General features: G+C 41.9%; 1 protein-coding gene and 2 pseudogenes across 4 annotated transcripts; 2 read left to right on the forward strand and 1 right to left on the reverse strand.

Moving 5' to 3' along the window:
• The first annotated feature begins 4194 nt into the window (after positions 1-4194).
• On the forward strand, positions 4195-45383 carry ST3GAL5 (ST3 beta-galactoside alpha-2,3-sialyltransferase 5). 4 transcript variants are annotated; one of them, XM_030563142.1, is made up of 7 exons: positions 4195-4292; positions 16761-16875; positions 26138-26252; positions 27994-28337; positions 32906-33092; positions 37355-37513; positions 41616-45383. In XM_030563142.1, the coding sequence occupies exons 1-7, from the start codon at positions 4250-4252 to the stop codon at positions 41877-41879; spliced, it is 1227 nt and encodes a 408-aa protein (XP_030419002.1). In that variant the 5' UTR covers positions 4195-4249; the 3' UTR covers positions 41880-45383. The 4 variants fall into 4 exon arrangements, with proteins under 4 accessions (XP_030419002.1, XP_030419003.1, XP_030419005.1 ...); XM_030563143.1 differs by lacking the exon at positions 4195-4292 and adding an exon at positions 5369-5448 and having other exon boundaries at positions 16761-16885; XM_030563145.1 differs by lacking the exon at positions 4195-4292 and adding an exon at positions 18914-24221 and having other exon boundaries at positions 16787-16875.
• A 10320-nt stretch (positions 45384-55703) lies between these two features.
• LOC115651993 lies at positions 55704-56819 on the reverse strand (annotated as a pseudogene).
• A 14933-nt stretch (positions 56820-71752) lies between these two features.
• LOC115651994 overlaps positions 71753-72089 on the forward strand; it is a 3947-nt pseudogene continuing 3610 nt past the window's right edge.

The raw sequence follows: 72089 nt of genomic DNA on the forward strand, positions 1-72089 counted from the left end.
GTTTTAGTTAAATAAAACAATTTAAATGTCTGTCTGGTGATTTTCTCCTCTTAATACAGCATGGCAAGAAAATCCTCCAAATATTAATGAGTAACCTGTCACCTCCCAATGACTTCATAAATATCTGCTTCAATTACCTTTGATAAATGAAATAACTAAACAATCATTCATTTTCTGATATAGCTGTAAAACTAATCTGAAAAGTTTTCAAAATAAATCACTGTTTAAATGTATAGCATGTACCTTCTAAAAATGAAACCTACATCTATCTCTGAGTTGTGAAGAATATGTATTAAGGTTATAACAACCAACAAGAATGCACTTTTATGTAGAAATCCATGATTAAATCAAGTCTTCCTGACTAGTGATTTAAACCATGATTTAAATCAAATCCACTCTGGTATATTCAAGGGTTTTCACACCATCCTCTGAAGTATCTATTATTGGTCCCTCAGAGACAGGATACCAGACCAAAGAGGGGGTATGTGTGTGTGATCTCATACTCTATCGCTTTTCCTGCATACTTGCCAACCATGTCAATGGTGTTAAACCACCATTTCCTGAGACAGTAAAAACATGGTTCTGCCTTGTAGATATACCTAACAATGTTTGAACCATGCTACTAGCCCTCTTCTGTCCACGCAACTTTCAGAAAATAGTTTGAAAATAGTTAGGTCCCATCTACATTAAAAGAAAGAAGCATGTTTTAAATATATCTGGGAGGAGGAAGTTTATTGTAACCAGATTCCTTGTCATGGTTATTATAGTGCATGCAGTTCCTAGTGCTGGTTACAAGTTCTATACTTGGTTACGAGCTGCCTATGTCTGGACTTATTTTTACTGTTTGCATTAAACAGTTATGACAGAATATGATTTCTGTTTATAAATCAGTGCTTAGCTACCATAGTGACAGGCACTATATATAAAAAAACTTAGCAAGATCTGTAGCAATCTGATTGGTTTTGTTGTTTAATCTGCTCTCTCCCATAGCTGATATGTGTGCTCTCTGCTGCCGTGTGTTGGGCATGACCTGCTCATGGTTCAAGTTGCTGGTCATTCATGCTCTAGCTCTGTCTCCCAGTGCAATTTACTGATTTGTCTATGGGCCTAATTTTCACTTCCTTGCAACTTGCAGTCATTTGCACCTGTGCAAACTGCTACCAAATCAGAAGGGTGACATTCTACACCTACTGTGCCAATGCTGCCAACTCTTGCACATTCTTTTTACAAGTCTAATATTTGCAGTTATTCCATAAGCCACAGCTGCTGAATTCAGAAAACTGCTTGAGAATCAAGTATCAGAGGGGTAGTCGTGTTAGTCTGGATCTGTAAAAAGCAACAAGGAGTCCTGTGGCACCTTATAGACAGACATATTGGAGCATAAGCTTTCGTGGGTGAATACCTATGTCAGACTGCTTGAGAATTGCTGCTTTCATTAAATTATTACATTTCTCACTGTTGCAGAGAAAAGCTTAGACTCATAGATTTTAAGGTCAGAAGGGACCATCATGATCATCCAGTCCAGGGGTTCTCAAACTGTGGGTCAGGACCCCAAAGTGGGTTGTGACCCTGTTTTAATGGGGTCACCAGGGCTGGTGTTAGACTTGTGGGGGGGCCTGGGGCCGAAGCCCAAGTCCTACCATCTGGGGCTGAAGCCAAGCCAACGGTTTCAGCCCTGGGCTGCAGGGCTCAGGCTTCAGCTTCAGCCCTGGGTGGTGGGGTTTAGGCTACAGTCCCCTGCCTGGGGCTGAGGCCCTGGGATTCGGCTTTGTCCTTGCCAGCCTCTGCATGGGGTGGTGAGGCTTGAGCTTTGCCACCTCCCGCCCCTAAGGTGGCAGTGCTCAGGTGGGCTGAGACTTTGGTCTCGCCTCCTGGGGTCAGGTAGTAATTTTTGTTGTCAGAAGGAGGTCGCGGTGCAATGACGTTTGAGAACCTCTGATCTAATCTGACTTCCTGCACATTGCAGATCACAGAACCTCACCCACCCACTCCTGTAATAGACCCTGAACCTCTGGCTGAGTCACTGAAGTTCTCAGATCATGATTTAAAGACTTCAAATTACAGAGAATCCACCATTTACACTGGTTTAAACCTGCAAGTGACCCAGGTCCCATGCTGCAGAGCAAGACGAAACCCCCTAAAGGTCTCTACTAATCTGACCTGGGAGAAAATTCCTTACCAATCTCAAATATTATCAGGTGGTCTGGATTTGGACCATGGGCCTCCTATTGACTACCCCTGAGTTAGATCCATAGCATGTGGCAAGACCCACCCAGCCAGACACCTAGGAAATAATTCTCTGTAGTAGCTCAGAGCCCTACCTATCTAGCATCTCATCCCTGGCCAATGGAGATATTGGCTGTCAGTAGTCCTAGATCAGCTACATGCCACTGTAGGCAGTCTCATCACACCATCCCCTCCATAAACTTATTAAGGTCAGTCTTGAAGCCAGTTAGGTTTTTTTGCCTCCACTGCTCCCCTTGGAAGGCTGTTCCAGAACTTCACTCCTCTGATGGTTAGAAACCTTTGTCTAATTTCAAGTCTAACTTGTTGATGGCCAGTTTATATCAATTTGTTCTTGCGTCCACTTTGGCACTCAACTTAAATAACTCCTCTCCCTTGCTGGTATTTATCCCTTGATGTATTTAGAGAGAGCAATCATACCTCCCTTCAGCCTTCTTTTGGTTAGGCTAAACAAGCCGAGCTCTTTGAGAATCCTCTCATAAAACAGGTTTTCCATTTCTCAGGTCATTCTAGTAGCCTTTCTCTGCATCTGTTCCAGTTCGAATTCATCTTTCTTAAACATGGGAGACCAGAATTGCACACACTATTCCAGAGGAGGTCTCATCAGTGCCTTGTATAATGGTACTAATATTTCCCAGTCTCTTGGAAACATGAACCAAATATAAACTATTAGAGGGGTAGCCGTGTTAGTCTGGATCTGTAAAAGCAGCAAAGAGTCCTGTGGCACCTTATAGACTAACAAACGTATTGGAGCATGAGCTTTCATGGGTGAATACCCACATGCATCCAACAAAGTGGGTATTCATCCACGAAAGCTCATGCTCCAATACTTTTGTTATTCTATAAGGTGCCACAGAACTCTTTGCCAATATAAACTGAAGACTTAAAAACTGGAAAAGAACCAAATAGCTTATGATTTTTAAGCCAATCTCATGTTTTTTTCCCCCAACCTGTCATGATTTTTCAACACTTGAGGCTGACAATACTGTGTGCACAGACATAAATAAATACTCCAGGTTCAAAGGCTATGGAGAATCAAGCTCTGCCTGTTCATCACAGTCCTCTGCTGGGAGAAGATAAGTACTGTGTTACCACTAATGAATGCTGAAGATGGGTCTACTTTACACTTAAAAACTGATAGGGGCATAGTTTTGTCAGCCAGGAGTGTTGAAAAAACTGCACCCACCATTGCCTACAGAAGGGTACTTCTGCCTGCACTGCTAGCATCACTGGGGGAGGTTGTGTCTACACCAGCAGAATGCCTGCAGGTGACTGCTGCTCTCCAAGAATCCTGGAATACCAGGGCTGCAAGGAACCTCAGATTCATCTAGTCCAACCTACTGCTCAAAGCAAGACTAATCCCCAGATCCCTAAACGGCCCCCTCAAGGATTGAGCTCTCAACCCTGGGTTTAGCAGGCCAATGCTCAAACCACTGAGCTATCCTCCCCCCAATCCCTAAAGGGGATCTGTCTGGTAGCCCTATCCCCAGGGAGCTTGTCCTTCAGTGCAAAGGCTGGAGGGCTGCACTTTGAGCGCAGAAGATCCCGCGGGCGCCCCAGGGGCCAGGGATCCGCTCTGCTGGGGACGCGGGAAGGGGGGCGGGGAGGGGCTTCGAATCCTTTGCCGGGAGCGGCCACGCGCCTGCCCCTGCCCCCCCGAGAGGTGCCGTGTGTGGCGGCGATGCCCCAGGAGGGCAGGTCTCTGGGGACGAGCCCCTCAGCCGCCTCCGGGGCCTGCTGCCCTGTCCTGTGTCCCTCCCCCTCCCCCAGTCCCTTCCCCTCACGGCCTGGCCCCCTCCCCTGCTCTCCCTCGTCCTCCCCCGGCCCGCTCCCCCCCCCTTCGCCGCCGCACAGCCGGCGCCGTGATTGGCTGGGCCTCTCCACGTGTCGCGTGCCCGCAGCCGAGCGGCTGCCCGAGCCGGTTAGCGCGGAGCCCAGCGCAGCCGCGGGTGGCGGGCGGAGCTGCTGGCCGGGCTGGGGCTGCCGGGCGCTTCGCTTCCCCCCCATGCAGAGGAAACGCGACGAGGCCGGCGCGGAGCCCAGCGCAGGTAGGGGCCGGGAAGGGGGCCACGGGGGCGGGGCTGTGTTATGAGGTCGTTGGGGGTGTACCGGTTGCCAGTGGGGAGTTATGGGGAGAGGTTTTGTAGGCAATGCAATGGGGGATGTGCGGGGCTGGGCTGGTGTTTTTAGGGGATGTCGGGGGGCCTGTGGGTGGTTATGTGGGGCTTGGGTTCTGGTTGCCTTAGGGTTATGGGGTGGCTTTGTAGGGGAAATGTTGGGGTCTGAAGGGCGTCGTGGGGGTATTTTGGGGGTTCTGCAAGCGGTTACAGGAGTGTTGGCTGGGAGTATTAGTTGCCTGTAGGAGGCTGTGGGCGTGTTGGTTTTGGGGTGATGGTGGGTCTGTAGGGGATGTCATGGGGTCTGTAGGCAGGTATTGGGCAGGTTTGGGGGTGAGGACGGTGTTCAGGAACTTTGTAAGGGAATGTTATGGACAGAATTCAGTTAGGGATGGATTTCTCAGTACTCTGGCAGTGCTGAACGCACCTTGTTTTGGGTTGAACTGACAACAATTTAATATTTTTTTTGGCATATTAAAAAAAAATCAGGAAACATTTCTAGTTGGGTCGCGTGAAATGCTTTCTTCAAGCCAACTCGTATTTTGTTTTGTTTTTGATTTCAGTCATATTTTTGAAAGGATGACTGTAGTCACAAAACTGGGGAGGGAGAGGCTGGTGGTGCTCCCCTTATTCCTCGGGATGTGGGGGACCCAAGTTCTATTCTGCCCTCTCTGAATTTGGGTTGGCTACATTGCAGAGAGTGCCCTAACCACTGGGCCGGATGTTCTGGTGTGGGTCTCTCTCCTGTTGAAACTGTTTCATTCTGTTTAAACAAACAGTCCTTAAATCAGGGATTGAACTTGGACCTCACGTATCCTGTGAGTGCCCTACATCCCTGGGCTATAGAGGCATTCTCATTCTCTTTCCCTGGTCCAATTGTTCATTGTCATTCATACTATCAGTTATTCATAATGACAGTGCACCAGGGAAAGGGAACGAGTCTGTGGCTCCACAGGGGTTAGGGAATTCACCCAGGATGTGGGAAACCCAACTTCAATCACTGCTCCCATGATTGATTAATTTTCTAGATTGAGACCCCCCACCAGAATATCCAGCCCAGTGGTAGGGCACTCTTCTACAGTTCCAGGTGAGTACACTAACCATTGGACTAAACTTTATAAAGGGGGCACCCCACCCTTTCCTTCAGCTGTTTTGTTACTCCAACCTGAAAAAAATGACATTCTGCTAATGTCAAGGCAGTTCTGACCAAACTAAACCAAAATGGTGAATTTGACATGAATTCACTAATAGTTTTGGGTCAACTGAAATCTCCCCCCCACCCCCAACTGCTCCAGTTACATGGTTTGTTGGGAAGATTTTGGTGCTGTGAGGTGGTGGGAGAGTTTGTATGGGATCTTACTGGGTTTGTATGGGGTTATGGAAGTGTTATGTGGGGTCTGTTGGGTTAGAGAAGAACTGTAGAGGGTTATTGAAGAAGTTTTGATGTTGGTGGCTAATAATGAAAGTTTGGAGATTTTGGAAATGGGGTAGTGTTGGGGTACTTGGTAAGAGGCGGAGAAGAGGAGCATTCTTAGAAGGGATGGGTTGCAGGGGATTTGGTTATAGAGAGGGCAGTTTGTGAGAAGTGGTTTATTTGATCCAGAGGAAGAGAAAATCCTGTTTATTGGGTAAATTTACCTCTTTTTAAATGGATTAAGTTCTCAGCTGTATCATCCCTGCTACCTGCTATATTCAATCACACAAGCCGGAACTAGCTGTGGGGTCTTCTAAACCCCATTTTTACTATTGTAAGTAACTAAGCTGCATAGCTGGAACACGCCCAGCTGCATGGATGATGGCGCAGTAGGGGGCTGCCATAGGTGCTGGCCACAAAACCCCAAAGTACCAGTACTGGGGGCATATCCTACTGAATAGGAGCTTCTCATTTAAATTGTGGAAGCTACAGCAAGCTTGATTTGGGGTTCTGTTGCCAACCAGGAGTGAGTGTGTGGAACACGTAGACTATATAATTGTCTGTGCTGCATGCTTTGCCATTAAAATAAAAAAATGTAGCATCATTTCTCTCTTTGTGTGGTCTGATGCTCTAAATTGGGCTGAGGATCTACTAGATTCACAGCTGTCAAACTGAAAGAGATTAAATGGGCTTCAAAACGAGAGAGAAATTTACAGAATCTTTTGCTGTAAAAGATTGCAAAACTTTAAAAACTGCCTTTAATCTAGAGCGAGGAAGGCTTCCTCCAAATGATAGACGTGTGCCAAGAATGTGGATGTGAGTCCGTAACAGATGGTGGAAACCAGTTGTCTTTCTCAGCACTATTTTGAGAAAAGAATTTTTTTTTGGCTTACGTTGTTTTGGGTTTCCCCTGGAACATATACATTTACATTTGAGTGTGTGGTTTGTGTGTATTTTTTGCTGCTGTAAGTTGAAGCGGTAAAGAGGCAAAGCAGAAAGAAATAGCTTTTTCTACTATTAAAACACATTTTCCTGACCCTGGCCCTGGCCCTCTTTAATAGTCAGGGCCAGCTTTACAAAGCCTTGTGAGGTGAGCAACCACTCAGGGTGCTGTAGTCAGGGGAGTGCTGTCTGAGTGCTGCAAGCTGGTGGGCCTGGGCTGCTGGAGCAGGGTGAGTGTGGGTGAATCCGGGGCTGGAGCACCTGGGCAGGAGGTGGGCCATGATGTCCTGAGCTGCTAGCTTGGTGGGGAGACACAGGCAGCAGGGCTCGTTCCTGGGTCCTCCCTTCCTGTGGGTATGGGTGGTGTCTGTGCACCCACTCTCCTCCTGCTAAGTGTTCAGAGGGTGCATGGCCAGGGGAGCCCCGGATTCCTCCCTGTTCAGCCTGTCCAGGCTCCGGGGCCAGGAGCTGGCCCTGAGCCCCCCGGTGCTGTATTCAAACTCAAAGAAAGAGCTCCAAAAGACAAGTTTTCCCGGGGCTCCATTTTCTTCCCTAAGGCTGGCCTTGTTAATAGTACTCAGGAAGATGGTAATTCTGCTTATTCTTCTGCATTTTGCCATTCTAACTTATAATTGTAAAATGCTACTTTAGACCTTTACAGTTGTGAGGGTATGGGGAGAAATATTTTAAGAATTTATTTTGGGAAAACAACCTTTTCCTTCCTGGATGATTTCTGTTTTTTCAACTCAGAAGTTGTAAGGGTGATCAAAATGTGTATGTGCTTCTTTATTCTGCCTTATTTAAAGAGATATCGTAAAGGTTAGAAGTGTATGTGTGTGTTGCAAATGGAAATTTAGGGTTAATAAAAATGAAAGGTAAAACATCTAATTTGATTAACTATTCATTTGGGTTTTTTATGTATATTTTTTCTCTGGACAGTAAACATGGACTAACGGCTTCAATTTCAGGCTCTTACATGGCTGAGACTTAGTGTTTGGGTTGCAGATACTACAAGGAAATATTTTTGTTTAAAATGCTCTCTGTTGGACTTAAAAAAGACAGATAATGGAAATGTTTCTCGTGATCTTAGCTTTTGTAAAAACTTATTTTATGTACCTAAATTTTGAGCTAAATTCTGATAATGACACTCTAAACTTAGACTAGCCTTGAACTTAGGTCTCCAATTATATGTGCTTTCTTTGGCATAGTATCAGAGGGGTAGCCGTGTTAATCTGGATCTGTAAAAGCAGCAGGATGCAAAAGGTGTCACAGGATTCTTTGCTTCTTTGGCATAGTTGAATAAATTTGGTTTACAAATAACATTGTGGGTGTTGTTGTGAATAGTTTAACTTAAGCACAGCATTCACGCCAACCTAATATGTTGTAAGACTCTTTAAGTAAAATCTGTTGGTATTTATCTGAGACCTAAGGAAGGTTGCCTCCCCCATGGGATTTAGAAGAATTGAGTGTGGGCTTTGGTGGTGTTTGTAAGTTGGAAGTGAAAGCAAGTTTGTCTTGGCTTTTACACTAGAAATAACAGATGCTACAGGCAACAGGTGTCAGGAGAATGGTTGTTTAGCTGAAAGTGTAGTTGAAGACACATGTTCAGTACTGTTTCAGCAATCAGAAATGGTACTGAACCTCTTCTATAATTTTGTGAAGCTCTTATTTTGTGTAATGTGGTAGAGACGGATAAAGAAAACCGTTCCCTTTCTTAGGTGTCATTGATGCATATTTTATTAAACAAATAAGGTGAGTGTCCCAACAGGTGGTTCATGTGCACAGGTGTCTGTAATCAGGTGTCCTAGGGTCTTGACTACACAGAAATAGTTTTTTGGTATAACCTAAGGTGTGGTGATAATAATTAATACACTCATAACTTTACAAAATAGAACATATTATTTTTCTTCTTTTTTAACTTTATACGAAAAGCCCTGCAGATTAATACCTCCTGTTGCTTAAACTTCTACACCAGAATTTCATTATCTCTAATCACAACCAGAGGTGGCATTTCCATTTTCTAAAAAATTTTGATATCTTTTCTGCAACTTATTTTTAGTTTTTATCGATTTGATTTTTCAAATACAACAAATATACTAACATACTATTTTCTTTTATAAAATGATTCTTTCTTGCTCTGAAAAAGGAAGTCAACCAGTGTATTTGAAAAAAGGAAGGCTTTACACTGAGTGTTCTCTTCACTGTATTATTGACTTAGGCTCTGTGTTGTTATATTCATATGTTTCTTTTAATAAAGTCTGATAGTGGCATATAGAAGACTTACTGGGAGATGGAGATGCTCACACACCAAAAAGAAAGGGTAGTAGGTGAGAAACGGAGGAGGAAAAAGAACTGTGCCTTCACCTCTCTGAGTAACTTCCAGGGTTCAACCAAGCTGCTGCCCTTGAACTGCATTGCTTCCTCTCCAACTTTCACCCTGACTTCTGACTACTTGGTCTCTTTGAACTTTGCAAGACTTATAGTCACGTATAATGAAAACAGTCTTGGCACAGTTTGATTTTTTTTTTGTAATTTTGATGGATAATATAGCAATGTTTTTATTTTTAAGCATTTTTTATTTTCATCCATTTAAATGTTCACAGTTGTGCAAAATTATGGGTTTTAAGCATTTTCTTCCATTTTTATGAAATTAAATTTTCACAGTTGTGGAGAATTATGAGGGGTGTCAGACAATAGTTATTTAATGACTAGATGTTGAGATTTAGAAAGTTAAAACTTTATAACTTGTCAACATCACATGTCAAAATATACAAAGTAACTATCTTTAAATCAAACTCTAGTTTTTCAGCAGCATTTTTCTTTCTTTGTCTATATGTAAATCTGGATGATCATCTATGGAAATATTTTTAATTGGTTTGTGTGCGTACAGTGAAAGCAACATTTACTAACTATTGGAAATAATTTCTCTAATAAGTTTATTAAGGTTTTCCATGACTCAGTTTCCACACAAGCATTCATTTATTTGTCCAAAGGCCAGTTGGTGTTGGTTACATCCAAAATACAAATGCAAGCACATATGCACTCGTATATCACATTCTAGCAACAATACAGTTATAAACATTGGCCAGCTACTCACAACAGGAACAGGTCCAGGAGATACCTTTCCATCATGGCATGACTCCAAAGGGTTAAGAAAAAGCTTTGTCAAAGAAACCCCTAGAAAACCTTGCTGCTTATACACTATAATAAACAAGTGATGTTACTGGTCATTACTGGACCTTTGCCAAAGCCAGATGAGGAGTTTTAAGACTGAACACTGTACCTGATATCCAGTTAACCATGTTTTCTTTGTTTCCATTACCTCAGCTTAACCTTAAATAAGATAATGCTGGTATTTCAAGGATCACTACAAGTTTAACACAAATAACTCTTCTTTCTCATGATTTCATCATATGTGGTCACATGGTTTGGGTTTATCGCCTATGCTAATATTCTAACTCAATTTAAAACCATAGTTCACCCAGTTCTAAAAGTTTCCAATAAAAATCTAATCCTTCCAAGCCTAATGTTAAAGAACAAAGAGATACCTAGAACATACACTTAAACAAAAATAGATCTGCAAATAGATTTCAAAAGGACAAACTTCAAAAAATTAAGGGAATTAGTTAGGGAAGTAGACTGGACCGCAACTATCTTATGCCTGCATCCCAAGCAAGGGAAAAAAAAATCACAGGGAAGCATTGCAGATCAAATTGGATGAGCAAGCATCTCAAAAGAGGTTATTAAGAGAGAGCCTATAAGGAATGGAAGATGGGAAAGATCAGCAAGGAAAGCTACTTTTTGGAAATCAGAAAGAGTAGAGAGTAGTGAGTACTGCCAAAAGCCAAGCAGAGTTGGACCTTGCAAAGAAAATTAAACAAATAGTTACAGGTTCTATAAACTTTTTTATAAAAAGAAAACAAGGAAAGAAGTGGGACCACTAAGCACTGAGGCTAGGATGGAGATTAAGGATAATCTAGGCATGACCCAATACCTAAATGAATACCTTGCCTCAATTTTTAATAAAGCTAGTGTAGCACTTAGGAGTAGTGGCAGGATGGCTATTGGAATGAAGATTGGAAGTAGAAATTACCGCATCTGAGGTGGAAGTCAAACTCAAACAGTTTATTGGGACTAAATTGGGGGCCCCAGGTAATTTCCATCCAAGAATAGTAGAGCAACTGGCACATGAAATCGCAAGCCCAATAGCAAGGATTTTTAAAGAATCTGTAAACTTGGCGGACATACCCTATGACGAGAAAATTGCTAATATAGTTCCTATTTTTAAGAAAGGGGAAAAAGGTGATCCAGGAAACCACGGGCCTGCAAGTAATTTGTTCCAAGACCTCAATTGTGTGCAAGGTCTTGGAGCAAATTTTGAAAGAGGAAGTAGTTAAGGACATAGGGGAATTTGGATAAAATACAACATCGTTTTTCAGTAGGTAGATTGTGCCAGATGAACCTGATCTGCTTCGTTGAGAAGATAACTGATTTTTTAGACAAAGGAAATGCAGTAGATATAATATACCTGGATTTCAGTAAGGCATTTGACACAGTTCCACATGGGAAATTATTAGTTAAATTGGAGAAGATGGGATATTGTAGTTTTGAGAATGCTTGGTGCAGATTTTGTAGGTTTTGTAACAGATGTTACAACCACATCTGCTCTAACCCCTCAGACAGAGACCAACGCCTACAAAATCTCCACTAAGCATTCTCAAAACTACAATACCCGCACGAGGAAATAAGGAAACAGATCAACAGAGCCAGATGTGTACCCAGAAGCCTCCTACTGCAAGACAAACCCAAGAAAGAAACCAACAGAACTCCACTGGCCATCACATACAGTCCCCAGCTAAAACCCCTGCAACGCATCATCAGGGATCTACAACCCATCCTGGACAATGATCTCACACTTTCACAGGCCTTGGGTGGCAGGCCAGTCCTCGCCCACAGACAGCCTGCCAACCTGAAACGTATTCTCACCAGTAACTGCACACCACACCATAGTAACTCTAGCTCAGGAACCAATCCATGCAACAAACCTCGATGCCAACTCTGCCCACATATCTACACCAGTGACACCATCACAGGACCTAACCAGATCTGCCACACCATCACCAGTTCATTCACCTGCACGTCCACCAATGTAATATACGCCATCATATGCCAGCAATGCCCCTCTGCTATGTACATTGGCCAAACTGGACAGTCTCCACGGAAAAGGATAAATGGACACAAATCAGATATTAGGAATGGCAATATACAGAAACCTGTAGGAGAACACTTCAACCTCCCTGGCCACACAATAGCAGACCTTAAGGTGGCCATCCTGCAGCAAAAAAATTTCAGGACCAGACTTCAAAGAGAAACTGCTGAGCTTCAGTTCATCTGCAAATTTGACACCATCAGCTCAGGATTAAACAAAGACTGTGAATGGCTTGCCAACTACAAAACCAGTTTCTCCTCCCTTGGTTTTCACACCTCAACTGCTAGAAGAGGGCCTCATCCTCTCTGATTGAACTAACCTCGTTATCTCTAGCTTGCTTGCACATGCAGCTGAGGAAGTGGGTATTCACCCATGAAAGCTCATGCTCCAAAACGTCTGTTAGTCTATAAGGTGCCACAGGATTCTTTGCTGCTTGCTTGCATATGTATACCTGCCCCTGGAAATTTCCACTACATGCATCTGACGAAGTGGGTATTCACCTACAAAAGCTCATGCTCCAAAATGTCTATTAGTCTGCCACAGGACTCTTTGCTGCTTTTAAAAATGAGAAAAAGTTTAGAAAATCTGACCTATGAGGAAAGGTTAAAAACATTGGCCATGATCAGTCATGAGAAGAGAAAATTGAGGGGAGGACCTGATAACATTATTCAGATACATCAAGTGATAGTATAAAGAAGTCTGTGATCAATTCTTTTCCATATCCATTGAAAGTAGGACAAGAAGTAATGGACTGAGCAAGGGAAATTTAAGTTAGATATTAGGAAAAGCTTGTAAACTGCAAGGCTAATTAAGCTCTGGAATAGGCTTCCAAGAGAAGTTGTGAAATCCTGATCATTGAAGATTTAGTAGGTTGGGCAAACACTTGTTGTCAGGGATGGTCTAGATATAGTTGATCTGGCCCCTCAGCAAAGGGAGTTGGACTTGATGATTTTTCAGGGTCTCTTCCAGCCCTTCATTTCTGTGATTTCCTAGCTTCGAGAAAGGCCCACCTCCTTCAACTCCATCTGCAGTGTGTGTCCCTGTGTTAGCCTGGCTCCCTAACAGCTTCTGACAATTGGCCTCTCTTCTCCTAAGGAGCTTTTATTAACTATTTAGTGTTCTCTTGATCCCCAGGCTGATATACATACAAGGCTTGTAACTTGCTGGAGACACAATGTTCCCAATTGTCTTTTTGTTTGTGCCTGGATGGTCTTATGTGGGAAGCCATTGTGTTGCCTTCCCTGTTCTTCCCACAGCCTCTAGATCAGGGCATTCATACAGGAAAGTCTTAACCCAGTATATGATAACCTCCCTTCACTGACCAGGTCACATACAGTGTGTAATAATTGTTACTTCTCGGCGTTCTTAGATTGTTTCATGGCATTTCCACGTCTGTCACAAATATGAATTTGAGGTTAAATCCCATCCTCCTCTCCTGAAGTTGAGTCTAGAATTGTTTACTCCACTCTATTACAAATTTCTGTTAGGCCCTGCTTGGTTTAGAAAATTCTGTCATTGCAGCCACCAGCTGTTTAAACTTAAGTGTAACTTTTGCCTCTATGTCATGGAGGGTTAGATAATAGGATTGTAAAAATGCTGCTGAACGGTTAACATTGTTCCATAATTATCGGTTCACCTGTTGTTCAATGCTATTCTGCTGCATAATTCAGGTGTAATGTAGAAAACTTCTTGGCTGGGGTCAAAAAAAGGAACTCATGAAATTCAGGCCTGGCTCTAACATTATGGTACAAAACAAATGCATTATTGAGAAAGAGAACTATATTTAATACAATTTAGATCTTAACTAATATAATTGACTTGCCAGTTCTCAACTAGAATCGTGAAATTTGGTACTTCCCTAGTTTATCATATGCTAAATAGGAGGAGAAATCCCAAATCCAAATATTTACCTTTCCATCAGAAAAACACTGATGCATTTTGTTTTAATTACTGAAGTGCCTTTTTGAGATAGTCTTGAAATCTGATGCAATTTTTCCATATGGGTCATTGTTAGTAAACTTTGCAGTGATGATCTAAGGACAGTTTACAGGAACACCTTATAAAAGGTCTAGAGAACATGACTGGTGAAGCAAGATTTGAAAAAAAAAATGGGTTTGTTTAGTCTGGAAAAGAAAAGACAGAGAGGGGACATAACAGTGTTCAATACATAAAAGGTTGTTAAAAGGAGGAGGAAGAAAAATTATTCTTCTTAACCTCTGAGGATAGGACAAGAAGCAATGGGCTTAAATTGCAGCCAAGGAGGTTTAGGTTGGACATTAGGAACAACTTTCTAACAGTCAGGGTGATTAAACACTGGAATAAATTGCCTAGTGTGGTTGTGGAATCTCCATCATTAGAGATTTTTAAGAGCAGGTTAGACAAACATCTGTCAGGAATGATCTAGATAATACTTGGTCCTGCCATGAGTGCAGGGGACTGGACTAGATGACCTCTTGAGGTCCCTTCCAGTTCTATGAAAATTGTCACACAACTGAAAGAAAGATTGGAATAATTTCTTTGCTTCTGATGGTGTTACCCACTCAGCTAAATTATTCCTGTCACAGATTATTTAACTTGATGGTCTTTGGTTTATTGAAAATACATCTGAAAAGCAAATGGCATAAAGAAGAGTGCTCAAAATGACTGGTATTCTTACGAAGCACATGAGGAAAGAGCTCTGAACCTGTTTACCTCCTCTCACAGCCATTTCAAACTGCACAAATAAAACACTGTTGTGCAGTCAGTATAGTCAGGCAAAGTACAAACATTTCTAGCTGAGGGTACTTCAGTTTGCTGAGTACTCTTATGTTCCCACTGAGTTGCGAGAATCTTTTTTCTTTAAATGAGAAATAGATCAAAGAGCCATGTGTGAAGATATTTTGTTAGGAAAGATGGTCCAGTGGTTAGGACAGTAGTCTATAACCATTTACCTTCTCCGTGTCTCAGTTCTCCATCTGTAAAATGGGGATAATAGTACTCCCCCCCTCCAGCTTACTGGGGTAGTGTGATGATTAATATATTAAATAATGTGAAGTGCTCTGAGTCTGTTGATGAAAAATTATATGTAAGAGCTGGGCATAATTATTAGCATTTATTATCATGGGCAGCAGGTATAATAGACCAGGGAAGGCTCTGCCTTTCTTGGCTGCAGCCGCTGCTGTGGGATGCCGGGCTCGGGGCATCTGGGGTGGCCCTAGACCCACTAGGGTGACTCCGGCGCTTCTGGTGAGGCCTTGGGCCCGCTGGGGCTGCTCGGGTTGGATGGCCAACTTGGGCCGCCCAGGGCTTCTGTGGCAGTGGGGGTGGGATAGCGGTAGGTGACTCGGGGTTCTGGCAGCCTGGGGCTTCTCTCTTCTTTTTAAGAACCTGATGATAGTAAATACATTTCTTAATATAAAACATCAATGGCAGAATCAGAGACTGCACAGGATTCTGTAACAGAATTTTCATCCATGGAAAATCAGTTTGTAAAACCCCACAAATTAAGAAAGATTATCTTGAAGACAGTTTTTAAATATTTTCAGTCTCTTAATGCTCAAATTGGCTAAACAAGGGAGACTGAGCAGTTCACCGGCATACAAATTTGTTGCAAAATGATACCTGCAGTATCATTGGGGAAAAACAGCGTTTTTTACATCCAAGCGAAATTGCAGCAGAATCTTTAAGAAATAACGTAGAATGGGGAAAATTACACTTGTATAGGAGGCACAATTTATCTTTAAGAAACAGAACACCCTAATCCACTCCAGAGGTTGAGGTCAATTTTTATTAATAATTTTTGAGATCAGAAAGCACCATTATACTGTCTAGGCTGATTTTCTGCATCAATCCTGTAATTTCTGGTTGAACTACAGTGTTCCTTTAGAAGGGCATCCATTCTTGATTTTAAAGACTTCAAGTGACAGAATTGCTCCGATGATCTATTATCTTTATTATTAAAAATTTGCACCTTGTTTCTAGTCTGAATTTGTCTGGCCTCAGCCTCCAGTTTTTGGATCTTATCGTGCCCCTTTCTGCTAGATTTCCTTACCTGTCAAAAATATTCTCCACATATAGGTTCCTATAAACAGTGATTAAGTTACCTGTTAACCTGCTCTTGGATAAACTAAAATATTTATCTCTATTTTAGATAACCCTGCTTTCTTCTAAATCCATTGAAACCTACTATTCGGTTTCCTCTCTGTTTAGACATTCTTTTTGGAACTTGGTCATTTAATACATCACACCTGCCCTCTCTCTAGAGAGGCTCCCTCCTTGAAATATTTTATTACTTTCTTGTATGTTGTCATAGATGTATGTGATGCTGAATAGAATTCAGAGATACAATCATTGCCGTGGGTAGTTTACAGTCTGAGACATAATGTAATGCTGGAATAGATGACATAAGGCTTGTATGTAGATTATATATGTATATATGTTTGTGTGTGTTTGTACATGTTGCCTATAGTCAGTTATTGTGTTCTGTGATAGCTTTATATAACTTCTGTATAATATAATTCATATAGTTCAAAATCTTACATCTTCTATGATTTAAACTCTCATGGAATCTATGCTTTGTAAATAGTAACACTTGTATATTTTTAGAATTGCTTCCTAGCAGTACAGTTGAGAGTTGATTGGGATGAATTCATTCATTGCAACTCATTGGGATGAAGTAATTATTAACAATACAGAAATTAAAATGGCAATTCACCATTGATAACAGGGTAAACAAAACCAGGATCTATTCCAGGAAACTTTCCACTTTAATTGCTCATAGTAATTGGATGTCTTCAGAAGCTTTTTGAATGCATAGCAACAAGATTCTTATTTAAAATGTGTTTTTTCTTTGCAGCAATGCTGAGTGATGAAGATAATTGTATGAAGTTGAAAAGTGATCACTTGCCCTCTCTGCAATGGTATAAGCTAGTCACACATGAAGATGAAAAGACCAAGCTGTTTTTTAAAAGGTACTCTCAAGTAAGTGTGTCTCTGTCATGATAAATTAGGTTTAAATTACTGTTTAATCAAACATGCTGCAGGGTGTAGACACTGAAGATATTTCAGTGATGTGTGATATAAAAGCCTAGGGAATGAGATTGTCACATCTGCCAAAGGGAGTTAGGCACCCAATCACATTGGAAGTTGGGTGCCTGTGTCATTTTTTTTCAGGATGCCAGCTCCTGTCTCTCTTTGTGTATATATAATATACACAACCCATTTCCCCTCTCCCTGTCCCTCAACCCCCAATAAGAATTTAGCAGCAATTCTGGAATGTCAGTTTTATTTTGCGTCCAATAAACCATCATGCCAAGACACTTCCATAGTGTCATACTTGATGAAAATAGAGTACAGTGGAAACACATTGTAGATTACTGAATGTTAATTTACTTGCTAAACACAATTGTGCTTTTAAAAATATTGCACAAAATATGTTTGTCCCTTGTGATTAGTTCTAATATGATAATATTTCACAGCTAGTAATATATTAGTATAAAAGCTAAATTATATAAAAATAAAGATATATTTATATTAAGACACATCATTACAATGTGGGCCATTAAATCTTTGTCAAGTATGGAGAACCTCCCAGTGTTTTTATGGTTTACTAGAGTGTGGATTAGCAAACTTCGCTAATAATATAAACTTTAGTCACTCATTTATGAAAATCTTGGCTTTATTGAATGTTAACTTCTGACATGCAGAAACCAAATATACAATCATTAGTTTATTAAAAATTATCTATGCTAGTCTAAGTGAATGACAATATTTATTTGTGTATAAAAATCCATACATTGTTATGGTTGGCTTTGTCCATGGGAATAAATGAATAACTAAACCTCAAAAATCCATACCCAGATTTCCTAATAACAAGAAATTTATTAAAATTAACTAACAAGTAGAATAAGAATGATATCCATCTGTAATGGTCAATTTAAAAATATTTTTATTCTTTAGCATATGAGTGTTTTTAAGATATCAATGACCAAATAGCATTTTGCTAACTGTTCTTGTTTTTGTTTTTTAACATGACAAATCAGGGTATTGACATTGCAGAATTATTGTTATACAATAGTCTTTGTCAGAAAGTATTTAATTAACATTATTTATTCTGTTCTGGGTAAAAAAAAAAATAAAAATTCATCAATTCTTAGGAAAATGGCCTTTTTATAGTGGAGTATTGGCAAGGACTCCAGTCTAAAACACCTTGGCTGTGCCTTCTCAGAAGCAATAGCAAGTGAATTGAAACTTTTTTGCAGCAGTGATGATATAACATGTCTCTGCAGAATTTGTGTAAAATGCTGTGCAATTTTTGATTGACCTACATATGTCTAAGAAAAAACCTAACGCAACACACTGGGTGTGCGTATAAGCAAAACTGACTAAATGTGTGATCTTGTTACTGTAGTCTTTGTGTATTTTTTTTTTTTAAATTGTAAACCATCTAGCACACTCCTGGATTCTGTAACTTTAAAATAAAAGGCAAATACAAGACATACACTTATGGTACATTTGAATAAGCTGAGTGTCCAAAAAAAGGATGCTGTTAAGTAGCATAAAAGTGCTGGATGGTGCATCCACCTTTGAGGCTTAGTGCTCCATTAGCTCCATTTCATGTGAACTAATGCTTAAGTCAAGGTTGTTCTTTGTGTGATGGTCCCTATCTAGATTCCAAACGCTGGTGCTCATGGGTGCCGTGTGCTGGAGCCGGAAATGTTCGCAGTAGTGTCTGTTGACCCACACGTGCATTGTGCATCAAATGCATGGTACATCTGAGGCTGTGCGGGTCGACGCTACTCCAGTTCCCTCTTTCCGCTGCATGGCCAGAGTCGGAACTCTTCTTTCTCGTTAGGAGAACTGCTCTTCATTTCTGCTGTATATAGTTGTTGTCCATGAGTTTTTGGTAGTTAGTTTTCCTTGGACTTCTCCCCTTCAGGGGTTTCTTTCTCCCTGGCCCCAACAAGCCGGCTTCAAGAACTGTAACTTGCGCTCTCTTTTCTTTTTCAGTGAGACACGAGCACATTCGTTCCCTTTTCTGCCTTGTACTGTTTCTTGTTGCCTGGACTCAAGCAGCTTGTGAACTTTAGCTCCGCAAATATCTGATGGAGGAGTCAATGCACCCACGTGCATAACTGGACACGGCTCCACCGGATCTGCTGGAACAGTGCCTGACACTGGTGGTGAGCGCTTCACTGGGCCCCTCCCATGCAGCACTGCCACACCTGCCGAAACCCCACTGCGTGCACAAGAAGCACGAGCATAAGAGTGGCTCCCCGACTGGGACAGCTTCTAATTGCAGTGTTACCTCCCCACGCCATGTTAGGTTGGACGAAAAGTTGCGTGCAGTTGTGGAGGCTCCTGCTCCTAAGAAGGCTTATATAGAGCACTGCTCCAAATGCTGTTGTCTGCCACTGGCTCTGTCTTCTGTTCCTGCACCTGGGCCGCCTCCTTTGCCCTCAGCACTATCAATACCACCAGGACCTTCTGGCCTGTCCCACCCAGTCCTGCGTACTCTGGCATGCTTATCACCCCGATGCTGTCAGATGAACTCATGCTGCCTTTCGTTAGCTCTCCCCTGCGCTCTGGACCCCTGCCTGTTCCGAGACGCCCCCTCTCCAGTAGACGAGCCCCTCCTACTCCATCCTTCTCCTCTGGCTCTTGTGACGGATGCACCCCTTCTAGTTGTTGACCATCCTCTCGGACCTCGTTTTGCATTGACAATTCTGCCTTCACTGACAGCTCCTTCTCTACCGGACCCCTCTTTGGAATCAGAGTGGTCCTCTGTCCCAGACACAGCCTTCTCTTCTGCCCAGTCCTACAGCCTCGACTCTCGGCACTAGTCACACCCACAGACTTGTGGTCCCTCAGCTGATCCATGGTTCCGCTACCCATGGACACCGCTTGAGACCCCTACCACGATCATGGGATGTACCGCCTGTATCACTGCTTATCTGTTGCCCATACCGCTACCTTCCACAAGGAATCTCTGGATGCTTCTGCTTCATCAGCTCCAGCTGCACCGTTGGCACCTTCAGTCCCCACAGGTGCCTCTTCGTCCCTGGACGATGCCCACATTCCACTCACCTTCTTGGTGCCTAACGACCATACCCAGTATCAGAGCTTGCTCCGCGGGGCAGAGCTGCTGCATTTAATTTCACAGTGAAGGATGTTCATCATTCCCAGGAACACTTCCTTGACATTCTCAAGTCTCTGGGGCCTTCCCATACCACCTTGCCCATCCATGACACCATCTTGCAGCCAGCTCAGGCTGTTGGGCACATGCCAGCCTCCTACGTCAAAGCAGGCAGAACGCTGCTCCTTTGTGCCCTCTAATGGTATGGACTTTCTCTTTACCCACCCCACTCCCTGGTAGTGCACATGGTCATGGAGCGCGCTCATCAGCAGCACTTTAAATCCACGTGTCCTGACTGCTTTACCAAAAAGCTGGACTTGCTGGGCCGCAAAGTATATTCGTCCATGGGTCTACAATTCCGCATTGCCAGCTACCAGACTGTCCTTGCAAAGTATGATTTCCTGTCCTATTCCAAGCTGGCGGACATTCAGGACTTCCTTCCTCCAGAAAAGCGGCAGAAATATCAGCATCTGTTGGATGAGGAAAAACTGTTGACCAACGAAGCTCTCCAAACTACTGTTGATGCCACCGCCGACACTATGTCACACTCCTTGGCATCCAGAGTGGTGCTCCGTCGCTATTCTTGGCTCCAGTCTAGCAGTTTCTCTGTGGAGGTCAGACAACTCTTGAGGACCTTCCCTTTGACAATCATAAGCTATTTAGTGACGAGACAGACAAGTCCCTTTGCTCCCTCCAGAATTCTCGTGCCACCCTCCAGTCGCTGGGCATTTCTACTCCGGCTCTGACCCGCCAGCAGCAACGCTTGTCCTTCTGCCCTCTCCCTTTTCCACTTACCAGCCGTGCCCTCAATGGCCACCTGACCTGCATCACCCTTGCTCCCAGCGACCTCGATGTTCTTCCTCTGTTGCTTCCATCGCCATCCATCTAAGCAACCTTTTTGACTCTTTCCTCAAGAACTGTGAACCTTCCTCCATCCCTCTGGCCACACCACAGATAGTCTTCGGGAGTTGTCTTGCCCACTTTGCTCACAATTGGGATAGGATCACCCCTGACCTTTGGGTGCTGGATTTCGTCCACCAAGGCTGCCTTATTGAATTCCTCTCCTTCCCTCCTAATCATCTGCCCAGTGGCCACTCTTTGGACCCTTCCCAGGACCATCTTTATGAGGAAGTAACCGCCCTCCTCCAAAAGGACACTATAGAACCCGTGCTGCGGCCCTACTGTGGTCGTGGTTTTTATTCCCTCTGTTTCCTCATCCTGAAGAAAAGGGAGTGGTCTTCATCCCATTTTGGATCTCCGTTCCCTGAACAAGTTTATTCACAAGTTTCACTTCAGGATGGTCACTCTCCCCCTTATTATCCCTTCCTTCTCCCGTGGAGCTTGGTTCGCTGCTCTTGATATGAAAGATGCATACTTCCACATGGGCATCCACCCTGCTCATCGCAAATTCCTCTGCTTCTCGGTGAGGAGTTTGTATTATGAATTCCACGTCCTCCCCTTCAGAATCATCACTGCCTTCTGCATCTTCACGAAGGTCTTTGTGGTTGTGGTGGCCTGTTTGCGGCACCAGGGCCATTCCCTCTTTCTCCTAGCTGGATGACTGGCTCCTTGTGGCACCTCTTGCCTCTGACCAGACCCTCCACGCCATCCTCAGCAGCATGGGGATCTACATCAACGAGGAAAAGTCAATCCTCATCCCTACCTGCATGATCACTTTCTTGGGGGTACACCTGGACTCTGCACCCTATACCTTTCTTCCCATGGATGGCTTTGCTTTCCTCACTTCTCCTATCGCAATGCTCCACCGCCGTCCGCAAATGTGCCTCCATCAGTACCTATCCCTCCTGGGCCATATCGTGGCCTGCACTGCAGTCATGCCATATGCCAACCTCCATATGTGTTGTCTTCAACTCTGGCTCTGCTGCATCTATGATCCCCAGTCGGACTACCTGCCCAAGGTGGTCATCATCCCTCCTACTGTTTTGGCTTCCCTCACCTGGTGATGCAAACTGTCCGTGATTCTAGCAGGCATTCTGTTCATGTCCCCCATGCCTAGCACCACTCTCCAACACAGATGCCTCAGTCCTTGGCTGGGGCACCTTCCTTGACGGCTGCACCACTCAGGGTCTTTGGTCACCAAAGGTTGTGCGGATACACATCAACGTCATAGAACTACGGGCAGTCCACCTGGCCTGTGAGACCTTCCTGCCCTTCCTCTGTTTCTGCCATGTTCAGCTCCTGTCTGACAATCTGATGAAGGTTGTATATATCAATGAACCAGTAGGACCATGTCTCCTTTCCTCTTCATGGAGGCCTCCATCTTTGGAATTGGTACCTCCAGCATGGAATCATCTTGTATGCTGTGCACCTCCAAGGCACCAGCAACTCCCCGGCGGACAGGCTCAACTGGTCCTTCCACGCCGACAAGGAGTCAGACTCCTCAACCCCACTCTCTGATCCATCTTTTGTTGGTGGAGCACACTGCACTGGGACCTCTGTGAAGTTTGAGAACTGGAATATTTCCCCTCTTCTGCTCCCGTTGAGCTCTGGGCCCAGGTTCATAGGCGACGCCCTTCTCGTTCCTTGGACCTTGGATCTCCACTCCGCCTTCCCACCGATTCCCCTCCTTCCCCAGGTCCGGCGCAAAGTGCGGAAGGACTGAGTGACGGTTATCCTTGTAGCTCTCTCCTGACCTTGCCAGTATTGGTACACCAATCTGTGCTTGCCCTCCAATTCCTCTTCTGACCCTCCCGGGTCTCCTAATGCAGGTGCACAGCTGGTTACAGTACTCCAATCCGAGCCCTCTGCATCTCACCACCTGCTATTTGGATGGGGCTCGCGTGTAGACTGGGCTTGTGCCGACCCCGTCCAAGACATCCTCTCTCATAGCCGATACCAGTCCACTCAAATCTACTGTCAAGCTAAGTGACACCGCTTTACCTCGTGGGTGCAGCGCCATAACATCTCTCCAGACTCTATCTCCATTCCTGTCCTTCTGGACTACCTCCGTCATCTCTACCAGTCAGGCCTTGCTCACTCCTCCATCTGCATCCACCTGGAAGCACTCAGTGCCTTTCTTTCTCCTGTGGATGGCTTCTCCATCTTCATCCATCCGACAACCTCCTGCTTCCTCTGCAGTCTTCTCAGTACTTTTCCCCCCAGTACAAAGGCTTGTCCCTTCTTGGGTTCAGAATCTGGTTTTCTGTGTGCTCACCAAGCCACCCTTCGAACCCCTCACCACTTGCTCCCTCTCCCATCTTTCCATGAAGGTGATCTTCTTGGTGGCTATCACCTCCGCATGACGTGTCAGCAAACTGGCCACCATGATGGCAGATATGCCATTTACCATCTTCCACAAAGACAGGATCTCCTTACATCTTACCCTGAGTTCCTGCCCACGGTGACTTCCTCCTTCCACCTCAACCAGAGTACACACCTTCCTGTCTTCTGCCCTAAGCCACACGCCTCTCCCATGGAGTGAATATTCTATTCCTTTGATGTCTGCCGAGCATTAGCCTTTTATCTCCATCACACACGTGAGTTCCGAGTGGCCCCCTGGCTCTTTATCGCCATCACAGAGTGCTGTCGGAGTTGTACCCTTTCTTCCCAGTGCCTCTCCAAATGGATCTCCTGTTGCAGCATGACCGCTCCACGTGGGCATATGCAACCCTGTTGGCTTTCCTTGCAGATGTTCCATGGCAATAGATATGTTGGGCAGCTACTTGGTCCTCTGTCCACACCTTTTCCTCTCACTATGCCATTGCCCCCTCGATGGTGATGGATGCAGCAGCTGGTCACGCTGTCGTACTGACTTGGTCTTCTCAAGAACCCTCGTAACCGCTTCCATACTGACCGCTGTTTGCTGCTCTCCCGCGTTTGGAATCCTGACACAGGGTCCATCACTTGAAGAAGAAGAAGAAGAAGAAGAGAAGGTTATTTACTGTAACTAGAAGTTCTTCGACATGTGTGGTCCCTATCTGGATTCCAATTCAGCCGTTTTTCTCCTGTGCTCTGGGCTCCATTTGCTTCCTGGTACGAGGGAACTGGGAGGGGTGTCGACTGGCACAGCCTCTTAAAGCCTCGAATGTGCCACGCAGTTGATGCATGTGCAGGTCAACAGATACTACTATGAACAGTTCCGGCTCCAGCGAATGGTGTGCATGTGCATCCGTGTTTGGAATCCAGGAAAGGACCACCCATCTCAAAGAACCTCCAGTTATAGTAAGTAACTTTCTCTCATACTTAATCCGATCCTTTGTGAGGTTAAAGGCCAGACAATTACATGCCTTCATATGTTGGCAGCACAAAAGACATCTGTTCTTTATAGTTTATATTAATCCCTTTCGGAACAAGGGAATAAACGTTAATAAACATTGTCTGTTAGCATTCTTAGGGAGTAGTTCCCATTATAGGAACTAGCACTGGGGACAGGGAAGCATAAAGTAGTAACTGTTTATTAGTAACAATTTTTAATTACTCTCTCCTACGTCCCAAATTAGCTGGTGTCTGTGGGAAAGGGATGGTAGTGAAACAAGAGGACAGAAACTATTGTTTAAAATACTTTCAAATGAATAACTAGGGCTCTACCAAATTCATGGCCATGAAAAATGTGTCACAGATGATGAAATCTGATTTCCCCCCGTGAGATCTGGTCTTTAGTATGCTTTTACCCTATACTGTACAGATGTCCACAGTGAAGACCAGCGTTTCTCAAACCAAGGGGCCTGACCCAAAAGAGAGTTGCAAGGGAGGGTCACAGTATTGCCATCCTTACTTCTCTGCTGCCTTCAGATCTGGGCAGCTGGAGAGCGGTGGCTGTTAGGCAGGCATCCAGCTCTGAAGGTGGCACTCTGCCAGCAGCAGCACAGAAGTAAGAGGGACAATACCATACCAGGCCACCCTTACTGCTGTGCTGCTGCCTTCAGAGCTGGGTGGCTGGAGAAGGCCAGCTGCTGCCTGAGGGCCCAGCTCTGCAGGCAGTAACGCAGAAGTAAAGGTGGCAGTACCATGCCATGCCATCCTTACTTCTATGCTGCTGCTGTCAGTGAAAAGGCTTCCAGCCAGCAGCTGCCGCTCTCCAGCTGCTCAACTCTGAAGTAGTGCCTCTGCCAACAGCAGTGCAGAAGTAAGGATAGCAGTACTGCAACCTCCCCGCAATAACCTTGCAATCCCCATAACTCCTTTATTCGTCAGGAGCCCTGAAATTACAACATTGTAAAATTTCAGATTTTAATACATGAAATTTATGATTTTTTAAAAATCTTATGACTGAATTTGGTAGGGCCCTAACTATAACACTCCATCTAAGGTAACAGTGCTCAGCTGACTGGTAGCTCTTATTATTTATGTTATTCAGATAGTAGTTCCCAGTAATAATACTCAGCATTCACATAGCCCTTTAACATGCTCAGACCACTGAGGAAAACCTGGATTAAAATAATTCTAGAAATGCTGGCTTTTTAATATAAGGCGGAAAGTTGGGTTTCTGGGTGTCTTTTTAAATTTGGGATTATAAATCCTGCATTCTGGCCTTCCAAGTAACTCAAAATAGACTTGGTGGCACCTAAGTGGTGGTTTGGGATTTTAGGCTCTAAAATTTTCAAATTGGGTTTTCAGCACCAAAAACATTTTAAGTATTTTTGATCATGAAAACCCAATTTGCAACTGCACTCTTTATATGCGTAATGTTTGTTTTGGCAATTTTTAAGAGTGAAGTAAAACTATTCTTTTTAAAGAAATCGAAAAGCACTTTAGTGTAGTCCCAAAATGTACAGAGAGAAGCCTGTTGATGTAGTCAGTTTTGATGCAGGACACATCTAGGTCATTTAGTTTAAAGTAACCGATACTAGTGCAGAACCACACTGCAAAGCAAAAGCATCCTTGAGTACCAGTCTCCATATTACAGTATTGATCCACTGTAGTGCAAAAAGCTTTGATGAGGTGAGGAAGAATGTGGCTTACAGTATTAGGACTATGCAGTGTCTCACTATGAGTTGCACTTAAACATGCTTCTTTACTTTTTTTTTTTGAACTTGCTCACATTTTATCAGCTTCACAAAGGAGTAGCTCAGAAATAACTCCACTATTGGCAATGGCCTACTGCCCTAAAAGTAATCAATGGCTCTTGTTCTTTTTAGACGTGTTACACTGTTTGCAGTCGTGGTGTGCTTCCTTTATATCCTCAAATTAAGTTTTGGCCCTGAAGAATGTGACATGAAGAAAATGCACTATGTGGACCCTGAACGTGTAAAGGTTTGCTATTCTTTATCTGTATCTAGCAGATGTTACTGATGTATTGTGTTGAGCTGGAAAGTTCACTGCAGGACCTGAAGTGATGGAGTTGGAGGTTGAAGTCCTACAATGAAGGCAGATGAATTTACCTCTCTGTATGCTCCATTGCCTGCACTGAGAGGCAGAGGTTTTCAATTCTTATGCTTGTGTAGGCAGTGAGACTTACACAGAGAAAATTATAGAGTTTTAGGAATAAAATTAGAGGAAGAAAACAATGGTTTATGAAAGATTAACATTTACCTTCACAGACATGATACATAGTTTGAAAAGATATGACTGCATTAACACAGTGGAAGGTTGCAAGAAGGAAAAAAGGACTTAGATATGTACATAGAATTCTGTGGCCTGATCATTTTGCCAGTTGCATGCATGGAATGCCTTTGACCTCACTGGAAGTTGCAGAATGGAGGGATGATTAGTCAGACTTAAAAACCAGCTTCTGTAATGCCACACTGGAGAGTGAGAAGGCTTGAGAGTTGTTCTAAAAACTGAAACATTGTGCTTGCTATTACACTGTAACACAAAGGTGCTAACTCTCACCCTGCATTGGGAAAGAAGGAAGAATTTGATATTTAGAATATCTGCTTAGACTTCTAAAACACCTGGGCCCGTTTAAACATTTTTGGTACCGGTAGGGTCTGTTCTGCACATCTATGGAGTTTTTTTTATTGCAATTAAAAAAAAACCTGTCCTCTTTTCCCATTTTCCTTTGTTCCCCTTTTTCTGTAATCTTAACATCAGGTTTGCATTTTTGACTCTCCCATATATATCACACAAACATCTCTTTGTTTTCTAAATGCCTCTGTTCCTCCCATCTTTCCATTTTGTTCTTGTTTTTATGATAAATCCTATAATTTGTTGAGGGGTGGTAAAATGACATCTTTGCCTTTGAACTATACTAAAGCTTCCTCCTTGTGCCAGACCACAATTTGTAGGTTCTACTCTCTAAAAATGTGCAGGAGGATCTTGTTTCAAAGAGACTGATTATCATTTATTTGGCAAGGGAAGAATCAGCTGAAAGCTAGTACTGTAGGTTTTTATATTGGTACTTCATCTTCATTTTAAGGAGAACTTGTGACCCTCCGCTTCTGGGTTAACATTTTAAGCATGGTTATAGTGTGATTTTTTTGAATGACCATAAACATCTAAATTAAAATCAGTTCACAAGTCAATATGCTGCAAATCCTGTCTTAGATGTGACAGAGTTTTTCTTTCCAGTTCACATGTCTCTGGTGGTTCAGTTTATGCAATCAAAATTTAGTTGACAAATTTGTTACTGGTGGATGACAGTCTTCCTTTTCCGTAGCTGTATTGGCCATGAACAAAAATAACCAGCTGTTGCTTGAAAATGTGCAGGAAGCAGACAAGCTTTGTAAAATGGTACCTTTTTACAAAGTAATTTTTCTGACTGCACCTGCACTCTAACTTACTCCTAAAGAAATCTTCCACCTGAAGGATGTAAAAGTTATACTCTGAAATCATATCATCACCACAAACAGGTAGGTTCTTGTTTTAACTGACTAGTTTTAAATTTCCCACAGTTGGTGGTTCAGCTTTGTTTATCTTTCTAAAACCTACACCTGCTAATTTATGGATGTCTGTTGGCCTCCTGGAAGGTTGCTTCAGACAGGATATGCTATATTTATAATACTGAAATGTACTAGTTTGTGTGACTTAAATTTTATATACCATCTTGTTTCAGAGAGCACAAAAATATGCCGAACTCATACAGCAAGGAGAATGTCGACCTTCTTTTGTGAAGAAGGAGATGAACAGATTATTTGCTGAAAAGTACAGAGCGAACATATTTCCCTTTGTAAGAGAAGATATATATGGATATGAAGATGTGTTTAAATACAAACCTCCGTTTGGATTTCACAAGAACTCTCATAAACTTCAGAACCTCTTAAAACTCTTACCTGAGCATGACTTGCCAGAGAACTTGAAATCAAAACACTGTAAGCGTTGTGTTGTTGTAGGAAGTGGTGGAATACTTCATGGATTGGAGCTAGGCCATGTGCTGAATGATTTTGATATTGTTATAAGGTGCATATATTTCTTCTAACATTACAAAGTAATTTAACGTTTGTGTTGTTTGCAAACAGCTTCTCTTTTTGGGAGGGGAAAGGGAAGTCTCAAACTCCATTTATTACTTAGTTTATGAAACTGAAAGTACTTTATTAATATTTCTTGTCTTTACAATATTTAAAATATGATTAATCAGATAAAGTTACTCAAATTCAGACTGCAGGGACCAGGAATATATCATTATTTCAGTGTGCTCTAGACCAGTGGTTCTCAACCTTTTTTGAACCAGGATCCATTTGTAAACATTGATGGCCCGTCCCAATCCAATAAGTAGAAAACACACGTATTTTGGCTCCAAAATACTTATTACCTACTATATGTAGCAGCAACAATAACAATAATAATAGTAATAATAAGTTAAAGCAGCTCAGTATCCAGAAAGTTTAAAGGCAGAAATCAACATTAACAGGAACACATTAACAGTATAATAAATCCTAGTTTCCACTTAATGAGAAACCTGAGCTTGTTTCTCTTTGACAAGTTTATCAAAGTTTGGTGTAATTTTAGTCAGCGCAATCTGAAAGTTGTGTTCAGCATCCAGTCTATTCCTACTTTTATTCTTCAGTTGAGTCAAGGCAGAGAATCCAGGTTTGCGCAACTATGTTGTACTGAAAGGCAAAATGACACTAATTGCATGGCAAACAAGAGCAGGACATTTTCCAGCAGCAGCACTGCAGCAAAACTGGGGAATGCTCATTTCAGGATATTTTCTCTATAGACTGTGAAAGCAAGATAACTTGACCAACTGAGATTCTTGCTCCTTAGGTAGATTCATGTTTTCCAACACAACTCCAAGTGGATCCTGTATCCATTCTTTGCCCTCAAGTTGTTCGTCTGGAAAGTAATTTCAGAATCTTGTATGCAATTTAGCTAAATGACTACTGATCATTTTCTTCAGTGCTTCCTGGCTAGTGGAATCTTTCAAAAATAATTTTGTTTCTGGATATGCGTTACGAAACATGTCCATCCTATCATTTGAAACATGTTTGTTCCACAGAGAGAGGTTGTTTTTTTTTAAATTTAGCAATTTTGTCAGTTAGCTCAAAGCAATTGTGTCCTCCGCCCTGTAAAGACGGATTCAAATCATTCAGGTGATCGAATATATCTTCCATATATGCAGCACAAACAAGCCATTTGTTGTTACTGAAGTGGTCTACCAGGTGAGATTTTTTTTCTTCAAGAAAAGCTGCCAACTCATTTTTAAGTTTATATACATGAGACAACACTTTGCCATGGGGCAGCCGGTAAAGCAGATGTACATGTGTACTGCCCATTTTCTGACAGAAGGCGTGAAAGCATCATGAATTCTTGACATTTTGTTTGATGTAATTCACTATTTTTACAGCATTTTGAAGAGTTTTGTGAAGCTCAGGTGCCTTGTCTTTAGCTGCTAATGCCTCCCTGTACAGGAAACACTAGTTCCATGTTGCATTGGGTGCTTTCAAAAGGATTTTTAGAGCAACTACTGAATGTTTCCGTCATCAGTTGTAACACTAACACACTTCGACCATCTTAATCCCGCTGACTCCCAGTAATTATCCAGTGTAACAAATATATCAGCAGTAGTAATAGAAATAGGCAAATCTGCACTTAACAAGTACTGTTCTTGCAAATCACTTTTTCATGCATACCTTACATAAACCAGCACGATAGCATGGTTTGATACTTCTGTAGATTCATCTAATTGTAAAGCAAAACAGTCGCTTACTGAAAGACGATCAGTTGTTTGCGGTTTGGTGTATTCTGAGCTATATCATGGATTCTTCTCCATATTGTATTGTTGGAGAGAGAGAGAGATTGCTTTTAATTTTTTTTGCCACCGACTCACCTGACAATTTAGTGCATATGTTGATAGCAGAAGGTAAAACTAACTCCTCAGTGACAGCGTGAGCTTTTTTGCAATGCGGTGTGCAACATGATAAGAGGCATGCAGTGCTTGCTGACGGACAGTAAATGCATGTTCATATTATTTTTTGACATTTCCATTTGGCTTTTTCATTTAAAAAAAATCAAGACTTCTCTTTATAGCTAGAGTGCTTTGTCTCCAAATGTCTACATTAATTTGATGGTTTTAGGCTTTCATTTGTTAACAGTTCACTGCAGATGGCACACTCTGGCCTGTGTTCATCATTTCGGTCTGCGGTAAATGAAATCCCAAACTTTAAGCAAGCAGTGTCGTATCTACAATTACTTTTCTTCTCAGGTTGTGATGAATTCCTACTATCATTGGTACTTGCAGTTGCAACAGGACAGTTTAAAAATGTATCCATTTCACTAATTAGAGACTCACTTTAGAGACACACACTCTTCACTTGAAACTCTCCACCGCACTCTTTTCCCATAACTCTTTCCACCTTCCATTCGATTGGCTAATCGGTAAGGCTGGGTCACAGAGGTCATTGGTTCTGTGAGTTTTGTGTGACTTTCATGACTTCAGCCCTTGGTGGCGGGGCTGAGGGCTTGGGCGGCTGTGAAACTTTTGTACATTTGTTTGACCCACTTTTAGGTAGCGACCTGTGGGTTGAGAAACACTGCTCTAAACACCAGATACCACACAATGTGGATAATGATAATAGTGAGTTGGAAATTACTGCAGTCACAGACAAAGCACAACGTACACATGAAGTTGGTACTACATAAATTCCTAAAGTAAATAGATGTCTGATCATTCTAATGTAGGCTCTTGAAATTACCAGTGCCATCTTCTGGTTATCATGGGGAGTTGATCAGTTATCTTGCTTTTCGAGTATTCATTGTTCCAGGTGAAAGGGTAAGTGGATCTGTTAGTGTTAGAAAGTATTCTGTTTCGGAGTTGTGATACATAGCTGTATTTTCAATGCACCTGTCTCGTTGACACACTCTGGAAGACACATAGTATAACAAAAGCATAATAAACAGTCAATAAAAATGAAATAAACCACTGTTGTCTTCAAATGAAAAACAATTCTGAGGTTCCAATTAAAAAAAAAAAGAAAAGAGAGATTTGGGAGTGATGAGATGGGCAAAGAATAATATGGACTCGCTAGAGGTCATATTAAATACTCATTGGAATTAAAAGATGACAAGTGCAATGTAAAATATATAGACTGCTTGCTCATTTTAGTGACAAAAGTAAGTCTTGACTGCTTTTTAGCCCTGCAGAGATACTATTTTTCTTATCACCAATAGATTTGCAAGACACTAAAAGTTATGAACTGAATAGAGACACTGGATTTATGGCTTATTACAGCCATCTATAAGCCACTAATAGCCTCTCTTCCCAGCTGCTTTCCCTGCCTTTTCCTCCTCCTGACAGGAAAGGTGTTAAAGGGCCACTTTGCCTTGAATAGTCCCTTGAAATATGTGTTAACTTCGTATGCTAAATTATCTGTTCCATTTTGCAGTGATACTCTGATGTTAAGGCTTTGTCTACACTGCACTTTCATTGGTAAAGCTGATCGTTAAGGGGTGTGAAAAAAACAAACACCTGAGAATTACAAAAGAGTTACAGACGAAAAGTGCCGGTGTGGACAGTGCTACTGCCTCTAGTTGGGAGTGGATTTATTTTGTTGGCGGGAGAGCTCTCTCCCGCCGACAAAGAGCAGCTACACTGTGCACCTTTTAGTGGCATGGCTGTAGTGGCACAGCTGTGTCACTAAAAGACACGTAGTCAGAGCCTTAGGCCTTGGCTACACTCACACTTTACAGCGCTGCAACTGGGGTGTGAAAAAACACCCCCCTGAGCGCTGCAAGATACAGCGCTGTAAAGCGTTAGTGTAATCAGGGCAGCAGCGCTGGGAGCGCGGCTCCCAGCGCTGCACGCTGCACCCGTAAGGGATGTGTTTACATGCCGCTCTGACTACATTCACACTTCAAAGCGCTGCCGGGGCAGTGCTTTGAAATTCCAAACATAGCCATACCCTTAGTCTACATTACAGAGTTAGGTCAACACACGGCAGCTTAAGTCAACGTAACTATAGAAATGTCTACACTACCGATGTAAGTTAGGTCAATTAAATTTTGTAGCATACACATGGCCTGAGTTAATTTCCCAGACCTGAAGAAGAGCTCTGTTTAAGCTTGAAAAATGTCTCTCTCACCAACAAAAGCTGGTCCAATAAATGATAATACCTCATCCACCTTGTCTCCTAAATTCCAGTCAGTTAGGATTGTGCAAACCCACCGAGGACATTGAGATTCCTGAGATGTCATTGAAGGGGTAATTTTTACTTGAAGAGCCTTTTATTACTGGTGGTGATATGCAGGAAGCTTTCTGTTTGCCCCTTAGAGCCCTAGTTGAGTTATAGGGCAACAAGCGACATGAACACTCCAATAGTATTTGTGCAGTTCCTTTTCAGAGCGAGGCCATCCATTGAGGTTTGTTCTTGTTACCAGAGGAGTAATTTATTCATGTATTACGTTCAAATAAAATTTGATGAGCCAACTAAAACTTGTTATTTAGGTATTTAAAGTCTCTTGTGTGATATTTGAATGACATCAGGTACCATGTTTACTTATTGTGTTTTGTTTCACTTTTTTTTTTTTAGGTTAAATAATGCACCAGTTCAGGGCTACACAGATCATGTTGGTAACAAAACTACCATAAGGATGACCTATCCAGAGGGAGCCCCACTTTCTGAAAATGAATATAACCCTCAGAGCTTGTTTGTTGTTGTCTTATTTAAAAGTGTCGATTTCAATTGGCTTCAAGCAGTGGTAAAAAATGAAGCATTGGTAGGTATAAACAGTCGACATCGCATGCGTATTTTGGTTTTCTGATGCACAGAAAACTGATTTTTCTAGTCTGGTCACTATTTTACTGTACTGAATTCTTCACAAACAGTCAGGGTGGGTTATTTTAAATCAGCAAGCAGGAAACTTTGTTTAAATATTCAGTTTTAATCCTGTTTTGCATTTGTACTTTGAATGATTTTTCTAAAGAAAGGTTGATTCTCATTGATTGGTATAACGTGGTACTACTTTTCACTAACCAGGAGGATACACAATATTTAATGGCACAGAGAGTACACTTATAAAGTTTGTGGATGATACCAGACTGGGAGGGTTGCAAGTGCTCTGGAGGCTAGGATTAAAATTCAAAATGATCTGGACAAACTGGAGAAATGGTCTGAGGTAAATAGGATGAAATTCAATAAGGACAAATGCAAAGTACTCCACTTAAGAAGGAACAATCAGTTGCACACATACAAAATGGAAAATGACTGCCTAGGAAGGAGTATTGCAGAAGGAGATTGGGGAGTTATAGTGGATCTCAAGCTACATATGAGTCCACAGTTTAACACTAATTGATGCAAAAAAAGCTAACATCATTCTGGGATGTATTAGCAGGCGTGTTGTAAGCAAGACACAAGAAGTAATTCTTCTGCTCTGCTCCACGCTGAGTAGGCCTCAGCTGGAGTTATTGTGTTCAGTTCTGGGCACCACATTTCAGGAAGGATGTGGACAGATTGGAGAAAGTCTAGAGGAGAGCAACAAAACTGGTGAAAGGTTTTGAAAACATGACCTATGAGGGAAGATTGAAGAAATGGGGTTTGTTTAGTCTGGAAAAGAGAAGACTGACGGGGAAGGGGGATATGATAACAATTTTCAAGTACGTAAAAGATTTTTGTAAGGAGGCAATGAAAAATTGTTCTCCTTAACCTCTGAGGATAGGACAAGAAGCAATGGGCTTAAACTGCAGCAAGAGTAGTTTAGGTTGGACGTTAGGAAAAACTTTCAAACTGTTGGTAGTTAAGCACTGGAATAAATTGCCCAGGGAAGTTGTGGAATCTCCATCACTGGATATTCTTAAGAGCAGGTTAGACAAACACCTATCATGGATGGTCTAGACAATACTTAGTACAGCTATGAGTGCAGGGGGCGGGAATAGATGACCTCTTGAGGTCCCTTCCAGTCCTATGTTTCTATGACTTACATGAATTTAAGCAGTTATGTAGCTTAACATAGATTGTCAGATTCTTAATTTTTATATTTTTGTTAGAAAATGCTGAATGACAAATTTATGTACTAGATTTTTTTTTTTTTTTTTTTTAGCAGTGACTTGTCTAGCTGCATTATATAGGAGATAGTATAGCTTAGTGGCTAGAGAACTGAACCGGGACTCAGGAGAAGTGGGTTTAATTCCTGGCTCTTCCATTGGCCTGTGTGGCCCTGGGCAGGTCACTTCTCCGTGTCCCTTAATTTTCTCATTTATAAGATAGGGATAGTGATACTGTGACCTCTTTGATAAAGTATTTTGAGATATAAAAGATGAGAAGCTCTATATAAAGACTAAGTGGTTGTCATATTATTATTGGTACTATTTGGATGTAAATTAGCATTTAATTAAAAATTCCCCTAAAATATCATTTAAAAATTGTTTTTGTTAAAGCTACCTTAAATATGCTGGATACATAAGGAAAAAAAATATTATTTTTTTTCCTTTAAAGCCAATTGATTTACTAAACAACAGAAGTATTATCTGTAGTTAATTGAACTGATTTCTTTCTGGTTATCACATCCATCAAGATTTTATAACTTGTAGATCTCGTCCTGCCCCTTCGTGTTTATTGACAGATTAAAAGAGGAAAACAAGTTTTCTGCTTTTTAAGCTTCCAGATGGTTTCAGAACTTTGAATGAATTAATCAGTGCACTGAACTACTTGAATAAACTGAAATGAAGAAAATATTTTCTTTGCACCTGCAGAAGGGGCTAGGTCTGTCAAAAGCTGGTGTAACACTTCAAACCCTGGTTCTAGGTTCATAGCCAATGACTTCAATTAGTTCAGTGGTTCAACTTTTCTGGCAGCAAACATATACTGTTTGAATACTATTTTGATATTTACATTATTGTAATATATTTAAATAAATTTAGGCCTTTATATAGCATAATTTCAAATTGAATTTGAAATATATCTTCTAAAAAAAGTTGAATTAAAATAAATCACATTTTTGTGCTTTTTTTATCCACCTTGCAAGCAATCTATTTGTTGCAGTACTTCTAGTTTTTGTTCATGTTAGTACATAGAAGTGATACTGTATGCTCACACTGATGCCTTTCACCCAAGTGTCTTGATCCTTTACACACACTAAACATCAAAATACCTTATGTGCTCAGTAAAGTATAATTCATTTTGTATTTGGGTTAAGTGACTTGGTTAAGGTTGTAGAGCCAGGAACAGAAACCAGATGTTCTGACTGCCAGTCCCCTTTCTTAACTGCTAAACCACATCATGCTCGTTTAAGGGTGTTTGTGTTATGTGTAATAGATATAATTAAATAAAAATGTCACTAGTTTGTATTAGCTGGCGTTGATTATTGCCTTTCAATTTCTGTATGCAGATTCATTTAGTTGCTTAATGTATATTTAAAGAAATAGATTTATATGCAAGAGACACCTGAAGTATTGTATTTTATTGATTAGAATTATCATGAAAACATGAAATCCCATAAATTATTCATTAGCGATATATTTAATAGAAAACTGTCGAGATATTTAGCAGTTTGTGCACATAATATTACAGATAATGCAAAGGAAGGTTAAATTCTATTGTTTTGCTATCTGAATTAGTTTATGGAAGGCTTTTAGACTTGCAGAATTGACCACGACTACCTATTACCGCATGCATTTAGGTAGAATATACTATTTTATTACAGTGCTCAGCGTTATATGTTCTGCTCTTTAAAAAAAATGCTTTATATATAATACAGGTGACACTAATGAAGAAGTTATCCTTAAATTATCCTTTGAATTTAAATATTGGTGATATTACACTGAATGATTATTGATTTTTAGAGTTAACAGACAAACGTATTACATTTGTGGAACTTTGAGGAACTATCACTGAGTGGTGTATTGGGCCCAAGCAATGTGTAGTTTATAGAACACAAGCATACCTTTCAGAAAAAATTGCACAATTTTTCACATAGCAGCATTATGTTAACAACTGTTGAATGCACTCTCTGCTCTGAACCGGATATTTGACTGACTGACTTTGGTGGCTCTAGTGTCCTTTTATGGGCTTAAAGTTTTGGCTCTATGAGCTAAGATCAAGTGTAAATAGTTTCTTGACCTATCCAAGACCGTGATCAAGTGTCTTGATATTTTTGGTCTTTTGACCTTGAGATGAAAACTTTGTGTGTGTCTCTGGGACCTTTGAAGTAAGTTATATCTATTCTAATAATGAAAAGTCATTGTGTTTTTGTAATATCAGAAGAGAAGTCATATTATAGAAATAGATATAACAAATATTTTTCATAGGGATTTTTTGGGAAAGAATGTGTCCAGTGTACAGAAATGGCACCCTCTTCTTGCATCACTTTTCTTATTTGCTCACTCTGACACAATTTATGGAGAGAAACGTAAAATGAGCCTGATTCTGATCTTTCACCAGTTTAGCACAGGGCATCTCCATTGACTTCTTTAACATTCTGACATATTCTGGCATGAGATCAGAATTGGGCTCGCTGAGTTTCATTGTTCTTCTCTCCTTCTATCCTACAACACTTGTTAAATGTACACTATCAGCTAGAAATACAGTTAAGTGGAAAATGTGAGTAAAATAGTTTCAGGTCCTACACCTGTTTGCAAGTCATTCGGCCAACTGTTGCAGAATTTTGATCAAGTTTTTCCTCTCCTTTCAAATGCTTTCTCTACTGTGTTGCTGTGGGAAAGCCCAAATAGAGGCAAGAGGGGATGGGTTGATGGGTGACTGTCCACGAAAGTGCAGTCTCATGTTCAAAGTAAATGAACTAAACAGATAAAGAATTGCATTTTCTCTTTTCTCAACTTAAGTATTATTTGTTTAAAAGAAGTCAGGCATTTGGGAATTATACATCAACGTCCTAGTAAGTCTTTGCCATAAATAATTTCTGACGCGCTTTGGACAATCTTATGTTTTAATAGTATTGAGTTACGTGCTGTGCCCCAGTATCAGTTTGCCATGTCAATGTATTTGTTTCTCTGTGTTTAATTAATTATTTTTTCCCCTCTTTAGCCACTATGGGTGCGACTATTTTTTTGGAAGCAGGTGGCTGAGAAAATTCCTGTAACACCAAAACAGTTTCGTATTTTAAATCCGATCATCATTAAAGAGACTGCCTTGGATATACTACAGTACCCTGAGCCTCGATCTAAATTCTGGGGCTGGGATAAGGTAAGATACCTTTTTTGGAAGGTGCTGGATAGATACATTTAACTCCTTCGAAATCTAATACGACAAGATCAAATAAAAAAGAGTTTGGACTTTTCAGTGTAGTCTCTGTGCAATTTCTCAGTCATTGTAAAGTCTTGTCTTCTCAAACACTCTTTGTATTTTCTTTAACATTCCCTATTAGATATTTGTAAAATAGTCGGGTTTAGCGTTCTCATTAATTATACAAAAAGTTCAAAATCTAGGGCCATTTTAGTTTTTAAGTTAGGGGTTAGGCTTGTTTTTGTTCACGTAAGGTGACCTGCATGTGATTTTTTTTTCAATACCCCAAAGTTTTAAAAAGAAGTACTTCTGTGAAATGCATTAAGAATGCAGGTCTTCTCAATACCATGTACATGTGGTAGGCCATGCACTGCGTTTAAATATTAAGAATGTAAAGCTTTTGAATCATTTGTATGTCCCTTTTTTGCTGAGGAGGATTTTACCTAAAGAATATGCCTACACTGTAAAAATAGGTGAGTTCTTCGCTTGGGGTAGCTCACTTGGGTTAAAATAGCAGTTATTAAGCAATCAATTTGTAAGTGTCTGGAGGATAGTAGGGTAATAAGTAATAAGCATGGATTTATCAAGAATACATCATGCCAAACCCCAACCTAATATCCTTCCTTGGGAGGATAACTGGCTTTGTGGATATAGGAGAAGCTGTAGATGTGATATATGTTGATTTTTTGCAAGGCTTTTGACACATCACATTCTCATAAGCAAACTAGGAAAATATGGGCTCGATAAAATTACTATAAGCTGGGTGCACAGCTGATTGAAAACCTATACCCAAAGTAGCTATCAATGGTCAGCTGTAAAGCTGGAGTGGGAGCTATAGAACATAAGAACTGTCATACTGGGTCAGACCAAAGGTCCATCTAGCCCAGTATCCTGTCTTCCGACAGTGGCCAATGTCAGGTGCCCCTGAGGGAATGAATAGAACAGGTGATCATCAAGTGATCCATTCCCTGTTGCTCATTCCCAGCTTCTGGCAAACAGAAGCTGGGGATGCTATCCCTGCCCATTCTGGCTAATAGCCATTCATGGACCCTATTCTCCATGAGTTTATCTAGTTCTTTTTTGAACCCTCTTACAGTGTTGGTCTTCACAACATACTCTGGCAAAAAGTTCCACAGGTTGACCTTGTGTTGTGTGAAGAAATACTTTTGTTTGTTTTAACCCTGCTGCCCATTGATTTCATTTGGTGAGCCCCAGTTCTTGTGTTATGATGAGTAACTAACACTTCCTTATTTACTTGACCCACCCCAGTCATGATTTTATAGACTTCAAGCATATCCCCCTTTAGTCGTCTCTTTTCCAAGCTGAAAAGTCCCAGTTTTACTAATCTCTCCTCGTACGGAAGCCGTTCCATACCGCTAATAATTTTTGTTGACCATTTCTGTAACTTTTCCAGTTTCAATATATCTTTTTGAAATGAGGGGACCACACCTGTATGCAGTATTCAAAATGTGAGCGTACCATGGATTTATATAACGGCAATATGATATTTTCTATCTTATTATCTATCCCTTTCCTAATAATGCCCAACATTCTGTTCGCTTTTTTGATTGCCACTGCACATTGGATATTTTCAGAGAACTATCCACAATGACTCCAAGATCTTTCTTGAGTGGTAACAACTAATTTAGACCCCATCATTTTATATGTATAGTTGGGATTATGTTTTCCAATGTGCTTTACTTTATATTTATCAGCATGGAATTTCATCTGCTATTTTGTTGCCCAGTCACCCAGTTTTGAGAGATCCTTTTATAGCTCTTCACAGTTTGCCTGGGACTTAACTATCTTTAGTAGTTTTGTATCATCTGCAAATTTTGCCACCTCCTGGTTACCCCTTTTTCCAGATTATTTATGAATAAATTGAACGGGACTGGGCCCAGTACAGACCCCTGGGGGATGCCACTATTTACTGCTCTCCATTCTGAAAACTGACGATTTATTCCTACCCTTCGTTTCTTATCTTTTAACCAGTTACCAGAGGACTTCCCTCTTATCTCATGATAGCTTACTTTGCTTAAGAGCCTTTGGTGAGGGACCTTGTCAAAGGCTTTCTGAAAATCTAAGTACACTATAATCCACTGGATCCCCCTTGTCCAAATGCTTGTTGACCCCCTTCAAAGAATTCTAGTAGATTGGTAAGGCATGATTTCCCTTTCCAAAGCCATGTTGACTCTTCTCCAACAAATTTATGTCCATCTGTGTGTCTGACAATTTTGTTCTTTACTATAGTTTCAACCAGTTTGCCCGGTACTGAAGTCAGGCTTACTGGCTTGTAATTGCTGGGATCACCTCTGGAGTCTTTTTTAAAAATTGGCATCACATTAGCTATCCTCCAGTCATTTGGTACAGAAGCTGATTGAAATGATAGGTTACAGATTACAGTTAGTAGTTCTGCAATTTCACATTTGAGTTCCTTCAGAACTTTTGGGTGAATACCGTCTGGTCCTGATGACTTATTACTGTTTAGTTTATCAATTTGTTCCAAAACCTCCTCTAATGACACCTCAGTCTGGGTGGGACAGTTGCTCAGATCTGTCACCTAAAAAGAATGGCTCAGGTTTGGGAATCTTCCTCACATCCTCAGGCATGAAGACTGATGCAAATAATTCGTTGAGTTTCTCTGCAGTGGCCTTGTCGTCCTTGAGTGCTCCTTTAGCACTCAATCGTCCAGTGGTCCCACTGGTGGTTTAGCAGGCTTCCTGTTTCTGATGTACTTAATTTTTTTTTTGCTATTACTTCTTGAGTCATTGGCTAGCTGTTCAAATTCTTTTTCGGCCTTCCTAATTATTTATTTTTTCGCCTCATTTGCCAGAATTTATGCTCCTTTCTATTTTCCTCACTAGAATTTAACTTCCACTTTTTTAAAGGATGCCTTTTTGCCTCTCACTGCTTCTTTTACTTTGTTGTTTAACCATAGTGGCACTTTTTTGATTCTCTTATTATGTTTTTTAATTTGGAGTATACATTTAAGTTGTGGATTCATGCTTCATACATTTAGCTTCTGTTTTCTTTCATTGTTGATGCAAGGCCTATATTGGACTTCGTACTGTTCAATATTTTCACTGATGACTTGGATAATGTAGTGGAGAATGTACATCTAAAATTTGTGGATGACACCAAGATGGGAGAGGTTGCTAGCACTTTAGAGGACAGGATTAGAATTCAGAAAGATCTTAACAAATTGGAAAAGTGGTCTAAGATCGATAAGATTAAATTCAATAAAGACGTGCAAATTACTACTCCTAGGATGAAAAATAAATAAATGCACAACTACAAAATGGGGAATAACTGGGTAGGTGATAGAACTGCATAAAAAGATCTGAGGATTATAGTAGTTCTCAAATTGAGTATGACTCAACTGTTTGATGCAAATGTGATGCAGTGCTAAAAAGGCTAATATTGTTCTGGGATGTCTTATGGATCGTAGTATGTCAGGCACAGGGGGCAATTGTCCCACTCTATTTAGCATTGATAAGTGCTCAACTCGAGTACTATGTCCAGTGCTGGTCACTGCACTGTAAGAAAGAGGTGGACAAATTGGTGAGAGTCCAGAATGGATCAACAAAAATGATACAAAGTTTGAAAACCTGATCTATGAGGAAGGTTAAAAAAAAAAAAAAGGTGGGGGGCATGTTTATTCTTGAGAAAAGAAGTCTTCAGGCATGTTGTAAAGAGCTGTTGTAGAGGACTGTTTTAAAGAGGACAGTGATCAGTTGTTTTCCATGTCCATACAAAAAGTAGTTGACTTCAGCTGCAGCAAAGATGATTTAGGTTAGATATTAGAAAAATTTTCTAACTATAAGGATAAATAAGTACTGGAAGAGGCTTCCAAGGGAGGTTTTGGTATCCCTGTCATTGGAGGTTTTTAAGAATAAGTTAAACAAACACGGCAGGAATGGTCTAGCTATACTTGGTCTTGCCTCAGTGCAGGATGATGGTCTACGTGACCTCTGGAGGTCTCTTCCACCCCTACATTTCTATGATTGTGAAAACTGATAAAGGGGAAAGATGTTGTATTGTGAATGTTTATTTTTCTTTTCAGAATGTTCCCACAATTGGGGTCACTGCAGTTGTTCTGGCCACACATTTATGTGATGAAGTGAGTTTAGCAGGATTTGGATATGACCTCCGTCAACCCAACACACCTTTGCACTACTATGACAATCTGTGCATGGCCGCAATGGAAGGACAAACTATGCATAATGTGACAACTGAAACAAAATTCCTACAAAAACTGATCAAAGAAGGGATTGTGAAAGATCTCAGTGGAGGAATACAGTGTGAATTCTGCAAAAAACCAAGCTAATGACTGGAATTGAGAGCACAGACTGGATTAGAGGTTCCTGCAGCCTTGCCAGCAATGGCCCTTTCAGTGCTCTCATCCCACAAAGACTTTGAAGAATCTCTCTTCTTCGTATTTCTGTTGCTTTTTAATGTCAAGTTGAATTCGTTGTATTTTTTTATTTATTTTGAGTCCAGGTTTTTACCTTGCACACTTTTGTGGATAATTATCAATACAGTTTTGAGTTTAGAGAGATTAATTTAAAATATGTCATGTTTTAAGCTATCTGAAGGAAAACAAAATGTGTAGGTTTTATACGTGAAGGACACTCACGAACCTAGGTGTGTGTTACCTAATCTGGGGAGAGAAGAATTGTTCCCACTAAAGTGGTGTTGCCTTTGTGGGTCCATTTGTCAGTACATAATTCCTCTGTGCATACAAAGAAAAGCAAAGGTGTGTGTTTCTAAGTGAATTTGCTTTGTTGCTTGCAGGTTCACTAGTTTTTGTGGTAGATCATCCACTTATATAACCTTCCACAGATATTTAGGCTACTCCCTTTCTGTGCTGATACCTATTTTGGGGGGGGGGGGGGTGTGAAGGGGCCGGGAGCAGGAAAGAGGAAAACTGATGTGGCAGTGGAGCTGAACAGTAAGTTCATTAATGCCACATCTAGTCATGCCTGGTATTTAAATCATTGACCGGTGTGAATGCTTTAGGATTAGAACGCTGGCTACTTAAACACTTGACACATTTGGGCCTGACCATGTTATAACCAGATTTAGCCTACAGTAGATACCTAACCTGAGTCCAAACTCTTCTCTTTCCCATCCTGGCTCCAAAACACCTGGTCATAATGTGGTTGGGTCACAAAAAAGTTTAAGCGTCATTGTTACAGGAACAGCATCAACATGAATTCCAGTCCTTTTTAGGGAGAGAGTTAAAAAGTAGTGTTTTGGGCTACACTGTCCCTTTTGTTATTTTATAAAAAGGTTTTAGTCCTTGCTGCTGAATGAAAGACCCACAAACAAAATGGAAACTTACTATGTAGTAGTCAGAGTAAAACTTAACTACAGACAAAGTATAAGAAGGAAAAGATTTTACTTAATCTCCTTCATGGTACAGTAGGTATTAACTTGCAACAGTACTATGTAAAATAAAGATTCAGACTCAAATATAGTTTAAGTTGATAGTGGCCCTTTTATCTTGTGAATATGGTGTATGCTTCTTAATTGGAAGGGTGAGAGTGAAATTGTTTGCTTTACAGACCACCTAATAAACTGGCAATTCTGTGTGCACAAATAACTTATGCAGAAGAATTTGCCTTTGAGGAGGTAGCATGATCTACTAGCACTGTACAATGTCTTCTAAGTGCAGATTGCTTTTAAAAATTCCTGTATAAATGTACTTTCTAATGACCGGAAATCAATGCAATTGAAAAAAAGCGGGATTGCAGATTTGTGAGTAAGTCTGAACTGTTTCGTTTTATTTTTCAAATAACACAGTTGTGGTTATTGGATTACTTGCTTTTGAGTGCTGTCTGTTACTCAGAGCGAGTGAAAAATGCTTTATTTGAATGCGAAATGGTATCAGAAAGTTAATAGATGTGAACAGGTGGAATATAATTATATGAATTACAGGAATCACTTTGACTTTCCAGGTGACAAACCTTCCTATTAGTTTCTTATCATATGGTAAGATACACTAGGCATATTTTTAAAATTAGCATCAGGTTAAATTGCATCAAGAAAATAGGATGTGGGAATGGAATATAGTATTCATACTTGCCATGAAGAGTAGGTCTAATGGATGATTGTGTATGAACGCAGAAGTTGCACTGGCTATGGTTGTGAGACAATAAAACAGTGCCAGTTTACAAAGCGTAACACTGAAGATAGTGGCTATGAGCCTGATCTTTCCTAAGCACCCACACATCCCCTAAAGCGAATGATTAGAAATCATGCTGTGTGTGTTCAGGGCTCCATTTGTGCAACAGCAATAATATTAACCTAACTTCCTCCTCGTAACTTGGAACAGACTAATTTTTGTAACGGCAATACATTTCTAGTCCATGTTTTTTGTATGCTTTTAAGTATAGATCAAACTGTTTACTTGAAAAATTACTGATATATAAAGAGTTTTTAAGATAGTGATTTGTTTACTATAACATGTTGATTATTATCCCCTTATAGTTAAGATGAAAGCAAGCTACCTTAACTCCATTCAATATTACTGAAATATGAAAGAGTTTGGGAAAGTTCAAATGTGCATATGGACAGTAGTACACTGATGTCTTTCAAAGTGCTGTTGCACAAACATTTTGTTGTACATCAACTGTTAGTTCACCAGGATTTCACACTGTTATGACTTAAGAATATGAAAATGTGAACTTAATAGAATGAAAGTATTATTAAAGCAATCAGTAACGTCCTTTGAGGTTTTCGATTTATCATCAGCTCTACAAGATGCTTTCATGTGTGCTTAAACTGTAGTCCAACCAACTTTGTCAGTTGTGATAAAACTTTTTTTCTCTGTAGTAGTAAATATGTGGAATATTCCTATGTGGATGTGACCATTACTGAAACAACAATGGAATTCAGGCTGTGAAAAGCAATAAACAGATGGAACCGCTTTCTATTTATGTAGTTTCACAGGCCACAACATATAATTCTTACTGAAAAATACAGAATATGTAGCTAGAGAGTTCACTGGTCCAGTTTAATAGTTGACATTAGATCCCATGCCATCTAGAAAGAGGAGACCTTATGGAATAGTTCCTCATTTCCTTTCACTTATGCCAGTTTAATTTCATGAGAGTTATTTTTGGATCTCCTTGGTGTATATGAGACTTGGTCCCCTACTCACAGCCAATGTGCTCTCCAGCTTCTTGAGGCTAACGTAGATGAGAATATATTTGTCTTCCTTACAGCATTGTCCTTAGTGTTATAAATATGTTTACATTAAAAGTACTTGTAGTGAGATTTAAAGAATTTGGGAGTGAAGATAAAGAAACCTCATATTAGAATTTGCCTTTTATAATAACATTATGGTGGGAGGAGGCACAGATACATATTCAGTATCTGTGCAGTCTGTATGCTTTTTTCATTGTTACTGGATGTGTTTTTACTTTGGTGTCTAGAACTTTGTTAATTTTTCAACTTTGAATGGTGGTAGGTTGTTACTGTGCAGCATCTGTCACCTGAAAAAGGCAAAACATGATATACGAGATGATCTGTTCAATCTTAAAGTATTTAGATCTGTAATCTACTCTAAACTACTTTTAAAAAGAGGGCAGTAGTTTGCCCATTTAAAAATATATTTTATTAAAAAAAATCTTTGAAGTAATTCTGAGTTTAGTTCATATTTGGGGGGTTATTTAGAAGATAGCACAAGAGACATACCTAGGAACAGCTCAATTATTTTGGCTTGAAAGAGGTTGCCCATTCTAATTTGCTTTCACAGATTTTCACAGTTTTGTGTGTGCAGAGTATCGATTTCATTGCTGTGTATGTACAGGAATCCTGCATGTAACTGGAGGCAAGCCAGTGCCAGCTTGGAATTTTTGTATGGTAGTTTGTACAGTGCTATGAACATGTAAAATGCTGATGTATGTAAAATACAGGCAAATGGAGTAGTGTAAATACAATGTGAGACTATTCTACAAAGCACTGTTAGTCTCCATGAAAGATCTGTAATCCAACGGTATTCAAATGGGATTGCGACCCCGTCTTGAGGTACTTGGAGATGTATATAGAGACTGAATGTAGACCAACCTCTTCTGCCAGTGGGTGCTGAGTGGTAACTTGGACTTTAGTCTAGCAGCCTGGTCTTGAATAAGAGGTAACAGAGGTAACCACTGACATAGAAAGGAGAGACCTGCACAGAAAAGAAGCATGAGGTGGCTTTTGTCACCAGGCCTTGTCCTTCAGCAAGGCGAGGCAGGGAGGTTGCTTGAAACCTATTCCTCTTTCAGAGGCGACAACGGAGACTACACAGAGTTGGTCAGGTAGCATCCTTTCTCTCTTCCACCAGCAGCAAGGATTCTTACATGTATCTCTGATTCCATAAGCAGTGGGATCTCTTCCTTAAGGTTGACTTTCCAGAACCTTACTCTTCTGCTCTCTTTTTGCCAGAGAGTGACTCTGACTATCTAGGAGAGCATAAGCCTAGGCTTCCATGTAACTAAGGCTGTGTCTATACTATGAAGTTTGGTTGGCATAAGTAACATCTGTGAACAGCCACCAGAGTTTGTATGTTACTCGGGTGTTTGCGTGCTGGGCTGTTGGCTTCGGTGCAGTGCATGCTTACCTGGAGTGCTTGTGTTGGTGTAAAGTTAGGTGCAACACAAGTAGGTAGCCCAGTGTGCCTCATTCCACTGTCTGGCACAATGTCTTTTGTGATATTTTTGAGTACTTTGTGGAATAGCCGTGTCTCAGGATTTCCTAGAGATAGGGGTCAAGTTCACACCATGCCACTTTCTTCATCCCATAATACTTTCCACATCTCATAATTTTCGCATTGTTTTTTGAAAATGCCCTCAGTGCCCTGCAGTGCTTTGCCATCATTTCTCGGACAGAAGCATGGAACCTCTTGAGCTCAACACAATTCTCATGTGCTAACTGAATGCTGATGTGTATATAGAGGGCGGGGGAAATGCCAGGTTGCTGCTGACATTGATGGAGCAGCACCACACCTAGCCACACAAGCCAAAGAAAGGAAAAAGAGCACTCAAAGAAAGGAAAAGTGGATGCTGACTCTACCTTTGTTGATTACCTCTGGCTGAGCACAGGACACTCTTCTGATGTGGGTTGTGTAACAGGATTGCCATACAACCCTTTTTAGAACTTGTTCCCTAACCTGTTATTTTCTAACACTATACCGGTAAAGCAAAGCAGAGTCAAGGCCTATGTCTTAATCTGGAGGTGGGCCAGGTGCCATTTTTAAATGGGAAACAAAGGGGGCTTGGTGACGGGGAGGGAGGTGAGGTTTGAGGGAAAGGAAAAGCAAAAAGCACGTTTCAGGGAATAATGCATGTATGCACTTACCCAAGCTCCCTCACCCTTCACGAGCAAGCTTGTCTGTGCTTTTTTTAGAAGGGGAGCAATTTTAGCCTATTTCTTTACTGCATTATACTCCAGAAGGAGGATCAAATTCAGCCCTGTTTTAAGTTCCTGGACTGTGATGGAGATAAACCTGTGGTATAACAGGTCTGTAGTGTTGATGCATTGTTCCAAAGCCCATGGCTGTGATGTTTCTTGCAGGCATGCTAAAAGGACATAGGACTGGAAGAGCCCTGCAAGGGTCATCTAGTCCAGTGCCCTGCTACCACAGGTAACCTCATTTTATAAATGTGTTCCAGACTTCCACTCCTGATGGCTAAAAACCTAACTTCCAGCCTAAATTTAATAATTGTTCCTTTACATCCATTGTGCCAACATTACCCTTTAGCTTAAATAGCTTTTCGCTCATGCTGCTGTTTACCTCCGATCTATTTACTGAGCATACTCGTATCCCCTGTGAGCCTATGTTTTTTACTAGGCTAAACAAGCCAAGTTCTTTTAGTCTCCACTCATTGATATGTTCTCCATTATCTTGATCTTCCTAGTAGCATTTTCTTCACCTATTCCAGTCTGAATTCATCGTTCTTCAACGTGGGTGACCAGTATTGTAAATAGCATTCCGGAAGAGGTATTACCAGTGCTTTGTACAAATGTCAAAGGGGAGAGAATCAAGTGGTCGAGAAAACAAACTTGAAGAAACTCTGGAGAGTTCACACACTGTATAACTGAGAAGAGCATGGTTTTTCTCCCAGCTGAGATCCAGCCTGAATGGAGGATGTGCTTCGCAACTTCAGGATTTATTGGGAATCAAAAGTGAGTGCCAAATACGACCTACAGCCTGCACTGAGTACCAATATCTCTATATAATGTAACTTGTTATTGAAGTAGGGCTGGGGGCAAGAGAGGAAGTGGGCTACAGATCGGCATTGCAAAAGCTGGATCAACACATTCTTTCCTCACTTGCATAATAGGCATGTGGCTATTATCTGCTGCTTTGGCCACTGTGTCCTGAAAAGTTCTATGGCCAAACTGTTTGTACTTGTGCATTGAACTAGGAGACTCAAAGTGGGGAAAATGCAGTGCCAAGACTATGACATTGTATGGATTCATAGAATTCAAGGCCAGAAGGGACTATTCTGTAATCTAGTCTGATCTCCTGCATGTCATAGGCCGTTAAATTCAACCAGTTACCCCTGTAATTGAACCCAGTAACTTGTTTGACTAAAGGATATCTTCCAGAAAGGCATCCAGTCTTGATGTGCAGACATCAAGAGAAGGAGAATCTACCGCTTTCCGTGGGAATTTGTTCCAATTGCCAATAACAGTAGTTTAGACATTTGTGCTTAATTTCTATTTGGATTTGTCTGGCTTCAGCTTCCAGCCATTGATTCTTGTTATGCCTTTGTCTGGTAGATTAAAGAGCACTTCATCACCTGGGATTTTCTCTGCGTGAAGGCATCTATATGCAGTAATCAAGTCACCCCTGTCTTTTTGATAACCTAGAGAGATTGAGCTTTTTAAGTCTCTCGCTGTAAGACATTTTCTCCAACCTTTGAATCATTTTTGTGGCTCTTTTCTGCACCCGTTCCATTTTTTCAGTATTCCTTTTAAAACGAGAACACCAGAACTTCATGCAGTATTCCAGTATTGATCTCACCGATACTATATAAAATCCCCTCCCTATTCCTGCTCACTGCAACTCTGTTTATACATTGTTTGTTACAGCATTGCACTGGGAGCTCATGTTCAGTTGCTTCTCCACTGTGACACCCTATATCCTTTTCAGAGTCATGGAAGTGCCGCCTTGAAAGCCTTGTTCTGTAGATATGTCCTACATTCCTTGTTCCTAGATATTTCATTTGCATTTGACTGTATCAAAACTAACTGTCTTTGACTGGACCAAGCTTACTATGTGATCAAGGTTACTATGTATGAGTGCCCTGTTCTCCTCATTTACTATTCAAGAAATCTTAGTCATCCACAAATAGTATCAGCGGTGATTTTATATTTCTTCCAGATCACCGATGAAAATGTTTAATAGTGTCAGGCCTAGTATCGGTGCCTTCGGAATTCCATTAGAAACGTCCTCCTTACATGATGATTCCCTGTTAACTACTTTTTGAGATCTGTCAGTGAGCCAGCTCTTAATCCATTTAATATGTGCTCTGTAGTTACTGTTTAGTGCCACTTTTTAAATCAGAACATGGCATGGTACGAAGTCCAGTGCCTGACATAAAGTATGTTATCTCTGTGAAGGTATCTTAAAGTTATTATCTCATCCGAATGAAATCTGGTTTGTTTGATAAGGTCCGTTTCAATAAAACGATGAATTGGCATTAACTGTATATCTATGCTTCAATTTTCTTTAGCAGTTGAAGCATGTGCGTGTGGGTGTGTAATTTTATCTTACTGGTTGGGACTGTCTTGTTTGCTCATATTGAGTGTTATCAGGCCATGTGAAGGCCAAAAGTATAACAAGGTTCAAAAAAGATTTAGGTAAGTTCCTGAAGGATAGGTCCCTCAGTGGTTATTAGGATGATCAAGGCTACAATCCCATGCTCTGGGTGTCTGTAAACTTCTGACTGCCAGAAGCTGGGACTGAACAAGAAGGGATGAATCACTTGATAATTGCCCTGTTCTGCTCATTCCCTTTGAAGCATCAGGCACTGGCCACTGTTGGAAGACAAAAACAATGAGGAGTCCTTGTGACACCATAGAGACTAACAAATTTACTTGGGCATAAGCTTTCGTGGGCTAAAACCCACTTCATCAGATGCTTGGAGTGGAACATACAGTAGGGAGGTGTAAATACACAGCATATGAAAAGATGGGAATTGCCTTACCATGTGGGGGAGGTCAGTGCTAATGAACCAATTCCATTAAGGTGGAAGTGGGCTATTCTCAACAGTTGACAAGAAGGGGTGGGTTTACAGAAATTACAGAAACTGGGTTTAATAATAAAACAAGTTTTATTAACTACAAAAGGTGCATTTTAAGTGAATAAAAGAGATAGACCAAACAAAGCAGATTAGTAGGCAAATGAAACCAAACACACAAAATAAGCTGGTTTCGCTGAAGAAACTGGTTACAAATAGTAATTTCTCACCCTAGATATTGTTGCAGGCAGATTACAGAAAGTCTTGAAAGGCAGCTGCACTGGTCTCCAGCTTGAGACCTCGGGTATTATTACTCACAAGCTAGATGCCTTTCCAGCTTGAGCTCAAACCTTCTCCCCCTTGTTCAGTTCTTGCTTTCCGGTCTTTTTCAGTGTTTCTTTGGGTGAGGAGGCACAGGACAACCGCGATGATGTCATTCCCCTGCCTTATATAGCCCTTGTGTAAGGCGAGAACCCTTTGTCTCCTCATGGGAAACCACTGGCGTTCCAAAAGGGGAGGAAGGATATCCAGTACCAGATGACTTGGTCTCTGCGTGGCTGTGGCAGTCATTGCTCGTAGGCTGTCCCCAGTGTCCACAGGAAGACTAAGGTCTTTCACAGCCATTGTCTCTGCTAATGGCCTATTAACCCTGTCTGGCTTTTCCATTGTTGTACCTGAAGGTTGGGGTTGACACTCCAAGTAACACATTTGAAATACAGACACACAGTTAGTATTCCTAACTTCAGATACAGAAATGATACAAGTTGGATAATCACATTCAATAAATCATAACCTTTCCAATTATACCTTACAAGAGCCATATTACATAAAGTGCATGTCAGTTATGTCATATTCATGTCATAAGCATATTCTGATAAAGAATATGGAGTGAAACGTCACAGTAATATTTACATTGCAACAGTTTTCTTGTTCAGTAAAGACTCAGTATTTGGCGAGGTTAGAACACCCCCAGTCTGCTGGCTGGCTTGCTAGTACCATATAGTATTTGGAAAAGCTAGTCCACCTGGGTTTAATGGGTCTATACAAAGTACCTGCACTTGCACTCCATCTTTTCTTATTCCATATGAATTCTAATAACATTCTCTGTATTCCTGCTACAGTGTTATGTGGGATAATTAGAGGAATATGTTGAAACAAACAAACAAAAAGTCCTTGGTAAAATATTAATTTGATTGTGGCTGTTCTTCCATACCAAGAAATTGCATACTTCCCTCAGCACTACAAATCTTGTTTCGTTTGCTGAAGTAGTGGTTTAATATTTAAATCAAACAACTTTTCTAGGTTGTTTTGAGACCTGAATTGGCTGCCCATTAGTAACTTTGTGTTTTCTGTAAGTATGACTTCTCAGAGTCTGGCAAATGTATAGCTATCATTTTAGTTTTGGCATAATTTATTTTAAAGCCAGATATAATTTGTGAAGTAATGGATTTCTTTAGATACTAATTTCAGGGAAATATTCACATTAGCTAAAAATATTACATAATCTACACACAAAGCTATTTTTAATGAATTCCTGCAAGTTTTATTCCTGTGATAGATTAATTTTTCCTTTTCTTCTATGAAGAAAGGCTCCGTGGCCAATGTGAAAAGTAAAGGAGACAATGGACATTCCTGCCTAATTCTCCTATGTAATTCAAACAGGGCAGATTTAACTCCGTTGACTGGCACACCGGATTTGGTGCTGATATAAAGAGCAGTTTTCACTTAGGAAACGGGGGCCAGTGTCCTTAGAGGATAGAATTTAAGATCAGAAGTTCCATTATATTCTACCCAAAGCTTTTTCTGTGTTTGTGATGATAAGAGAAATCAATTTTTTTAATCTTGCTCTATGAACGCTAGCTGTTATTGACGGTATGCCACAGTTTCCAATACATGAAGAACTCAATAGACCGGGTTGTATTAAGACAGAGGTCATTATCAAACAGCTGTCAAGGAAAGGCACCTGGTTTAGATGGAATGCAACCAGAAGTCTATAAGCATGGTGTCTATCGCACATCTCGAATGCTCATGTGGCTCTTCAATGCTATCTGGGAGTAGGAAACTATACCTCAAGGATGCCTCAATTGTCCATACATACGATCCCAAAGATGACCAAGCAGTCTGTGACAACCATCATTGGATCTCGCCTCATTCCGTGCAGGGAAGATTTTGGCATGTGTCTTGTTCAATACATTCTCCCCATCACCGATAACATTTTCTCATAGTATCATTGCAGCTTCCATGCAGGATGCGGATCGGTGACCATGACTTTTGCTGCTTGCCAAATACAAGATAGGTTACAGTTTTGTTCCTGGCACTTCTATATAGTGTTTGTAGACCTGACAAAGGCCTGCGGCATTGTTAGTCAAGATGGTCTCTGGTGGATTTTGCACAAAGTTGGGTGCTCACACAAATTCTTCAGCATCGTGCACTTATTCCATGTCAGCATACTGGCTAAAGGGCTGGAAAATGGTGCTTCATCAGAGCCTTTCTTTGTCACAGATGGTCATGAAGTCATGCTGTATGCTTGCACCTATATTATTTACCATTCTCTTTGGTGCTATGCTGCTAGATCAGGAGAAGGCAACCTATTGAGTGGCACTCACAGTGCCTGGGTCCTGGCCACCGGTCTGGGGGGGCTCTGCATTTTAATTTAATTTTAAATGAAGCTTCTTAAACATTTTTTAAAACCTTATTTACTTTTCATACAACAATAGTTTAGTTATATATTATAGACTTATAGAAAGAGACCTTCTAAAAACGTTAAAAGATATTACCGGGATGCAAAACCTTAAATTAGAGTGAATAAATGAAGTCTCAGCACAGCACTTCTGAAAGATTGCTGACCCCTGTGCTAGATCCTTTTAAAGACTGTGACCGGAGTATTTACAAGCATTGCAACATAGATGGCAGCATCTTCAATTTCCAGTGCCTATGGGTGTCACTAAAGTGCATGACTCTTGTCAGAGAGTTCCTCTTTGCTGATTGTGCAACTGTAGAACATACTCTCGAAGACATGCAGCCTCTACTGGACTGCTTTTCCAGGTCAGCAAAGTGATTTGGGTTCTCTATCAGCCTCAAGAAAACTGAGTATCAGGGGGGTAGCCGTGTTAGTCTGGATCTGTAAAAGCAGCAAAAAATCCTGTGGCACCTTATAGACTAACAGACGTTTTGGAGCATGAGCTTTCGTGGGTGAATAGCCACTTTGTTGGATGCATGTAGTGGAAATTTCCAGGGGTAGATGTATACATGCAAGCAAGCTAGAGATAACGAGGTTAGTTCAGTCAAGGAGGATGAGGCCCTGATCTAGCAGTTGAGGTGTGAAAACCAAGGGAGGAGAAACTGGTTTTGTAGTTGGCAAGCCATTCACAGTCTTTGTTTAATCCTGAGCTGATGGTGTCAAATTTGCAGATGAACTGAAGCTCAGCAGTTTCTCTTTGAAGTCTGGTCCTGAAGTTTTTTTGCTGCAGGATGGCCACCTTAAGGTCTGCTATTGTGTGGCCAGGGAGGTTGAAGTATTCTCCTACAGGTTTTTGTATATTGCCATTCCTAATATCTAATTTGTGTCCATTTATCCTTTTCCGTAGAGACTGTCCAGTTTGGCTGATGTACATAGCAGAGGGGCATTGCTGGCATATGATGGCGTATATTACATTGGTGGACTTGCAGATGAATGAACCGGTTATGGTGTGGCTGACCTGCTTTGGTCCTGTGATGGTTTTGCAGGTGTAGATATATGGGCAGAGTTGGCATCGAGGTTTGTTGCATGGATTGGTTCCTGAGCTAGAGTTACCATGGTGCGGTGTGCAGTTACTGGTGAGAATATGTTTCAGGTTGGCAGGTTGTACCTTCTATTAACCCCCCCCCCCCAAACCTCATGACAAGAAAGACAGGTCTGAATATGTTGAAACATGTTTGGGCTTTTCTGGACGTGCCTGCCTGTTCTAGGAGGTACATTTCTGAAATGAAGCTACACAACAATATTGTGGGGCAGGTAAGCATTACTACTGCCTTTATGGACTATATTTTCCTATACCGGTTTGCTTGGTGGGGGCTGTGCTTTGATAGGCTTTGCCCAAGATAGGGTTGTGTAGCTGTTTGTTGATCTGTTTGTATGATACCCGGCCCACTACTGGGGAGCTCCATCAAAACACACTTTGTACAATCATTTGCAACTGACATTTAAACCACACACTTCTGTTTTATTTTTACAACATCCTCCATTCTGTTCCCATAGCACATCTAACTGTTGCTCAACAGGATTTTGTAATTCGCTGAATGAAAAAGCCGCTGCCCCTTGAGTTGAATGCTCCTGGGTTAAACAGAGGCACTGCAGTGCATATCCCAATGTGATGATATTTAAAACACTCTTCATGCACAAGTTATCACTAATTTCTTTTATTTTTACAATTCATTTCATTTATGGTCTAGTTCACAAAGTCTTGACTGCTCTGGCCGAAGTCATTAAGGATGTACCCTAGGAAGTTCTCAAATTGTTTCTCAGGTAGGCTTGATGATTCCGTGCACAACAACTCGTACCATTGAATACAGAACAGTTTTACGGTTACAGCCTTGCACAAGCTCAATATCATATTTGTTCCTCAAAATTAGATAGTACAGGCCTAGAGAATAAGCATTCCCTTCTCTTTTGGCATCCTGTTGAATATCTGGTTTTGAGCCTTGGCAAAAGCAAAATTGGCCCAATTTGTTCGCGTCTTCAGAGCTGTCAGTGTTCAGATTCCCTCAATCCTCTGAAGAACAATCACTCAGCAGCTGAAAAATGTACAGTAAGAAATGTGAAAGGCACCTTTGTATTTTTTTTATTATGTGCTTTTAAAACCTTTTACTTTGTGTGTCAAGAGACGTCTTTAGCCTGCGGCTTTAAAAAACACCAAATTGCCTCTATATGGGCTCAGTCCAAAAGGCTTTATTCAGTTGAGCTACAGCGGTCAGGTCCCCTCTAAGCCCCTACAGATTCTTAAATACAACATACCTGTGACTGGTCTCTGTATAACTCTCCATTGGAATTACTTGGGGTATCCTGGTTGAGACATGTGGGAGTCGCAAACAAAACTTGGGTCAGTGGTCTGGCCTTGTGTTTCTCCTCTGCATTGTCCTGGTGATCACATTCATTGGCTTCTAACATGTCTCAAACACCATTTGTGTCAACAATATATTTGTTTCTCCAATTCCCGCAACTTTGCCTGTATAACACCTCTTCATCAGCCACTTGACTGCTGGTGTTGGCCAGGGACTTTTAGGCCATGGCTACACTCACACTTTACAGTGTTGCAACTTTCGCGCTCAGGGGTGTGAAAAAACACCCCCCCGAGCGCTGCAAGATACAGCGCTGTAAAGCGTCAGTGTAATCAGGGCGGCAGCGATGGGAGCGCAGCTCCCAGCGCTGCACGCTACACCCGTAAGGGATGTGGTTTACATGCAGCGCTGGGAGAGCTCTCTCCCAGCGCTGCCGCTCTGACTACACTCACACTTCAAAGCGCTGCCGCGGCAGCACTCCTGCAGCGCTGCCAGGGCAGCGCTTTGAAATTCCAAATGTAGCCATACCCTTATTAGGCTCTTCCATCTTTAATCAACAGGTGAGTTTGAATGGCCCATCCGCTTTTATACGATGGCTGTGCAATACTCTTAGCCAAAAGTTTAGGGCTAATGTTTCAAAAGTGCATTGTTCTCCCTCCCTAAGTAAGGAGGAACTTCTGTTTTAGGGCACAGGAGGATGGGCAATGTTGCACCCTTACTATTGTCTTATTTGTACATCTTACGCTTTCCTGAGTCAGTACTCTTACCGAATGAAAACCCAAACCAAAACAAGTTATGTGATAAAAAGGTGATGAAGTTAAACAAGTGATTAATGCTTTTCTCTATGTTTTAACAGCATAAAATGAAAAAATTGTATCCTAAAAAGCCATACATTGACTTTGCCTGACTGCGTTGGGCTGAATAGGCGAATCTCTGGCCATGCTGTCTTCACTAGACAGACACAAACAAGACGAAAGAAAACCCGCTGCATTTCTTTGCTGGCCATACTGTAAATGTTGATATTCAGGGCAGAATTAACAACCACCAAGGCAACAGACCAGTCAGCCTTACATAAAACTGTGCATACTTTTACTTTGCAGGCTATGTGTATAAGGCACAAAATAAACGATGAAATCAACGGGCAATAAATGTCCTAAGCAGTGTCCTAGATCTCTTTGCGTTTTTATGCTTAGGGACATTATGTTTACTGGACTTTACCAATGTAAAAATATGTGCATAAAGGGAAACCAAAATAAGCCAACTTGTACCAATAAGAAGGAAGCCCCTGTACTTTTTATTTGCATCATGAGGCCTCCTTTTAATCATAGTCAAACACCTCTTGATGGCTGTGACTAACAAACTAAATGTGGAAGCCTCTAGGGCCACAAACATACTGCCTTCCCTAATAACCATTTGTCAACAACAAAAAGCATATGGATGCTCTGTTCCTCTGACAAGGACCCTTGTGTGCTTATGCATGAGGAATATAGGCAGTGGGGTGCCTGGGCCCTGGACCCCTCTTAACTCATACCCTCTTTCACTTCAGCTGTTGTGATGGAGTAAGGAGTATTAACCTTGTAATGTTGCGTGGGAGTTTTAATAGTATACTGTCTTCTGCTAACGTGGGGCTTGCCTCCGTTTCCCTGGGGTACTGCACCAAAATTAGATGGTGATGAGAAATAAGGGAGTGACTTCACTGTGGGATGATACTTGACATCCAACAGGTAAATGATGGTAGCTGCCCTTCATAACCTGAGCCCAGGAGGGAGTTGGGGCCAGGTGACACCATCTGTCCGGGAAACTGGACAACGGCTGGAGGAGGGGCTGGAGTGTGTGGGGCTTGGTGAGGCAGCAGGAAGGGGTTTCAGTTTGGAGCTGGCTGGAGAGGTGGGGGTGGAGGTTCAGAACCTCGGTCTGGGCTCTCCACCTCCCAAGAGGGACTTGACTGAGGGGTCCTGTTTTCTGTACCTACAAGCTCTGTTTTAGACTGTGTTGCTGTTGACTAACAAACCTTCTGTTTTACTGGCTGACTGAGAGACATGGTGAATTGCAGGAAGTAGGGGGTGCAGGGCCTTGACCCCCCACACTCTGTGACAGATGTGCCTTTTAATTTCTCCCCAGGCCCTCTGCATTAGGGCTTCATTCATCAAGACACCTCTGTTTTCAGTAATTTCTTAGGTCTCTTGTCTTCTGGCTTGTATTATTTAATACTGTAACGCATTTAGGGTTATAGCTTGTATAAACGTAAATTGTCAAGTGTTACATAAAAATGAAAAATTAATTCTCTAAGGTCTCTAGACAATGTAATAAAAATAAAAATGTAATTGTTGTTTTGCAGGTTCTGCTACAAAATAACTCCAAGCATGTTAACCCCCAATGCTTTTGTTAATCTTATTTATTATTCCTCATAGTCCATTGTATGGGCAAGATAATGCCTTATAAAGAGGGAAACTGTTCCTGTATGATAAACACTTGTCCATGCTAAAGCATGACAACTAACAACCACCAACAAAACTGTTTCACTAAAAAAGATTTGTCAGTTAAGAATATTCCTTTAAAATCCAGGACAGCTCTTGTCCTCTATGTCCCACCTGACGCGCTAAAATTTTAAAATATTTAAAAAAAACCAAAACCACACTTACTACGATTAAAAACTGTATGTTTAACAAAAGAGCATGGAGAAGCTGACAGTTTTAAGTTTGGAAAAAGGCAAGAAGTGGAGGGGTGGGTGTGACTTTATTGATATAAACTGGGATCATATAGAACATGGTTGCAACAAAGGTTCTATAATGGCACCAAATCTTATGTAAAGGGGGTCATATAAGGTGTCTAAGACCAGGTTATAGGATGCTGGTTATGATTATGTGGTCTATATGTATGTATCATTTTGTAGTTGAATTTATGAGTATTAGCTCTATACTGTCTGTATTTCAACTTTGTGCTATGCTTCTGGGAGACATCCCAGAAAAGTTGGTGTTAGCTCTGCCTAGCCTGCTTGATGGCCCATTAAGGACCATCAGCTCACAATTGACCCATTGAGAGGAGGCAAATACGCCTTGTAACTCAGCAGGATGTGCAGGAACTTGCCCATGTGACTGCAGACTCCATTTTGCTGTAATTTTCCACAGTGAGAACAAAGAAGTGTTCTTACCCCTGAAAGAGCCTATATAAGGCTAATGCCTCACCTCCATCTTGTCTTCAATCCTGCTTCTTACCTTTGGAGGGACTTTGCTGCAACCTGAAGCTCTGAACAAAGGACTGAATGACCCATCCCCACTGTGGATGTACTCCAGAGATTGGATTTGAACCTGCAGTTTACTCCATCACTGCTACAAGCCTAAACTAAGAACTTTGCCATTACTGTATGTAATTGATTCCATTTAACCAATTCTAGCTCTCATCTCTATCTTTTTCCTTGTATGAATAAACCTTTAGATTTTAGATTCTAAAGGATTGGCAACAGCGTGATTTGTGGGTAAGATCTCATGAGTATATTGACCTGGGTCTGGGGCTTGATTCTTTGGGATTGAGAGAACCTTTTGCTTTTATTGGGGTGTTGGTTTTCATAACCATTCATCTCCAGGAAGAGTGGCACTGGTGGTGATACTGGAAGACTGGAGTGTCTAAGGAAATTGCTTGTGTGACTTGTGGTTAGCCAGTGGGGCGAAACCAAAGTCCTCTTTGTCTGGCTGGTTTGGTTTCCCTTAGTGGTGGAAAAACCCCAGCCTTGGGCTGTAACTGCCCTGTTTAAGCGATTTGTCCTGAATTGGCATTCTCAGTGGGATCCTGCCAGAACCGCATCATCACAGTGGGTAAGGGGAGTTGTTTCGTCTGATAACCGTATCAGAGGCTACACACTTACCTATAAACTTCATGCAGCCATAAAGCTATGGCTTTTGTTGTGTGCGTATGTGTGTGTTTTAATTATTGTTAAACCCATCCATTATGAGGTTTTAATGTATTATGGATTTCAAAGTTTTCTTCACAATTTACAGATAGAGCAGTTTTTGTTGGGCTATTATTTTGTGTTCTGGGCAATTCATTTAGTCAAAACATTAAATAGTGTTGGTTTGCTTTTTAAAGAGCTCCTTTAAACATTTAACAAGCTATAACATGCCTTTTGACATTTTAAAAAAATATCAAACCCTTCTTTACATGCAGGTTTTGTATACCATTGCTGTTCTCAGGAACTTATTTTTTCACAATTTACATTCCTGTAAACTATTTTTACAGGGTGTTTCTTACTATGCAAGTCATTTAGACAAAACATTATAAAATTTTAGTTTGCTTTCTTGCAGAGATAAATAATCTTAGCACTCTTTTAAAATGTAAAAACATGCTTGCATTATTTTTAAAATGCACGAGAGTGTAGCTTTCAAACACTTTATTTATTTAATTGTAATCCTGTGCTTAAAAATTCTTTTGCTGAAAAAGAAAGGTTTTTTTGTTGGTTGTCGGGTGGGGGGAAGGAGAGGAAGAGATGTTTCTTTTCTAAAGTTGCTGGATTCTTTGGCAAAAGACTTTGCTTCTGCACAATTTACAAATGTCAATTTTATTTCACTAACCCTAAAACATGAATTTTGGTTATTTTACCTTTAAAAGTCACAAAACTGTTTCAATGCTGTTTCAAAAGTTTATTTGTTATAACTTTTTTAAAAAGTCAAAATCTTGTCCCTGGTGAAAAGGATAATTTAGCTCCTTTAGTCTTTAAGTCTTTAGAACAGTTTGGGATTGTTTGTGCCTCCTGGCAAAACTGTAAAAAGCACTATTTCTGCAAAGTAGCCCTTGTTTACAGAAAATATTACTGAGGTATAAAGTTTCAGTTCTAATACAGGGGGCAGGATGGGGGAGCATACTGCTTGCAAACTGCTGAACTCCCTTTGAAATAGCATAATGATGGGTTCTAAACATACATTACTTTAAATAAATGGAATGAGAGAAATTGAGATAAAGTTTAGACATATCATGGTAGATTGGGCACAGAGACTATTACCAGTAGCTCTTCAGACAGAGAGGTCTGGGAGGGAGAAGACCTTGCTGAAGTGGGGCAAAATATGGGTTAAAAAAGAGATTACCCTCTATAGAACTATCCCCCTAATCCTGTCTATGGGGGAGGAGGGGTGTGACAAGGTAGACTAGGCTCAGAGGCCCCCTGCTGGAGGCTTCAGGGTCCTGCCACACCTATCCCAGGAAAGGAGCAGTGGAGCTAAGTCTTCCAAGTGGCCTAGAGAGAGACTGTACAGGAAGCAGCCAATCATAGGGAGGCTGCAAGGCACTAGCCAATCAAAGGATTGCAGGCTAATATAAAAGGCTCTGTAGTGTACCCTAGAGTCAGTTCCTTGCTGGAGTCAATGGAGTGCAGATGGTGCTCCTGGCTGGCCAAAGGGAACTGCAGCAACATGGACAGTTCAGTGCTGGCAAAGACCATGGGAGCAAAAAAGAGCTCCTGTCTGGGTGTTGGGCCTGAACACAGAAGAGCCATGATATACGGGTGAAGTTTTGGTAAAGGCTGGGGCTGCAGGAAAGTGGCTCAGGGAATTGAAAGCAGTTTAATTAAAGGGACATGGTGAAGTGTGGCTGTTACTCTTAGGGTCCCTGGGCTGGGACCTGGAATGGTGGGTGAGCCCGGGTCCACCACACCCTCATAGGCCACTGGGGAAGTGGCCTACAATTGGACAGTGATAACCCCCCAAAGGGGGACCTGAACTGTTAAGAGGCCCAGCTGGGGCAAAAGCAGACCAGAGTGGGTGAAGAATTTGCAGGGAGGAAGCCTTATGAGCACGGCCCCCTACTAGGGTTGTGAGCGCTGAAACACGTTATTGGACTAGAACCCCAGAAGGGGTCTATTTGAGTTGTGTTCCATACAGATGGTGTGTGACTTGGCCAGGGAGCTGAATCACTAGAAACAACCAGAGAAACTGCCAGAATGGGGTCACCATAAACTGAGAAGTGCAGACACAGCTGACCTCGTGAGAGGTGGGAGCCTTGCCATTACAACATCTTAAATATGACTATCTTTGGTATTATAATGGCCCTCATCATCAGAGTATCTGAGCACTTCACATGCATTAATGCATTTTATCGTCACAATATCTGTGTGAAATAGGGAAATATTATCTCTATTTTACCAATGGGGAATCGACAGGGGCGCCATTTCAGATTTTGATGTGTGTGGGAAGCAACTTTAACCATGATTCCGTGGGCTACTTAGGTACCTGAAAACTCCAGGGTTTTTTTGGCAGATAATTTATAAATTACCTGACAGGAGCACTGTATATAGTTCCTATATTAAAAAAGAGAAATAAATGTTAGCTGTGTCTCAGCTCTAGTACATATGCTCACATCTTGTATCAAGTCACTGAAGGGACACAAGCTAAGTTTAAAATTTTAATATATATTCTTACTTTGTTACTAACTCTTGAATAAAACAGTTGAAACAATTCTAGAAAAATCTAGATTACTTTCTATCATTTTTTTGCAGTTCACCAACCTTGGAATAGATCATTTTAACTTCGGAAACATCCTACTAGGGCAAGGCCCCATGAGTTTATACTGCACCTGTCTGCAGCTCTAGAGGTGTTGCCTCACTAGAAATAATAGACTAGAACAGTGGTCCCCAACCTTTTTTGTCTGGTGGGCACCAGACGATGAGCCACGGAGGACTGTGGTGGTAGACAAGCATCTGCTGAAATTCCGCCAACAAGTGGCAATGTCAATAGGTGTTGCCACCGAAATTCTACTGACAAGCAGCAGCATCCAGAGGCATCACTATCAAAATACTGCCAAAAATTGGTGGCATTTTGGCAGCGACGCCTCTGGATGACACAGCTTGTCGGCAGCATTTCGGCAGATGCTCTTCCACCGGCCAGTATGCGGACGCACTTAGATGTCCCGGTGGGCACAATGGCTCCTGTGGGCACTGAATTGGGGACCCCTGGACTAGAAACTGACCTTAAACAGAAGTGAAGCTGACACTTCCAAGTCACTTCTGTTTAAAGGCTAGTTATTTTCCAAAAGGCTCTTAAACACAACACTACAGTGATTGAGTTGCAGTTCTCACAGGAGAATATTTAAAATCAAACACCAAGAAAATTCCACATTTTGAAGTTGAGACAAAAACTGAAACTTCTGATGTAGAACAGGGCACTGCAGGTGGGAAAGGAAAATAAACAGGCACAGGAGCTTTGGGCAGCTCTTCCTCTTGAAAGAAAGCTGGAGGGTCTTCTAGTCCTTAATTCAGTAAAACTTTTATTGCCATCGGTGCCTCCACTCATAGATATTAACATATGCTTAATAACTATACACTTCATACTTAAATATCTGAACCATCTTATCCAGGGCTACACATTTTATACACATTGGCTCAGGAACTACATTTTTTGACATTCTGAACAGTGCTGGGCACACAGATGGTACCCAGTGAATAATATAAATCATGATCATAAACAGTGACTTTATGGACTCTGTGGAGGCAATTTCTCTTCTTTGTTCTGGAGTTGAGCTGAAACTCTAAGAATTTGAGGCATAAACCCATCTGATACTCATGACACTTTCTCATTCCTTCCTTTTCTCAAACAAAAAATGACCAAACAAAATGGTTTTCAGTTAAAATGTAAAATTGCACAGCAGCCATTGCTCTACAACTAGGGCAGAACCTGCCACCCCTTGCAGGTTAAGTGGTCTGCTCTCATCCGACTCTCATTCTCTGTCCTTCCTGGCCTCTGTGCTGATTTTCATGCTGTCAACCACGACAGCCAGCCCAACCCACTAGGACTGCTTGCTGGAATCTCAGCGAACTGTCCGCCTTGGTTTTGCTCCCATTTGTCAGTCTTTTTTTTTTTTTTTCCAGCAGAGAGAGAGAGAGGCTGGTGCCATGGACAGGGAGCTAGCCCTGAGAGACCTGGGTTCTACTCCCCACCATGGATTTCCTGTATGACCTCAGCAGGGCTGGCTCTAGCCATTTCGCCACCCCAAGCACGGCGGCACACCATGGGGGGCGCTCTGCCGCTCGCCAGTCCCACGGCTCCAGTGGATCTCCCACAGACGTGGCTGTGGAAGGTCCACTGGTCCCGTGGCTCCGGTGGACCTCCCGCAGGCGTGCCTGCGGCTGCTCCACCAGAGCCGCGGGACCAGTGGACCCTTCACAGGCACGCCTGCGGGAGATCCACTGGAGCCGCCTGCCACCCTCCTGGCAAGTGGCAGAGCGCCTCCCGCGGCATGCTGCCCCAAGCATGCGCTTAGCGTGCTGGGGCCTGGAGCCGGCCCTGGACCTCAGGCCAGTGCCTTAGGGATAGAGTTTCAAAACTTTTTAGGCACCCAAAGATGCAGCTAGGATCTAGTGGGATTTACAAAGCACCTAAACTTCTAAGCGCTCTTGAAAATCCTTTCTAACTGAACAAAACCCGAACACCCTTGCCCCACCCCTTCTCTGAGGCCCTGCCCCACTCACTTCATTCCCCCTCCGTCTGTTGCTCGCTCTCCCCGATCCTCACTCACTTGTTCATTTTCCACCAGGTGTTCCGGTTACTACTTCCAGATGCCTAGATCCCTAGACATCTAAATACCTTTGAAAATTTAGCTGTTAGTCTCTCTGTGCCTCAGTGCCCCATCTGTACAATGTGGACAACAACACTCCTCTACCTCACTGAGGGGCTGTTAGGAGCAATAGGTTAGATATTGTGAGGGGCTCAGATACTCTGGTGATGGGGTCACATAAGTACCACAGGTAGAGTGGGAACTTCTCTGTACCACTCCTAGCCCTTTCCTGGGTTTTGGCCCCTTCTTTTCACCTTTGTCCCCAAATCTCCCCCTTTTCTGAATGTAACTTTGGCTCAGAGGGCCTAGCTGTATTTTTTCTGAGCTCCCTGTGTTCTCTCTAAAACAACCCTTGCTTGCTTCCTCCTTCCCTGGCCTAGTTTTACAGGCTAGACTTCCAGATTTTTCATGGTGTCACCTTCAGCCCCCAACTAAATTCTCTCCAGAGCATCATCAAGGATCTACAACCTGTCCTGAAGGATGATCCCTCACTCTCACAGACCTTGGGAGACAGGCCAGTTTTTGCTTACAGATAGCCCTCCAACCTGAAGCAATACTCACCAGCAACTACGCACCACAAAACAGAAACACTAACCCTAACCCTAACCTATCCCTGCAACAAATGCTGTTGCCAATTCTGTCCACATATCTATTCAAGGGACATCATCATAGGACTTAACCACATCAGCCATGCCATCAGGGGCTCGTTCACCTGCACATCTACCAATGTGGTATATGCCATCATGTGCCAGCAATGCCCCTCTGCCATGTACATTGGCCAAACCAGACAGTCTCTATTCAAAAGAATAAATGGACACAAATCAGATGTCAAGAATTATAACATTCAAAAACCACTTGGAGAACTCTTCAGCCTCCCTGGACAATCAATAACAGACTTAAAAGTGGCAATTGTTCAACAAAAAAACCTTCAAAAATAGACTTCAATGAGAAACTGCAGAACTGGAATTAATTTGAAAACTGGACACCATCAAATTAGGCCTGAATAGAGACTGGGAGTGGCTGGGTCACTACAAGAACTAAAAACTAATTTCCCCATGCTAATTTCCCTCCTACTGTTACTCACACCTTCTTGTCAACTGTTTGAAATGGGCCACCCTGATTACCACTACAAAAGTGATTTTTTCCTCCTGTTGGTAATAGCTCACTTTAATTGAATTGTCTCATTAGAATTGGTAAGGCAACTCCCATCTTTTCATGTACTATGTATATATAGCTTCCTCCTGTATTTTCCACTCCATGCATCTGATGAAGTGGGTTTTAGCCCACAAAAGCTTATGCTCAGATAAATTTGTTAGTCTCTAAGGTGTCACAAGTACTCCTCCTTGTTTTTGCTGATACAGACTAACACGGCTACAACTCTGAAACCTGTCACCATGCAGTTTAAAATAACTGATACTAGCATAGAACCTGCTATGAAGCCAAAGCATCTTTGAGCATCAGTCTCTGTATTACGGCATTGAATCACTTTAGTACTGCAGGGCAAATAGCTTTAATGAGGCGAGGAAGGATGTGGCTTACAACAGTAGGAGTGTGCCGTGCTCAGTTTGGGTTGCATGTAAATAGGCTTCTATAAAGCTTTTATTAAACTAGCTCATGTCTTGTCAGCTCCCTGAAGGAATAGTTCAGAAATAACTCATGTGGTAGCTGTGGCTGGCTGCTTTAAAGATAATCAATGGCTCTTGTTCATTGTAGACCTCTTATATTATTTGCGGTTGGAGTGCGCATCCTTTATACCCAAAGTTAAGTTTTGGCTCTGAATAATGTGACGCAAAGAAAATGTACTACATGGGCCCTGAAGGTATAAAGGATTGCTGTTCTTTAGCTGTAGCTAACAAATATTACTGATATATTAAGTGACGCGTTGGAAAATTCACTGTAGGACTTGTAGCGAGGGAGGGGCATGAAGTGCAGCGAGATGATTTTTGCATTGTTCTGTGCTCTGCATTTTACTAAGAGATTGAGGTTTTTGTTTCCTGTTCTTTGTGGTTCTAGCAAAACGGTAGCGTTATAGGGGTAAAGTGAGAAAGGAAGGAAACAATGGTTTGTGAAAAATAACGTTTGCAAACTCAGACATGATACTTAGCTTGAAAAAGGAGCCGTGTTAGAAGCAGCCAAAGCAGAGATAGTTGGAGGATTTCTACAGTTTTAACTGGATTTTCCTAGCCCTGTGCTGATTGGTTATTTGCTCCAAACCACCCCACCATCCCTTGCATTCTCTCTTCACCTCACTGTCAGTCCACACCTATTCCCCCTACGTTGTTCTCCCCTGCCCTGCCCCCAATGTCCCTTCTCCCATGACCTTACTTTCCATATAGCTGATCTTCTCCTAATTAACCCCTGCCAGTCAAAACAAATTATCACACTAATATTGCTACCATCCCATTGTTTACTCTGCTTGCACGTTATCAACCTTTTCCGAACCCTCGTGTCTGTCTTGTCTATTTAGTTGCAAACTCTTTGGGGGGAGAGACTGTCTGCTACTCAGTATTTGTCCAGCACCTAGTGCAGCGGGGCCCTATTCTTGGTTGGTCCTGCTGCACTACCTTAACAAACATGATTGATAATTATGGGATTGCCCGTTTGTACAATACAGCAAGTACGATGAGCAGGATATGGGCTTCCTCAGTGAAACAGCACATCAGATACCAAATGGATGGAACTAGGATGAGAGATTGTATGGCAGGACGGAGAACCAGCAAATAATACCATAGGTGCCGGCTTCCTCCGGGCCCTGGGGGTGCTCGTCCCCCCACTCTACCCCAGGCCCCACTCCCACACCACCCCTTCTCCCAAGCCCCCTTCCTGGCCTTGCCCTTCCCACCCAGTTCCATGCCCTCCCCCAAGCATGCCCCCCTGCTCCTTCCCCCCAGTGCCTCCTGCATGCTGAGGAACAGCTGATCACAGCAGGTGGAAGGCACAGGGAGGGAGGGTAGGAGTTGATTGGTGGGGCCACCAGCAGGAGGTATTGGGGGGAGGGGAAGAGGGGGTAAGGTGGCTGCCTGTGGGTGCTAAGCACCCACTAATTGTTTTTCCATGGTTGCTCCAGGGCTGGAGCACCCACGGAGTCAGCACCTGCGGATAATACTTAGTTCTACCTCAGTGCAGGGGACTGAACTAGATGACCTCTCAAGGTCCCTTCCAGTCCTACATATCTATGATAGCTAAGAGCAGAGGTCAGTCTTAGTTTTCATTGGTAGGCTATGTATTGACCAGCCTCAAAGAGAGGCTCGTTCAGTGCTATATGGGAGACTGCTAAGTTTTTAAAGTTATTCTAAAAACTAAAACGCAGTGCTTGCAATTAGAGAGTAACCCAGAGAGATGCTGGCTCTCACCCTGGGAAAGAAAGAAAAGTGCAATTTCATGCAGAAGCATCTGTGCCTGCTTAGAATTTGAGAACCACCTCTCCACAGGCAGCACATTGTGTAACCTTGGTTGCAGGGGCTGGGTGGCAGAGCCGCAGCAGCCCGGAGCCGACCCTGGACCCAACCCCCGTGGCATGGAGCCAGCTGGCTGCTGGCCCAGGACCCCCGCCGCATGGCTGCTGTGGCCCAGACCCTGGAACGTGTGGGGCCCCTGCCATGGGGGGCAGGCTGGCTGCCTGTCCTGGTCCTCCGCTGCATGGCTACGCTGATCCCCAGAACTGACAGGGCCAGACAGCTTCCCTGGACCCCATGGGGCCAGCTGGCTACCCTGACCTGGACCCCCATCTTGCTCCCCCACTGCACAGCTGCCACAGCCCCCAGAGCTTATGGGGCCAGGCAGCTGCCCTGGGCCCCCGACCCCACATGCTGGGCGGTGGGGCAGCCTGGACCCCTCCACACCAGGCAGCCAGGAACCTGGGACTCCGGCATAGGCTAACACTCTGTACCTCAAAATAACATCCTGTGCCCCATATTCACAGCATGCCTTGTTGAAGTATCATTTGAAAACTCATGAGCTATTGAACATCATTATCCTGTTAACGTGTGTACCATCATTGTCTATGGAGTTAGGAGATTTTGCTATATGTTTGCTACTCAAACATATTATGAGTCTGGAGTAAGCCCATAGACTAGCTCCTCAGAAATAACAAAGGCTTTGCATGTCACCCAAATGTCACATACACAGAAGGTGCTAGCAAAAATTTACAATTCACTTGAGTGATGCTTCCAGTCTCATGTACACAGGAGACTGTTTTGTCTATACTCCACTAGGAGGGTGTTCCTGAAGGAGAGGAGGAGGGTATAAAATAAGAGACAATGGCTCCTTAAGCCCTGCTCCCCTCCATCTTGACATCTGGAAGCAAGAGTATTTGGAAGACAAAGAATAGCACCATTGATCTGGGGGAAGGGATGGTCCTAACTGCAAGGCTTTCTGATCAGTATGAACTGTGAACTGCCTGCAGCATCTGGTGCGGTGAGAAAGTTGCATGCTTCAAAGTTTACTTAGCTTGGCAAAGTTTAGAATTTAGATTGTTTGATGGGGCAAGGCCAGACGGCTACAGTAAAGTAGTGAGGAACAAGTATGTTAGCCCCAGGCTAAACAAATCCCTGGCATCATAGTAACCAAATGGCAGTTGCTCCAGGTTAATCAAGACACCTGGGGCCAATTAAGATCTTTCTAGAAGGCAATGGAGATAGCTACATTGATTGGGACACCTGAAGCCAATCAAGGGCTGGCTGGAACTAGTTAAAAGCCTCCCAAGTCCCAGTTAGTCAGTGAAGTGTCTGTGTGAGGAGCTGGAAGCAAGAGGTGCAAGGAGTGGGAGTATTGAGGAGTACAAGCATTATCAGACACCAGAAGGAAGGTCCTGTGGTGAGGATAAAGAAGGTGTTTGGAGGAGGCCATGGGGAAGTAGCCCAGGGAATTGTAGCTGTCATGCAGCTGTTACAGGAGGCACTATAGACAGCTGCCATCCAAAGGGCCCTGGGCTGGCACTTGGAGTAGGGGGGGGGGCCAGGTTACCCCCAAACCTCCCAACTCCTGATCAGACACAGGAGGAGCTGACCCAGACTGTGGGTTCCACAAGAGGGGAAGATCACTGAGGTGAGCAAATCTGCCAGTAAGCACAGGACCCACCAAGGTAGAGGAGGAACTTTGTCACAATTGTGATTTTTATCATTTTATTTCTTTTTGTAACCAGTTCTAACCTTTTATTCCTGTATCGCTTTATAATCACTTAAAATCTATCTTTCAGTAGTTAATAAGATTGTTTGTTTTGTTTTATGTAAACCAGTGTGTTTTTGATTGACCTGTTTGGGGAAATCTCTGCTCAGGGCTGGTGCATATTCATTTTCTTTGATAAAAATGACAGACTTATGAGCTTACATTGCTCAAGACCCGCTTGGACAGTGCAAGATGCACATTTCTAGGGTTCAAGGCTGGGGGCATTTGTAGGTGTCTCTCCATGTACAGTTCATAAGTGACTGGGAGAGTATTCCTGTAACTTTGAGTGCTAATTGCTGTGATGCAAAGCCTGGAGGGGTTGCGTTTCACTAGCAGAGCTATGTGAGACGTATCCTGAGCTACAGAGTTAAGGGAGCACAGTGGTTGCACAACCCAGATTTTACCCTGGATGATGTCTCAAGTTGCAGTGGGGGAGGTTTAGGTTGGATATTAGGAAAAACTTATTCACTCAGAGTGGTGAAGCACTGGAATGGGTTACCTAAGGAGGTGGTAGAATCTCCTTCCTTAGTGGTTTTTAAGGTCAGGCTTGACAAAGCCCTGGCCAGGATGATTTAGTTGGGGATTGGCCCTGCTTTGAGCAGGGGGTTGGACTAATGACCTCCTGAGGTCCCTTCCAACCCTGATATTCTGTGTCACAACTTCTTTCTCCATTATCCTTTGTTGCTCTTCTCCTATAACTTTTTTTCACATCAGACTTGCATTTTTGACTCTGACTTACTGCACAACTATCTCTTGTTTTCTAGTCTCCTCTATTCCATGCCTCTTCTCCACCCCCACCCCTTCTACTTTGTTCTTATTTTTATGAGCAGAGAACCCGCTGTAAATCTCCTAACTTTTGAACTGTGATAAAATGGCACCTTTGCCATTGCACTATACCAAATCTTCGTCCTTCCTCCAGACTCCAGTTTGCATTTAATAATGTACAAGAAGAGCTTGTTTCAATGAGACAAATTGAAGTTGATCCAATAAACTATATTACCTCACCCACCCTGTGTCTCTAATATCTTGGGACCAACGTGGCTACTACACTGCATACAATGAGACAAATTAGCATTTAGTTGGCAAGGGCAGATTTGGCTAAAAGCTAGTATGGCAGGGTTTTATACTAGTACGACATCTTCCTTTAAAGGAAAATTTGAGACTCCATGCCAAACACTCTTTTAAAATATGGTTATAGAGGGGCTTTTAATGACTGTGTAAACATAATGGTTCTAGATTAAGTTCAATTCAAAGTCAAATGCTGTAAATCCTGTCTTGGCACTGATGGTCAGACTTTGTCTTTCTGGCTCATTCATCGCTGACAGTAGTACGTTCTGCAATCGGGATTTGGGTGAAGAGTTTGTTACTGATGTTTGGAATGGAGCAAAATGTCCCATTGCTGTTTTGGCTGGGCACAGGTAACTTGCTTTTTAAAAATAAAATAACCGTTCTGTCAGACTGTAGTGAACACCCTCTTCTAGCTACCCACAAGGGCTGCTGTGAGGGGAACTAAGTTGCAGGACCAGGCTGACTCCTGAGATATCCCAGTTACATAAACACACCCCTCTTCCAGAACTTCACAAAAAAGGAATGTAGTTTCTGGTTTACAGATTTACACTCTCAGGGGTACTCCGTAATAGGACAGCAGTCAACACACACGCACTTTGCACAGTCTGTAAAAGTAGCAAAGAGTCCTGTGGCACCTTATAGACTAACAGACGTCTGTTAGTCTATAAGGTGCCACAGGACTCTTTGCTGCTTTTACAGATCCAGACTAACACAGCTACCCCTCTGATACTTTGCACAGTCTAACACCTTTATGCTCTGTTATACTTAACCATGTAAAGCATGGGAGAATACAGATCATATAAAACAATAAACACAAAACTCGTGTCTTTGTCTCCTGTTCTTGAACCTCCAAGGCATTCTTTGGGCTGGGATCCATGTCTCTTGGATTGTCCAGAGTCCTTGGGGCCATCTGGGTTCAGGAATGTGGGCAGGGTCAGTCTCCTCCATGAGGTTTCCACATACTGGGTGATCTCTCCCTGCTGGAGCCCCTTACCCTGCTTTGGTGACCTTGCTTTCTCCTGCCCCATTCTGTGTCTTCCTCCTGGCTCCTGTTCCTATGTATTTCTTTATTGAAACATCTCCTGGTAAATTTCCACTCCTCCTACCTTCCCTCCTCCATCCAGAGGAATCAACTAAATTGTTTTTTCTGAGACTGCAGGGTCTATTTTGTATAACCTTTGTGAGGGCTAAATACCATCATTAACCTTAATATTTCCCTGTGTTTCTGGTTGGGATGTACATGCTACAGACCCTGTCCAGCAGTGGTGGATCCCCTACATATAGGAACTCGTAATACAGCAGTTTTTCATCGACTTCACAACATCAAGCAGAATTCTTACGTTGTACAGGCATAGCCCCATTCATCACACCAGATAGTACTTGAAAGTATTCAGCAAGCAGACAAGCTTTGTGAAAAGGTACCATTTTACATAGTAACTTGTCTGACTCCATCACACTCTAATTTATTCTTAAAGGAAACTTTCACCTAAAGGATGTAAAAGTTATTGCAAATACAGTGATAACACCTGCATGGTTCTGTTCTATAAAGGATTTTTATAATACACTCATCACCCTAGTATCAGAGTACTTTCCAGTAGTAGCACCTTCACATTATTTAACACCTCTATCATATGGTGTTAGTTCTCTCAGCCTCTCTCCAGAGGGAGAAGTGGGTGTAATAGTGTGTCTTGTCTTGAAGGGTTCTTTTTTATTTATTTGTTAAACACATAGGAACAGATATATTTTATCTGAGAAGAAGCAAGGTCGAAGAAATGTGCCTTTCACCAAAATGCAAGGTAGTCAGGTTTGTGATAGGCCTTAGTTCTTGGGGGAATTTATTTCACGGGGTGGGACCACACCTCAAAACACACTCAGGACAACTCCTCAGACAGGCAGTTCCCTGTTTTAACTGACCACTTTAAAATTTCCCATAGTTGGCAGTTCAATGTGGCTGGTGGTCTTAAAAACTACATCTGCTATTTTACTGATTCCTGGAGATCTCCTGGGAAGTTGCTTCAGACAGGATTTACTGTATTTGTAATACTGTAAGGCACTGGCTGGTGTGACTGAAATTCTATATGCTTTGGTATTTCAGAGAGGACAAAAGTATGCCAAATATATGTTGTAAAGAGAATGTCAACCTTTTTGGGTGAAGAAGATGGACAGATTATTTCCTGAGAAGTACAGCACGAATATACATCCCTTTGTAAGAGAAGACCTAAAAAGGCATGAAACTGTTTATATACAGTCTCCCATTTGGATTTTGCACATACTCTGATAAACTTAAATTCAGGATCTCTTGGCACCCTACCTGAGCATGACTTGCCAGAGAAACTGAAATCAAAACACTGTAAACATTGCGTTGTTACAGGAAGTGGAGGAACACTTCACGGGTTGGAGCTAGACCATGTGCTGAATCTGATTGTTATTAACTATACGTTTCTCTTCTGTCTGTTACAAGCTAATTTAGCATTGACCTTGTTTGCAAGCAATGC

Source organism: Gopherus evgoodei, chromosome 5, assembly GCF_007399415.2.
Source record: "Gopherus evgoodei ecotype Sinaloan lineage chromosome 5, rGopEvg1_v1.p, whole genome shotgun sequence".
Lineage (NCBI taxonomy): Eukaryota > Metazoa > Chordata > Testudines > Testudinidae > Gopherus > Gopherus evgoodei.

Excerpts from the sequence above, each read along its gene's own strand:
- ST3GAL5 (XM_030563142.1), top strand. The coding sequence starts at position 4,250 with ATGCAGAGGAAACGCGACGAGGCCGGCGCGGAGCCCAGCGCAG. Across the intron at positions 26,253-27,993 it reads TGGACCCTGAACGTGTAAAG|AGAGCACAAAAATATGCCGA; the intron begins GTTTGCTATTCT and ends ATCTTGTTTCAG. Across the intron at positions 37,514-41,615 it reads AATTCTGGGGCTGGGATAAG|AATGTTCCCACAATTGGGGT; the intron begins GTAAGATACCTT and ends TTTTCTTTTCAG.